The sequence below is a fragment of the Mauremys reevesii genome, linkage group 2 (genome assembly GCF_016161935.1).
Source record: "Mauremys reevesii isolate NIE-2019 linkage group 2, ASM1616193v1, whole genome shotgun sequence".
Lineage (NCBI taxonomy): Eukaryota > Metazoa > Chordata > Testudines > Geoemydidae > Mauremys > Mauremys reevesii.
In genome coordinates, this window is record NC_052624.1 from 144,347,475 (window position 1) to 144,417,464 (window position 69,990).

Below are 69,990 nucleotides of genomic sequence, written 5' to 3' on the forward strand. Positions count from 1 at the left end.
GGCGTTGACCCAGGGGGCAGCGCGCAGCTGCCCCTGTGACTTATGCTGCTGGTTTGCTCAGTGCAGCTGGTGCATTTCTTCTCCCATTCCACAGCCTAGACCGGACCAGGAAGGGGTTGAAAAAAATCTCTGCTCCATCTGCTCCCCCCTTGCAAGTTTGTGTGGGAACAGCCAAATGGGTGGGGTGGACTGTTCTATTCTCCCTGTGGCAGGGAAGCAGAGTGAGATTTTCCAAACTGCCTGGACCCATTTCAAGGGCTGCAGCCCAGTATCTGTAAGGATCAGTGCAGAGGGAGAATGAGTGCCAGCAGACAGTGAGCCATGCCCTGGCAATCACTGGGCAGGGCACAGGGGGAGAATAGACTAGAATGGGTTAAATCCCAGAGTCCCTGTGTGATGGTGGGCAAGTCACTTAGCAGCACTGTGCCTCAGTTTCCCCACCAATACGATGGTGGGACATGCCCTGCCCTGCTGTGGAGGGGTGTGTGAGGATAAATACATTAAAGACCAAGAGGCCCAGCTATTGCGGCACTGGTCACCCAATAGACACCCCCAGGCACTGGCAGTGAGGCTTTTGCCTTGGCTACCTGTACCAAGTGTGGTGCAGAATGCAGGGGTTTTGCCTCAGTTTCCCACAAAGATAGTAATCAAAGCAGGAGAGCATGCTTGGATTTGTTGTGCCAAAGCACCAGCGGTAACTTGAAAAACAAGTTGGGACAGTACGTCTGGAGCCAGGCTTCCTCTCCCCAGCAGGTTGGGAAAGCAGCTCATCACCCTGCCCTGGGGAGAAAGGGCTCCGCAAAACGCGCAGATCTCTGCAAGCTTGAGCAGAAAGGAAGAAATAGGGCGAGGCTTGAAGATGCTTCTTTGGGGGAGATGGCAGAGCTCCCTGCAAAAGGCATCTGCCTAGAGTTTGTGAAGGGATGGGCTGGTTCCCCAGCTCCTGCAGGAGGAAGAGCAGAGGATCTGTGATGGCTAGTGGGTAGGAGGACTCTGCAGCATGGCAGGGACGATGCAGGGAGACTCAGATTCCAACTGTGAAGCTGTCAGGGTGCGCAGAGCATCGCACCTCAGCGAAGCTTCATGTGCCCCCTCTGTGTAGACACAGAGGCCTGGCCAGGGCCAGAGGTGGGAGTGCTGGATGCCAGGCCTGTGCTTGGACCACAGTCTACACCCTACTGCCAGATATTTTGTCCCTTACAATGATTGTTATTTATATGGCCCCGGGGACATGCAGGGTGCTATGGAGACTTCCAAAGGGCACATTCCTGCCCCAATGTATGATTCCTCTCCCTAGAGGGGTTATGCAGCCACTAGGGTGTTTCTGATCCCCTGGGATTAGCCCTTGACTCCCCCTCCTACCCGTGTATTGAGCTTCCCCCATTCCCAGCAGCAGCTCTCCCGTATCATCACTTGTCGTGGTGGCCATCTGTTCCTCTCCCTGTTGGCAGGAGTCAGCCGCAGTATGTGATGTCTGAGTTTCTCATTGAAGCTGCCAAGATATCATTATGATACCAATTGCCAGGAAAGAGCTCTGCCCTGCTGCAGGCCCAGTCAGCAGGCTGAGCTGGGATCTCCTGGGTAGAGAGGATCTCCAAGATGCTCAGACAGCCCAGGGCGGGGAGGGTGGAGAACCTGAACGGAAGTGCACCGCCCAGGTCACTGGATTGCTTCCCACGCAAAAAGCAAGTGGGATCATTAGCATTGAGTTGTCAGGGTTTGCTGGGGGTTAGGGATACATCCCACTGAGATGCCCCTGCACTTGGGGCTCACAGCACAATAGCACTGGCACAGAGCAGCAAGTCCCTGGCATCTGCTGGGTTTCACTGGCTCTGTCTGTTCTGATTTGGGATATTGTACGGCAGGAGCATCGACTCCCCGAGCTGGATTTGTCTGGGCAGGGATTTCTGGGCCTTGCCACCTTGCTTTGTCTATAGCCAGGTGGCTGTGAGTTGGGCTTGGCTGTCTGGGGGAGGGGGAGGGGGAGAGGAGGCTTCAGAGTGGCCTTTTCTATAGGACAAAGTAATCTGGACTCAGGATTTTGGCCTTGTAGTGGCCAGAGACTGGCCAACCTGATCTGTGCTAGGCCTACTGGGAAACCAGCTGGGTGATCTCAAGCCAGAAACCTGCCCTGGTTTCAGGGCTTGCCAGGAAGTGGAGGCATCGGGCTTAAAGCATTGCCTGCTCTGGAGTGCAACAGCCTGGAAGGAAGCACCCATCCCTGGCAGAGTCACAGAGTTTTGGGCCAAAAAGGGACCTCCAGATCCTCTAGTCTGATCTTCAGTCTGGCACAGGCCACCCACACTGTTCAGCGCCTGTCCACCAAACCCAGCCACCACAGTCCTACGGCCCACTGGAGACTAGACTGGATGCCACAGATAGAGAACAGGCGGCACCGAGGTGCACCAAAGATTTGCCCGTCTGGAGTCTAGCCCTGCCTGCCAACCTTGGCTCCAGCCTCCAGGAGCCTGGATCCCCTGAGGATGGCAGGGGCCAGCAGAGCTGAGCTGCTAGGAGAGACCCAGCACAAGGGCCAACATCCCAGTGCCAGGAAAGCTCCAGCCGTGCAGCAACGTGGCCCTTGCACTGACAAGTCCTTTCTACCAAGCCAAGGCCAGGGCTTATTAGAGGGAGCTGGAAACACCTTCAGGGAGCAGCCATGGTCTCTAAGGCTGTCAGTGCTGCTGGCTCAGAGCTTAGTGGTTTGCGTGGGGGAACTGCCCCTCTGCTGGATTATTCAGCCCCTTTCCCTGTGCAGAGATAGAGTCTCACACTACTGACTGAGCCCTGCCTGGACGAGCGGCTGCAACTGTCCCTGGGGGAAGCTGCAGGGTGTCCCGGGGCATGGGCACCTTCCCAATCTGACCTTCCTCCGCCCGGGCTGAGACATGCCTAGCTAAACCCAGCATTCCCTGGCACAGTGACAAATGCAGGGACCTGGGGGAGGGGGCCCAGGGCAGCTAGGCAGCCACACGTGCAGCTGGCAGGGCCTGCCCTGGTTGAGTGAGTTCAAGTCTAGGTTGTGTATGGGTGGTGAAGAGAGTTAGCGATTTAGGGATCTAGGCGGGCAAGCCCTAGAGGAGCGGAGAGAGGGGGTCAGGGGAGGGGGCATGGAAAGGGGGTGAAAGGGCCAAAGGGGGCAGAACCAGGAAGGTGAGAGCAGGCGAAGTGGGGTCAGTAGGAGCTGCCAGACAAGCGCTTCGCCCAAGTGCCCCTCCATCCACATCTTCTCTCTGGGAAGGGGCCAGGAACAGCTGGTGCAGAAGAGCAGGGCCAGCAAACCCCAGGAGAACAAGGGGGGGAACTGTTGTCTATGGGGAGCAGGAATACTCAATTATCCTCTCTGGGGGTGTCATAAACATACAGCTAAGGGTAGCATAAAACCCCTCTTTACCTTGTAAAGGGTTAATTCCTCTTTTACCTGTAAAGGGTTAAGAAGCTCAGATAATCCGGGTGGCACCTGACCAAAAGGGGAGAAGATACTTTCAAATCTGTGGGGGAAGGTTTTGGTCTGTCTCTCTTCAAGCCAGCCAAGAAACCATGACAGGAAAGTATCAGAGGGGTAGCCGCGTTAGTCTGGATCTGTAAAAGCAGCAAAGAATCCTGTGGCACCTTATAGACTAACCCACTTACCCACTTCAGATGCATCTGAAGAAGTGGGTATTCACCCACGAAAGCTCATGCTGCAAAATGTCTGTTAGTCTATAAGGTGCCACAGGATTCTTTGCTGCCAGGACAGGAAAATTATATCTCCTTAAGCATATCTAAACTAAGCATCTAGGCTGGCAGACATAGTAAGTAATAGCAAAAAAGAAATGTGTTAAATTACCTTTTGTTTCAGCTTGTGAATTTTCCCTGTGCTAAGAGGAAGGTTTATCCCTGGTTTTGTAACTTTAGGGTTTTGCCTAGAGAGGAAATCCTCTGTGTTCTTGAGCCTTTTGTTATTCTGTAAAGCAGTGGTCCTCAACCTTTTCGTGGCCAGTAGCACATTCATGTTTTCAGAAGAGTGTGGCGGGCGCCAACAAATTTTCAAGGCTTATTTTGTATTTGTACATTAAATAATACGAAAAACATCATATTTAATATAACATAATATATGAATCCAGAGAGAAGAGAGAAGTCGGAGAGAAGCTTTGAGGACAGAGAACACCGGCGCCCACAGCCTGCAGGCACTAGGTGGGCCCCGCGCCTGCTGGGAACAGAGAACGCTGCGCTCGCAGCCTGAGTTCTATGTCCCCGGCCGCGGCTTCTCTCCCCTGCTGGGCACTAGGCGGGCGCACATAAATGCCCCGGCGGGCGCCATGGTGCCCGCGGGCACCACGTTGGGGACCACTGCTGTAAAGTACTTACCATCCTGATTTTACAGAGGTGATTCCTTTACCTTTTCTTTAATTAAAATTCTTCTTATAAAAACCTGATTAATTTTTCATTGTTCTTAAGATCCAAGGATTTGGGACTGGGTTCACCTGTACCAATTGGTGAGGATATTATTCTCAAGCCTCCCCAGGAAAGGGGGTGTAGGGGCTTGGGAGGATATTTGGGGAAGGTAAGGCTCCAAGTGGCCCTCCTTGAATGTTTGGTTAAATCACTTAGTGGTGGCAGCGATACTAAGGCAAAAAAGGAATTTGTGTCTTGGGAAAGTTTTAACCTAAGCTTAGGGGGTCTTTCATGTGGTTCCCCACATCTGTACCCCAAAGTTCAGAGTGGGGAAAGAACCCTGATGGGGGGGGGGAAGGGAGAATTCTCCTTTGTTCTCTGCGGGGGGGTCTCCATTGTTTTCAGTGGGGCCAGGACTTTCTCTATTGTTCTCTAGGAGGGAGAGGAGGAGGGAAAATGTCTCCTATGGACTCACCCTCCTCATCATTGAGGGGGTCTGCTCATGTCCTGAAGCAAAAGGAGGAGGGAGTGACCCCGATATACTCTCTCCCTTCTTCTGTTCTGCCCTGGCTGTGGGGCCAGAGTGGAGGGGGAGCAGGGGATCACAGGGGAACAGCAAAGGGCACATGGCTGTGGGGAGGGGGAGCGATTGGCATGCTGGTAGCCAGGGCAGGGGGATGCAAGCCCACTGCAGCACAGGGGGATAGCACAGTGCTGGGCAGGGTGGGCTCCCGGGCACCTGCTGTGCATGAGGGGAGAGGAATGCCCTGGAGAACCAGCTGTGTGTGTAACTAAATGCTACCGGGGCACCTCAGGGTGAGTGTGTGTGTGTGGGGGCTGGGAGGAGCCCGTGGGGGCTGACAGAGAAGGGGGTGGGGATACCTGGCACAGAGGGGTCCCTGGGAGTACCCAGTAGAAAGGGGGAGCTTTGGGGGTGGGTCCCCAACAGGGAGGGGCCATTGAGCCATGGGAGAGGGGGTCCCCTGTGGGGGTTTGGTGGGGGGGACTGGGTGTGCCCTGGGAGGGAGGGGTCCCCTGGTGGGGGGCCCAGCAGGGAGTGGGAGCCTTGGACAGGGGGCCCCCTGGGGGTGTCTGGTCATCGGGGAGACTGGGGGGTGTCCTGGGGGGGTCCACAAGGGAGGGGGAGCCCTGGGAGAGGGGGTCCCCAGTGGGTGTTTGGTCATGGGGGGGACTGGGTGTGCCCTGGGGAGGAGGAAGCAGGGGGGTGCTCGGCAGGAAGGTCCCTGATGCTGGGGCCTCCCCCCTGGAGGCGGCCTCTCCCCGGACTGGGGGCGGGGCTGGGCTGGGCTCGGCTCGGCTCGGCCCGGTCTCGCTAACGCGCCCGCAGCTGCCCGGTAAAGCCCCAGCGGCGGCCAATCATCACCGCAGCCTGTGGCCGGAGGAGGCGCCCCGCCCGCCGGGGGAAACCCGGGGGGAGCTGGGCTGAGTAGAGGGGGCAGAGGGAAGCCCAGGGGGCGGGGAAAGTCCAGGGGCCTGGGCCGGGAGGGTAAGAGGGGGGAGAACCGCCGGAGGAAGTGGGGGGCTGGGTCACTGGATAGAAGAGGGCAGGGAAAGCCCGGGGGGGAGGGGCTGCGTAGAAGGGGGCAGGGGGGAAGCATGGGGCGGGGGAGAGCCCGCAGTGGAAGTGGGGGGAACCGCGTGAGGCTCCCTGCCAGGGGGGTTTGTGCCCACCCACATGGAGCTGCTCCTCCTTCCGTGCAGGAGCCGGAGGCTTCTGGGGCAGAAGGCCGGGCTGGGGGCAGCTGAAATGTCAAAGGGTCACCCTGGGCCAGTTTGACATGAGGCCAGCTAGTTGTACCAGCATGAACCGCCCTGCCCCCCCGCCTGAGCTGAGCAACCCCACCTAACTCTGTAGCATCCCCCCAATCCCTAGAGGGGGGCAGTGCCACATGGGGAGGGGGGGAGGAGGTTATACCTGCAAAGATCATTATGGTAGCAACTTGGCTGCTCTCTGCAGGACACATCCCAGGTGTCTTCCCAGCTGCTCCCTGGCGATGGCTGGATCTGCACCTGTATTTTGCGCTGGGTGGCGGCAGCCCTGCCTGCAGGGGGCCCGAACCCCTGCAATCCTCCAGGGTGAGGGACTGGGTGGAGGGCTCACCCAGGAGAGGCGGGGAACACTTGCTGCTCCTACTAGCTGGCAGCACTGTTAGGATCTGGTGCACTGTGGCCCATGTGACAGTGCCCCTCACCCCTGACCCACAGCCCCTCCCTATACCAGTCCTGCCCCCCACCAGCTCTGTGTCCCTCACCCCTGACCCACAGCCCCTCGCTATACCTGTCCTGCCCCCCACCAGCTCTGTGCCCCTCACCCCTGATCCATAGGCCCCTGCTATACCAGTCCTGCCCCCCACCAGCTCTGTGCCCCTAATTCCTGACCCATAGCCACCTGCTATACCAGTCCTCATCTCAGTGACCCCTAAGCCTTTTCAATTATTTTAGCAAGCTGCAGAGCAGGATTGGAGGTTTATATGAAGAACAAGAATCTCCAGTTACATCAGTAAATCCTTACCCTTCTGCTTGAGGGTTTAAACCAGTCTCTAGCTGGGTTTAAGAGAACACTCCAGTGTGGGGTGTATTATCCATCATCTGCTAGTACATAGGTTCTCCCACCTTCCTCTCAAGCAGCTACTGGGAGCAGGAGCTGGGATACTGGGCTAGCCAGCTCAGCCTGGCAATCCCTCTGCTTGTACGTCTCCTCAGCCACCCCAGCATATCGGACTGGGAGTGTGCTCCTTCCCTGCTCCCTCTTCTCTTTGTAAAGGCTGGAACCATGTTTGCTTTGCTTCAGCTTTTGGACCCCTTCCAGCACTGTCTGTCAGTAAAAGAGTTTGCTAATCCCTTTAATTCCTCACAGCATTGTCTGGCACGGGCCCAGGGTTGGCTGTGGGTACATCTACCGTGCTGGAGCAGAGGCTCCTCCGTAATGCCTGAGCTCAAAGGGATTGCTTCTCGCTGAGGATGGCTTCTCTCAAGAGCTCTATTTCCAGCCATTTCAGTCCTGGTTCATCCCCTTATTCGTAGAGACCCCCCCGCACACACACATCTGACTAACCTAATTGCCTTCTATGATAAGATAACTGGCTCTATGGATGAGGGGAAAGCAGTGGATGTGCTATTTCTGGACTTTAGCAACGCTTTTGATACGGTCTCCCACTGTATTCTTGCCAGCAAGTTAAAGAAGTATGGGCTGGATGAATGGACTATCAGGTGGATAGAAAGCTGGCTAGATCATCAGGCTCAACAGATAGTGATCAGTAGCTCCATGTCTAGTTGGCAGCTGGTATCAAGTGGAGTGCCCCACGGGTCGGTCCTGGGGCCAGTTTTGTTCAATATCTTCATTAACGATCTGGAGGATGGCGTAGACTGCACCCTCAGCAAGTACGCAGATGACACTAAACTGGGAGGAGTGGTAGATACGTTCGAGGGTAGGAATAGGATACAGAGGGCCAAATTAGAGGATTGGGCCAAAAGAAATCTGATGAGGTTCAACAAGGACAAGTGCAGAGTCCTGCACTTAGGATGGAAGAATCCCATGCACTGCTACAGTCTAGGGACTGAGTGGCTAGGCAGCAGTTCTGCAGAAAAGGACCTAGGGGTTATAGTGGATGAGAAGCTGGATATGAGTCAGCAGCGTGCCCTTGTTGCTAAGAAGGCTAATGGCATTTTGGGCTGTATAAGTAGGGGCATTGTCAGCAGATGGAGGGACATGATCATTCCCCTCTGTTCAACATTGTTGAGGCCTCATCTGGAGTACTGTGTCCAGTTTTGGGCCCCACACTACAAGGAATGGAAAAACTGGAAAAGAGTCCAGAGGAGGACAACAAAAATGATTGGGGGGCTGGAGCACATGACTTATGAGGAGAGGCTGAGGGAACTGGGATTGTTTAGTCTGCAGAAGAGAAGAACAAGGGGAGATTTGATAGATGCTTTCAACTACCTGAAGGGGGGTTCCAAAGAGGATGGATCTAGACTGTTCTCAGTGGTAGATGACAGAACAAGGAGTTTCAGAGTAGCAGCCGTGTTAGTCTGTATCCGCAAAAAGAACAGGAGTACTTGTGGCACCTTAGAGACTAACAAATTTATTTGAGCATAAGCTTTCGTGGGCTACAGCCCACTTCTTCAGATGCATAGAATGGAATATATATTGAGGAGATATATATATACACATACAGAGAGCATGAAAAGGTGGGAGTTGTCTTACCAACTCTGAGAGGCCAATTAAGTAAGAGAAAAAACAAGGAGTAATAGTCTCAAGTTGCAGTGGGGGAGGTTTAGGTTGGGTATTAAGAAAAACTTTTTCGCTAGGAGGGTGGTGAAGCAGTGGAATGAGTTACCTAGGGAGGTGGAGGAATCTCCTTCTTTAGAGGTTTTTAAGGTCAGGCTTGACAAAGCCCTGGTTGGGATGATTTAGTTGGGGATTGGTCCTGCTTTGAGCAGGGGGTTGGACTAGATGACTTCATGAGGTCCCTTCCAACTCTGATATTCTATGATTCTTTCTTGCTGGTAGATTTAGGATTCTGAGCTCATTCCTGGTAAACCCCTTGGCAGCATTAACTCCTGTGCCCCCAGTGGTGCCGTTGCTGCTCCCCTGTGGGCTTTGGTCTGGTGACCTCTCCTTTATCTCCTTTAGCCCACCTCAGATCTCTGAGCAGCTCCTGGGGCAGCTGCATTGGCTGCCTCTTGTTCCACACATCCTGCTTTCTTGGATGAGGCTGGATGTGTTGCTCCCAAACTGCTGCCTTTCAGCTTTCCCCAGCCACCTTCCCCACTGTTGGATTTTCATATGCCCTCCTGCACTTACTGGGTTCCTTCATTCCAACCTGCTGTCTTATTGTCCTGGTACGGCTGCTGGCAGAGACCATATCCCTCGCTCTGCTGAAATCAGGGGCTTCGTGCTTTCTTTTCCTTCTGTCAGATCCTTTCCTGGGAAGATACAGATTGGGATGGCTCCCCCATCAACCATTCTCTTTGCTCTTTGGATAGCAAGTCACCTTTGGTGTAGCTTAGATAAGACTTATTTGGTATTCAGCAAATACCAGGGCAGGTAAAACCCCCACAAACAGTTTTAGGTTGGTTTGAGGGTGGAAAATTCAGGGGTCTTATGAGCAGAAAGGACCATGATGATAATCTAAACTAGTTCCTGCAAGATATGGGCCCGAGAACCTCCCCCAGGGATTCCTGCATCCAGTCCATGACTCTGAGCTTGAGTGTATCTTTTAGAAAGACACACCTTGTTAAGACTCCAAGTGATGGGGAATCCACCACATCCCTAGGAAACCGGCCCAGTGGTTAATTTCCCCCCACTGTTAAAAACGGGCATCTTTTAATCCCAGTCTAAAAGCTTCAGCTTCTAGCCCCTGGCTCTCTTTCTGCCTTGAAGAGCTCTCTGCACTCCAAAATCTCATCAGGTAGGTCCCAGCCTCTCAATACCAAGTCACCTTCCCTTACAGCTACTCCCCCGATTTTCCATTCCCATTCCCCTCCCAGGTGGGGAGTTGACCTGTCACTTTGCTGCCTTTCATTTCTTCTAGCCCAGGGAGAGTCACTAGGTGGCTAACGGGGCCAAAGCTGGACCGCCAGATGCTTCTGAATGGACCCCAAAATCTTCTTATTTACTTATCATTATTATTTTTGTATTATTTTCTCTGGAGTCTGGACCTTGGCAATACCTGGACCAAGAAATTTGGTTGACAAAAAATATTCAAGGAATTTCCCTGGTAAACCCCTCAGGATCAGGTTGTCCTTCATTGGCATTGCAGACATCACTGCTGTGTAACACCCCAGCGACCATCTCCTCCCCATCCAGTTCTCCAGTCTGGACTGGCCCCACTGCACTGACTTCCCATCCCACCAGATTTCAGTTTGACCCAAATCAATCAGGATCACTACAACTTGGGATGCCGTTCCACTTAGCATCTCCCATGACTGCTTCAGCACTAAATTAGCCCACGTTTCTGGCATCTGCTAGCAGGGCTATGTGTAAACTGGACTCTGCATGTTCTTAGCAGAGGGCCAGGGTGAGGGGAGAGATTTGGAACCTGCCCTCCTCTACACCTATTTCTTTCTCTTTCTGGTGTTCCATGTTAAAGCCACTTACCGATCAGAGATGTCTGGAGCCTTCTCATCCCTCAACCTGCTCCCATCCTGATCTTGTAATACATGTTCACCACTTCAGACCAACAGCACATAGGTGATTCAGTGAGCCCCACCAAAAAGAAATCCTTTAATATATAGCGATAATGAAACGGGATACACAAAACTAAACAGTCATCAGCACTCAGACACAGGACTCCGGCCTAAGAAATCCGGCCAGGGACAATGGTTTGGATTTCCCCGTCAGGCCACCTTTGGGACCCCTTCTCCACCACACTGAATTCAGCCTTGGTTGGAGAGGGGCGCTGACTGGGGGTGGAGAGGTGGGGCGGCAGGTTCCAAAACCACAGCATTTTGGACTGACTCTTCGCTTTGATTTCCGGGGCTGGCTGGGCGTGTTCCCATCCTCGGCAGCCAGACCTGGCTTGGGTGGGACAGACGTTTCGAATGTGAGGGAAGGGTCCCGCTCTGGCTGAAGCAGCAGTCTCTGGTGGCGCGGGTGGTCCCACATGGAATGGTCTATATTACAAACTAGGGAGCATATGCACATTTATACAGAGGACTCTTGCCCCGGGGCTGGGGGACCCCAGAACTAGACACCAGAGCGACCCACTTGCCTTTAAATATATTGGGTTTGTTTCCTTTAGTGTTTCTAAACTATGTACATCGTTGTGCTTGTAGATGACCCATCACCAGATGGAGTCAGTCTGTCAGGGCGTGTTTGGGGAACTGCCTGGTCTTTCTGACGGAGCCAGGTTCCTTTGCTGCTGCTGCTGCTGCAGTCCTGGGGAAGGGAATGGAAGAGGCTTTCCAGACCCCCCCTCTCTTCCACTGCAATTCATCATTGGCCCAACCCCGCTGAGCAGGTAGCGGAGGTGGATCTCCAAGCATGCTCCTGTGATGTTCTGACACTCCTAGAGATGGCAGGGAGCCAGAGCACATGAGCACTGGGGGGGGGCCTGAAGCCAACTCGGTGCTGTGCCCATCTAGGAGCTGGGATGGGTGAAGATGGCTTCTGGAGGCCTTCAAGGGCAATGCTGTGTCTGCTTCGCCAGACCCTGGGAGTGAACCTCATACTGGGCTCCATGGCTCTCTGCTTTCCTTCAGCACGTGTCCCCAATGGCCTTAGGCTGTGCGGCAATGTACACATTGGCGCCAGTCTCCATCCTGAACCTCCATGCGCCCAGGCAGAGCTGAGCATCCTAGAGCCAGCTGAGGAAGCCGGGGGAGGCTGGGTGCCACCAGCCCCATTCCAAGAAGTTGCTCTGCTTTGTTCTTCTCCAGCTGTGGTTTGTAGGACACCTCCAGGGTCGATCAATGAGGCCAGTACACCCAGCATGTTGGTGACCTGGCACGTTAGCATAGCCCGAGTGCGTCTGCGTCCCGGAGGCTCCAGGAATGGTCTGAGAGGGCCATCTCCGTTGCGCAGGAAGGATTCCCAGAGCCAGCTGCTCCAGGGTCCTTTTTGTGGGGCAGGTTCTGAGAGTTCAGACAAGGGGATTATTGTTCAGGCCAAAGTCCTGGGCTGCCTCAGCCCTGGTCCTTGCCCAGTGCAGAGGAGAGGCGCGTGTCTGGGAAGCTGTGGGATGGATGAGTGTGGAGGTGCCTCAGGGCGGAGGCAAGGACGAGGGCATGGAGGGCCTTTGGGCCTGGTTGCTGCGTTCTACCGGGGACGGCTTCAGTTGTTCTCAAACAAGGAGAGCAGGTCGTCGTTGCTGTTGTTGGGGAGATCTGGTGGGCCCAGGTAGGAGAGCAGCTCATCGGGGTTTGTCAGTTCGGGAAGAAGCTAAGGGCAAGAAACAGAACGAAATTACTAGGGCACCCTGGGCCCAGAGAACGCCACGCAGGCGGCCCATAGCCAGCAACAACCCACCCAGCCCCCTGGGGAAAAGCCAGAGCCGAGGGCGCTGCTCTGGACAAGAGGAGAAAGTAAATGGCACAGCCAGAAAAGAACCCAGGAGCCCTGACTCCAGCCCCCAGAACCAACCCCTCAGTGCACGGCCTTCTCCCTGCTGCAAGCAGCATCTAGGAGCCCTGACTCCAGCCTCGGCTCCAGAACAGACCCCTAATCACAGGTGAACTTTCCTGTCCATAATGCCAAGCTCCGGGCTATCCCCTCTCCACCCTTGCATTCCACCCTTGCATTCCCACATGGAAAGATCAGCTTCTGATCAGGCACACCACTAGGCTCCAGAATTTGGGAGCTGCCCATCCAGCCCTCTGTTAAAACACTACTCAGGACGGGCATGTCAGGCGACAGCTGGTGCGAGGGCCCAAGGCTGCCCAGAGAGCTGTGGTAAGCCAGTGTTGCCCAGTTTGCTCTGGGCATGGCAGTTCAATGGATTTCTTTGGCCTGGTTTTGAAAACCCAGCAGGAGTAACTGCTAGCTGAGCACCCATGGAGCAGAGGGGGATGGGCTGGGAAGGGGGGCTGCAGCCTCCAAGTCCTTGCCCCACAGAAGCCATGTGGAAAGATTACCTTTTTATGTCAGCCCCCAAAATAGCCAGCAGCTGCAAATTCTCCTGCAGGGAGATCAGGAGCCAGAGGGTGGGGGCAGCATATTCCCCCAGTGCTGGGACCTTCCCCACTAACACCACGATCCCCATGTCCAGTCACAGCCCCCTGGGAAAACAATGCCAGCTCCCAGCAGAGAGGGGGCAACTTGATCCTCAGCTAGATCCAGCAGCTGATGTTTTTGGCAGTCCCTCCCTGGCCAGAGAGACTCCCAAGCCCCGGGGCTCCTGGTTCAGAGCGAGCTCAGAGCGAGTGTGAACAATGGCATGTGGTGCTGCAGGGCTGGGGAGAACCGGGTCCCTGCTGGGGCACAGATCTCTGGAGCGATGACACATCCGGGGAAGGCAGAAGCCAAGAGCCGAGCCCCACAGTGCTGCTGAGAGTGCACTAATGAGACACCTGTGTGGCGGGGGAAGGCAACAGGAAATTCCAGCTGCTGCAGATGGTTCTGGGTTCAGCTGGCTGGGCAGAGTGGGACTAGCCCTTGCTGGAGGCCTGAGACAGTACTGCGCCCATGGGGTGGCAGCCTCGCCAATGCCCGGAGGGTCTCTGAGCAGACATACGAAGGGGATGCACAAAGGGAACAGCATGAGGACGCACTGGCTAAGGGCATGCTTCCTCTTTCCCCGCCCCTCTAACGCAGGGCACCAGCCGAGTGGAGCTCAAACCCCTGACCTACTGCCCACAGGGGGATGGGATGGGGATCAAGCCCCATTCCCCACCCAAGACCATCTGCACCCCAGGCAAGAGGGTGGTGGGGATTACTCCTCCCCAGCCTGAGGCCATAAGTCCTGCAGCCAGGAAGCCTTCTGGGAAGCCGGTGGGAGCCAGACCACGTGGGGAACAAACCATACCCTCCGCGGGGGCTGTGTGGCGAAGGCACTCGACTGCATTCCCGGAGGGCGTAGCTCAGAGTCTCACACCTCCAGCTGCCCTGTTGCAAGGTGGGGGCAGATCCATCGAGCTAGGGCAGTCCAAGGGGGTCGGCCATGAGGCTGGCTGCATTGCCGCCTCACATACTGCTGGCTCTGAAACTGACTTGCCTTAAGTGGCGCGGGGGAACTTTGAAGAGCACACATCCCTGCAGCCCTCCTGCCCTGGGGCAAAGGCCCTGAGCATGTGGGGATTTTCACTCCGATAGCAGGGGGCACTGAGCTGGGCTCTTTGGCACACAAGTTTCTCAGACCCCATCCCCAGTGAGCATGGGAGCCGGGGGCCAGTGGGCTCAGCCAGCAATGGGCCCAGGCACTGTTGGCTAATCACAGAACTGGGCCTCAGTCCGGAAGGTCCCTGCAACTAGTGCAGATTGGTGCCTCAGGGCTTCCCCTGCCCTGCTTAGAGACAGAAGACTCAGTGCGGGGGGCAGTGCAGCCCCACACACTAGTCCCAGAGCTGGGCAGGGCATACTCAGGAGGAGTCAGGTTACTTACATCGAGGGAAGGCTCTGGCCCTTCCCCAGCTCCCGGCATGCCTGGCTGCCCCACCATCCCAGGCCCAGGGTTAAAGGCAAGATCCCCTGCATGCGCTGGACCCCCGGATCCCGCCTGCCCAATGGGCTGCCGGGACTGCGGAGGGGGAGGGTTCCGATGATGGAGCGGCTGTCCCGACTGGCTGCTGAGGTTGGGGTTATGAAGCCCCTGCTGCACAGGGTTGTGGGATGGATCCATCCTGCCAGATGGCGGCATCTGAGAGAGAGGAAGAAAATCTGGCGATGAGAAACCATTCTCTGAGGTGTGGAGTGGCCAGGCCTGAAGCAGGGCCCCAGCGTCACACCCAGGGCCATACGGACACCCAGCATACACGCCTGCCCCCTTAACACCCCCACAAACATGCCACTGCCATGCACCCTGTCCCACACTCCCCTCACAACCACCCGTGGCCCTCATGGAGCCTGATATTTTACAGCTGATGTGAACAGGCAGAATGGTGCCCCTGCATTCCCACCTTCCCGAAGAGCCTGCCACGCTGCCCCCTGTGGGGTGCGGGCTGCGGTGAAGCGAGGTGCTCTCTCACTCACCAACTTCTGGAGATTGGGCCCTGGTTCTGGCTCTCCTGCACCAGAGGGCACATAACCACGCCCGCTTCAGAAACCAACCAATCAAAGGACAGGATGCTGTTAGGCAAGGCAACATGCTGCCAAGCAGCCTGGGCACATCCAGTGAACCAGCTGTGATCTGGCACAAACAGTAGTGAGGAAGCGCAGCGTCCTGCCAGCTCCACTGCTCAAGGGCCTGGGAGGAACAGCTCCCACAGACAGGGCTGGGGTCACCCCAGCCACAGGGAGAGCACCCCCCTCCCACACACACACAGCCCCTGCCCCCTCCAGGGAAGCCCAGCTGACCTGTCCGGTGATGGAGGGAGCCGGTGGCTTTTCGGGTGTCAGGAGGCTGCTGGGAATGTCCGATTGGTAGGAGATGGGGGGAGGCCCTGGAGTGAATTCGTTTAACGTCGGGGTGCCGGGGTTTGTGGGAGGGAACGAGTCTGGGAAATTGCCGGGGCCGGAAAAGCTGGAACCTGCAAAAGGAAACCCTGTCAGAGCAGAACCAGGTGTGCCAGGGTGGGGCGGGGCACGCTGAGGAAGGACACCCAGGGGCAGTTACCTGGGAATCCCATCACGAGGTGCTGGGCACACTCAGCACCAGGGCACCTCCCTGCACTTCATCCAGCAGCAGGGTCCTCTTGGCCACCCTGCCCTGCCTGCTCCCCCAAAAGGAAGCCAGTGGAGACCCCTTCTTTGTCCCTTCCCTCTGGTCAGAGGCCCCCGTTCCTGATGCCTAGCCCATCCCTCCACCCAAAGGCCCCATTCCCTGCTCCCTTGCCTGCCCCCCTACCTGAAGGCCCCATTCCCTGCCCCCTTGCCTGTCCCCCTCCCCGACCTGAGACCCTCTCCCCTTCCTCCCAGCTCAGAGGCCCAGCCCCCCACCCCCCTCACTCTCCCAGTCACTCACTCTGGCTGCTGTAGTCACTGGCACTGCCGCTGGTGGGCGGGGGCTGCAGGGGCGTGAATGGTGAGGAGCCGGGGCCCAGGGCAGCGATCATCTCCATGACATTAGGCATCACCATGTGAGTGGGGCTCATGGTCCGGCAGCGTTTCAGCACAGGGCCGTCCTGCTCCTCCTTGATGTGGATGTCGGGCTTGATGGGTACTGGCTTCCAGCTGCATGTGGGGTCGATGGTGATCTCCTCATAGTCGGAGCTGGGTGGGCACAGAGGGGCAGGTCAGGGCGGGCAGAGCTCACACACCTGCGGGGACTGCCAGGGCCCCTGACATCAGCCAGCCTGGGGCAACCGGGCTATTGCCGCAGCAGCCCTGGGCGTGGCAGCTTTCCAAGATGGGTGAGGAAGGAGCATGGGGGCCTGCATCCTGGCAAAGCCCCCCAGAGACCCTGTCGACTGTGCTGGGAGCTGCACTAGCCCCTGCTCTGGAGCCGGCCTCTCCCTTCCTGGGGGTGGGCCGGACCTATTCCCTGAAGTCCCTAGGTTTAGCTGGGCAGAGGAGTCAGCAGAGCAGGGCTGGCATGACAAGGGCTGTGGAAAGATGGGGTGTGGGAGCAGGGCCGGCAGGGGGCTCTGTACAAGGGGCGGCTGCAGGCAGGGCCAAGCCTTCCCAGCCTCTAGTGCTGGTCTGTCCTGTTAGTCATGGGGAGGGGCCAGCTCAAGAGCTGCAGAGACTGGAGCCCTCTGTCAAGGTGCAGCCTTCCCCCCAGTCTGCCCCATGCTGTGCTGGAGGGACCCCTCTGGTGGTGGAAGGGGAGGGGTGTCCAGCTCTCTCTGCTGAGGCTGCTAAGATGGGACTTTTAGCTGGACACACCGAGCCACTGCCTGAACCCTGCACTGGGCCCAGGGGACAGGCACAGCCCAGCACTCAGCTCAGTCTTGTTCTGGGGTCCCCCGGGAAAATGTATTGTTCCCCCCGCCCACTAAGCAGGGGTCTCTAGAGAGCACTGCAAGGTGCTCTGTCCTCCAAGGCACAGCTCTCCCATCCCTTGTGCTCCCACCCAGAGCTGTCCATTCCCCAGGAGCCCCTACTGACCCCACCCAAGTCATGTGCTGCCCGGACGTCCGCCCACCACACACAGGGATTCCCCCTTCAGCCTCTCCACCATCTGCCCTCGCCTGGGTGCAGGGGGGGCAGGGGGAAGGGCAGGGGGCAGGTCAGGGCTCTCCAGAGCAAATCTTATAATCAGCCTGGCTTTTGGGGGGCAGGTTGTGCCCCCAGACAGACACTAACTCCACCAGCTCTCTCTCTCTCTCTGGCACACATCTGCCCTCTGGTGGCGAGAGGGAAACACAACAGTGCAACATAGTGCGGGAACTCAAGCAGGGCACTTACTTCTGAATGTAGATCAGGATCCCCAGCATGTACTGATCCACCTCTAGTCCTTCCAGCAGGGCTGTTTTACTGAGGACAAGACAAGGGAGGGGTCTGAGAATGGAACCCAGTCACACCATTCAGCTCCTCGTAGGAGCTGGGGACTCAAATCCAAAACAGCATCCACAGCCAGAGGAACCTAGTGCTGCTCCCCTACCCCCACAAACCCCCTGGGCCCTGAGAGTGGGTCATAAAGCACTGTACAAAGGTGGGTTGGTATCTTTTTCCCCTTTATACAGAGAGGGAAACTGAAGCACAGTGAGGGCAAGTCTCAGGTCACCCAGCGGCAGAGTTGCGGGTAGGACCCAGTTCTCCAGCTTCTCAGCCCCCTGCTCTGAGCACTAGACTCTGCTACACTGGTGCCGCTCTCCCCTGCCCCGTGACAGCAGTTCAGCCAGTGTGTGAGGGGGTGGAGAGTGGGGGAGGTCAGTCTGGGCTGCCCACTCCACAGAGCACGACCACTCACTTGCAAACAGGACACCGCCACGTTCCCCTCTCGCAGTTCAGCTGCAGGTAGGACTCCAAGTCGAAGCACTGAGCAGGGAGAGAAAGTGAGACAAGCAGTCACCCTGGGGGTGGGGAGGAGAAGGCAGCAAAGTGCTGCCTCCAGGTGGCAGGGAGAGAGACAGCCCAGGCACTGGGCTAGCCGCCTAGCCTTACAATGTCCCCAGTGAGGGGTCTCCCACCCCTTCCCCAGAAAGACTCTTCTGCCGCCTGAGAGATCTCACTGCCACTCTGTCCCTTTTCCACTAGTCACAGCCCTTTATTTCTGGACCTCTCAGCATGTGCCTGAGCCCAGACGCCTGGCGGGGAGCACAGCCAGTGTGCGGGTTGCGGGGAGTGGGGGGGGGGTGTCTCACCTGTATGTGCCTGCAGTCATGCCCTCGGGCAGGGAGCTGGATTCTCCGGAAGGTGATGGGACACTTCAGCGACACCTTGATAGCTGTCTGCTCCACGCCGTCCTCCCCATTGGGACCCGGAGTCCCTGGGATCGTCCCGCTGCTGAAGTTTCGCTTTACTAGATATTGAGAGGGAAAGGCCATTGAGAACAGCACTGTCACTTCCTGAGGAGCTGGGCTCAGGCGGAGGGAAGTTCCAGGCCTGGGGAGCCAGCCTGCCGGGAAGCTGCACAGCCCCTCACTCCAACCCCTTAGGGAGACTTGCTTCACATGGCAGGGCTGGGAGGGGAGACCAGTGGGGGGCTAGCTAGAGTGGGGGGGCTTGTGCAGAGTTAACAGGCAGTGCTGGGACCAGGCCTTGCCACCCTTATGGGTCAGCTAGTGGCAACTCAGGCTGGGGGGGTGTAAGTGCTGGTCACCACTAGGGTGCCCCCTGGTGCTCAAAGGCATGCACGTCACCCCTGGCACAAGGAATTGGAATGTCAAGAGTCAGGCGCCCAGATGTGTATGAACTGCACTAGCCCACTGCGATGGGCACCTGAGCCAGCAGGAGGGGAGAGCCCTTAGGAACACACCAGCTGGGCTTGGACGGGGGAGCACTGACTGGTGCCCTAATTACTAACTCCTTGCCCTCCTCTTTGCCTTTCACCCGAGGCTCTCCAAGCTCCTTAGTCACTAACTGACTGTGTGGCAGCTCAGTATCATTATCTCCATTTAACAGCTGGGGAAACTGAGGCACAGAGAAGGGCAGGGGCATGCCCAAGGTGAGAACCCAGGAGTCCTGACTCCCAGTCCCTTTCTCTAACTATAAGCCCACAAAGTCAGAACCCAGTGCTGCTCGGAGTTCCTCCTTCCAGCTCCCATCTACAGCAGCTCCACCAGGAGCACTGCCCGCAGGGCTAAGGCCTCCAAGCTGATGACACGTCAAAGGAACCATCTTGCAGCCCAACGGGGACACTCACTTTTGGTGATGCAGTGCTCAGCTGGTAGCAGGCGCTTCTTTATTAACCCTTGCAGCACTGACCGAACGGAGGGCCGGTGCACCAGCTGCAGGACAAAGAGGTGAGACTGCAAAGAGGAGGAGAGAGAGATTAGCTGGGCCAGGAGAGGGTGAGCATTTGTGCGTGTGCACAAATCAGACCAGCGTTGCCATGCCTCTCCCCCAGTGCCTCCAGGCTTCCATATCCACATCTATCGATTGCACCAGTAGATCCTCAGGGCTCTGCACAAGAATCCCAGCTAACAGGCTCCACTGAACTGTCTCGTCGAGCCTTCTAGTGTGTCTGGAGTCCCTGGCCCTTTTAAATGGCCACCCACACTTCTAATGACATGGCTATAGACTGTGTCCAGTATATGTGGTCAGGGCCACCCTGCATCTGATCCCCAAAGGCTGAGCAGAGCTTTCCCAGCTACCCAGAGGCTGAACTCAAAGCCCCTTCCAGGCGGACATTATGGATGGCAGCAGTAGTGCCACCTAGGATTAAGGTTGCTCGACACTTCCCATTCTCAGGCATCTTTTTTAGCTATTTATAACTTTTCCAAATGTTAACTGCTCAGGCTGAACTTTTCCACACCGAGAGTCTGCTTCAGGCTGCATTTTCTGGGCAAGTTTCAGAGAAAAGGGCTCAGCTGTTTCCAAGACCAAGACTAGGGAATAACACCTCGTTTTGCCCATGGTGAAAAAACTCTTGCGAGCATTTCGCTGAGAAGCTCTAGCACCCCCACACTTTGGGGCAGGGGTTAAAAATGTGACAAGGGGTTGCCCTCTGGTATAAGCAAAGTGCACAGGCAACCTACATTGAGGAATTTCCTAGCTTTTGAGTTCTTGACTTTGCAACCTTAATGTTCTTTTCACACGAGGTGTGGGGTTTTTTTATGGTGTTGGGGTTTTTTTGGTTTTGTGTTTTTTAACTGTAATATGCCATTGGAACATCCGACCAAGGGCTGGGATGAATTTTCCGTCACCGGCAAGGTTTCAATCACGATTGGCTGTTCTGCTAAAAGATCTGCTCTAGTTCAAACATGAATTAATTCACGGCAGTCCTATGGCCTGTGTTATGCCAGAGGTCAGCCTAAATAATCCGAGCGGTCCCTTCTGGTTGAATAAGCTGTGAATTTAGGTTCTCTCTCATAGTCTGCTCCAGGGAACACAGAAATCCAGTTCTGGTTCTTCCCCTCCCTCCCAGAATCCAGGCTGTGACTTCTGGAATACCTGCCCCAGAGGTCAATCCACCTACCCCAGGATGCACTGTATCTCCACCTGATGGGGCTGCCATGCTGCTGGTCTAGCTGAACTTGGTTAGTCAGGGCTAGATTTTCTGTTGGGGGGTGGTGCATGCTGGGAGTAAGGAACCAATTGGGAACCATCCCAACCATTAATAATCTTTTGCCCTTCTCTGGTGCCTTTAAATGGTGGAGCTCAACATGCGTTAACTAAGCAAGCCTGGAAGGTAAGTTTAGTGTGCACATGGCTTAGGCCACACTCCTTCCCAGAGCTAGGAACAGAACTAAGGAGTGAGTTCCCATCCCCATCTCTAACCATTACTCCACCCTCCCTACTAACGCCTGGGCTCCAGCTCAGGACTCCTGGATCTCACTGCTCTGCTCTAACCAGTAGACCACACTGTCTCCAATAGGCAAAGGTATGGGTGCCCCTCTGGGATGCTGCTGGATGGAGCATGTGGATGCTGTGAGATACAGGTGCCCTTGGGAGGCCATGCCCACATCTCCTGGCCTGGCAGAGATGGTGTGTGGCGTCTGGCCTCTGACTGGCCGTAGTCAGGAAATGGGTTTTTATTCCCATGAAAAATCTTGGGTTTTCGTCAAAAAAATGAAAACTAAAATATTTCAATTGGGCAATACTGCTGTGGTGCCTCACAGGAGTTGTAGTTCAGGTGCCTCATGCTCTCATTCTCTATGGGCTGGACTTCAGTTTCTCCTCCTGATGAAAGCAGGTGGTGGTATCATGGGAGTCCCTGGTTGTGGTGCATCATGGGAAAGCGAGTCTGGCTCGGGAATCTGGCCCTTCGAGTAGAATGTGGATAAGAGGAAAATGAACTACAACTCCTATGAGGTGTGGCAGCAGCACTGTCAAATGGAAACATTCAGCATTTGTTTCTTTGATGAAAAATCAAAAATGGAACCAGGCGATAAAGACCAGAGCAGATCTTTTAGCAAAACATCCAACCTTAATTTAAAAAATGTCAGTGATGGAGAATCCACCACGAGCCTTGGGAAATTGTTCCATTGGTTAATTACTCTCACTGGTAAAAATTTACACCTTATTTCCAGTCTGAATTTGTCTAGCTTCAACTTCCAGCCAGTCAGACCTTTCACTGCTAGACTGAGGAGCCCATTATTAAATATTTGTTCCCCACGTAGGTACTGACAGACTGTGATGAAGTCACTTGTTAGCCTTTTTGTTGTTGTTGAGCTAAACAGACTGAGCTCCGTGAGTCTCTCACTAGAAGGCAGGTTTTCTAATCCTTTAATCATTCTTGTGGCTCTTCTCTGCCCTCTCTCTAATTTATCAACACCCCTCCTGAATTGTGGGCACCAGAACTGGACGCAGGATTCTAGCAGCAGTCGCACCAGTGCCAAATGAGCAGGACTGGGCCCACGGTGTGATGTATCTTTACAACAAGCATGTGTGCACACACATACACACACACACACGCTTGTGTGCGTCTGGCAGGGTCTGCGAGCTTGTCAGTCCGTGCATGTACTCGGATCTGGGCAGGCAGGGGAGTGAAGGTCACTTACACAGCAGCAGGCGGTGACCGTTATCTGGATGGTGTTCCTCCCGGGCTGGCACACCTGCTTCAGGTAGAGGGGCTTGTGAGAAGTCTTGTTGTCTCCCCGCTCGATAGTCAGGGGCGTAGCATTGACGCTGACCTGGACTGAGGCCGGCCAGTTAGTGTTCATCTGTCGGTCCTCGTGGTGGTAGCATTTGAACTGGAGCTCCAGGTCAGGCCTTGGGCAGGAGGAAAGCTAGCTGAGTGACCCCAGGGAGTTCTTTGGACAGGCCAAGGGGGGTGTAGAGGGAGATAGGCTAGGAGCCTGTGGAACAGGGACTTAGGGTAGCTCCAGGGCCAGGGCATCGGCCAGGTTCTCTCCATTGCTAGAGAGAAGGCAGATAGGATCGGGCTGTGACTCAGCGGTGAGGATCCTAGCTACGAAGGGGCCAGAGGGCAGTGCCTTGGGGTGGAGGGACGAGAGGGTGATGGTTGGACTGCGGGGTGGGTGAAGGAGCAGACACAGCTGTGGGGAGGCCTGCCCCTAGGGGGATGCCAAAGCTGCTGCACAGCCAGGAGGGCCAGGCACCATCCTGGTGCCAGGACTGCCCCGATGCTGGGCCAGCCTGCATCTCCACCAGCAGGCGTGAGAGCAGCCAGGCCAGTGAGACGATGACCCAGAGCCGTAACAAGGAATTTTTGCAGCCGAGGCAAGGGCCGGCTCCAGGATCTTCGGCGGCAATTCGGCGGCGGGTCCCTCAGTCCCTCTCAGAGGGAAGGACCCGCCGCCGAATTGCTGCCGAAGAATGAATGAAGCGGTGGTGGCAATTCAGGGGCAGGTCCTTCCCTCCAAGAGGGACCCGCCGCCGAATTGCCGCCGAAGAAGCAATGGCAGTAGAGCTGCTGCTGAAGCGCTGCCGATCGTGTTTTTGTTTTTTTTTCTCCGCCGCGCTTGGGGGGTAGAGCTGCGCCCCTCTGCTTTGCACGCCTGAGGCAAGTGCCTCCCTCGCCTCGCCCTTGTTACGGCTCTGCGATGACCCCAGTGGGATGGGGGGGGACCCTGCCGGCGCTAGAGGTGAGGGGGGCTGCGAGCGGAGCCCGGGGGGAGGCCTCACCTCAGCATCAGCGTCTTGTAGACAGAGTCCCGGAGCTGGAAGACGTGGTTGCTGACGGCCAGGTTGTGCTGGAGGCGGAAGGGCTCCAGGACCACCCCGTCCCGCACGGGGAAGGTCAGGCGCAGCTCCTCGCACGGGTTGCCTGCGGTGGCGGGAGGGGGGCTCAGGCTGGGGGTGGGCCAGCGGAGCAGGGCCCTGGGCACCGGCAGGCACCGCACCCGCAGCACCACGGGCACCAGCTGCAGGGAGCGCCAGGCCATGGGGCCGGCCTGGAGCCCCCTGCCCCTTCCTCCCCTCCCAAACATGATCGGGGGGCCAGCGTCCTGTCCTCCCCTCTTTGGGTGGAGCCCCGGATGCCCCTCCCCCTCTGCTAGCTCCTCCCCCGACCTGATTCCACCTCCCCAACTGCCATGGAACCCCCAGTCCCTCAACATTCCATCTGGCCCCTTTAGGGGCCGTGCCCCCCAAATTCCATCCTGGGTCAGAGAGAGAGACCCCTGCACTGTTCCCCCTTGCCCTGTGGGCCGGGAGCCACCATGCCCACATCTAGCGAGCCGCGGAGCAGCCAGCGTCTTCAGCCCAGGAGCTGCCGCGTTTCCCCCTGCTCTGGATTCATCCCCCCACCCCCATGCTCTCTGCAGCACCCACGGGTGATGGGCCCGGGTGGCCCAGCTGGTGGGGAAGGCGCTCCTCTGCTTCCGGCGCCCAGGCTGGATCCCAAAGACCTGCAGATAGGACTCACCTGAAGGCGACGGGTGCAGGGAGCTGATGCTGGGCTTGATGTCTGTCAGGAAGGGAGACTTGACGTCCTGCCCTGGGGACATGTATGGCGGGATGGTGCTTCCGGGCGTCATGGGGGGTGTGGGGTTCCCGGGCAGCGGGGAGCTGGGGTAGCCAGGCATAGACCGGCCAGGCTGCAGGGAGACAAACACAGCGTGGCCGTCAGATCAAGCCCCACCCGGCCGCCTTGGGGGGAACCTGACCTTTAGCACAGGGGGCGCGTCCCCTTAGGGACTAGGAGGGGAACAGGAGATATGGGGGAAGCGGGAGGGAGGTAGAGGTAGGGGGCCTGCTCCTCTGGGCAGAGATGCCAAGGAAAGAGGGAGGCTGGGAGACCCCTGGAGCGCAGGGAGAGCTACCGGTGCCTCTAGAATTTACTTGGCATGCCCATGAGCAACCTGCCAGATGAGCCAGGGGACTTGGGGTTGGAACAAGCACGCCCCTCGGGCAGCACTGGGTGGAAGCACCTGGGAGGCAGAGTGGGTGTAGTGCCAGGGGACAGGACTGGCGGGAAGCTGCAGAGCAGGTGCAGTACTGGCGGGCAGAGCGGGTGTAGCACCGGGAAAAGCAGAGCGGACACAGTACTGGGAAGACAATGCTGGGGGACAGAGGGGATGCAGGACTGGCAGGTAGCACCATAGGGGCAGAGAGGACACCATACTAGGGTGGTAGGACCTCGGGGGCACAGCGGGCATAGTACTGGGAAGCAGTACTGGGGTTAGGGTGCAGAGCAGGTGCAGTAATGGGGCAGTACCAGGGGAGGCAGAGTGGACACAGGAGCAAGGGGCAGTACTGGGCGCAGAGCAGGCCTGGCTGCCCCTTAGGTCCCAGAGCAGGGAGGTGCCAGGGCTGGCCCTCGGTGTGGTGACTCACCCCATTCATGGAGGCCTGGCTGTAGCTGGTGAAGCTGGCATTCTGCCCATTGAACTGGTCAGTTGGCTGGGAAGAAGATGACCCCAAGGCACAACTTTAGAGGAGCATCCCAGTCCTCAGATTTCAGCCCACCCCAGACCCGCTAGACTGTCCATCATGGACTGGCCTCCTCACCCCATCCTGGGGGGGCCTCATCTCAGGGTGTAGGCAGCAAGATGGGTCAGGGGTACAGGCAGGAGTCATGGGGTGCGGGAGAGGATGGTCTTGGGGCTAAAGCTTGAGCCTGGGAACCAGGACTCTTGGGTTCTTTTCCCAATTCTGCCTTGCTGGCTGACTCCAGAAAAGCCCATTGGGCCCTCTCTACAATGGGGTTCAGCTGCGGGAGACAGAGGGTTAACTCCACAGAAGCTCCTGGAGCAGGGGGCACTGGAGCAATTGGAGGTGAGGGGCAACTTTAAGACAATGTGCTCCCCCCAGTGGAGGCTGCCTTATCCTACCCCGTACAATGCCCCCCAACACCCTCCCCCCATATAGTCTCTGCAGCGTTACCCTGACAGTTACATACCTTGTAGTATGGTCCAGCAGAGCCAGAGGCGGAGAGGTACTGGCCCATTCCTTGCTGCATGGGCATCCTGTGGCCAGGGTATGAGGGGGACGGGGCAGATGGCTGGGGTGCGCTGGGGGCATACTGGGCAGCTTGGGTGGGGTACTGGGCCCCCTGAATGTACTGCTGCCCAGGGTAACCCTGAGAGGGAGAGAGAAGATGGCATCACAGCCCTGAAACCAGGAAGAGCGGAACCCCCCCATGCAGCCACCGCTGGGGTGGAGGCCAGCACAGAGGTGATGCATCGCTCACTGCCCAGCAGTGCTGAGCAAGACTCCAGAAGAGCCACGCCCAGTAATCTCCGTTCACCCGGGCTGAGTCACCCCAGTCAGGCTTGAAGCTGAGAGCTAGGAGCCTCGCTGAAAATTCTGCCTCCCAGAGCACCATTGCATGCCCCCACCCTGGGGGCTGGAGTTTGTGGGGCCTGCAGTAGCTCCCTCTCCTCTAGCCCCGGGGAACTCTCGGCTTATCACTTTTGGCAAGCTCAGGGTTAAAGCTGGGCATCAGGTCTCTCCTGAGGGGACAGAAGAGGTTCCAGAGCTGCAGGGCTCCCAGCCTCCCCAGGCCCAGGACCCCCTCCTTGGGCAGCAGCAGGCTGGGTCCCAGCATTAGGGGTCACTCTGGGCTGTTTAATTGCAATGGGACACAAATCCCCTGCCCACTGGTCATGTCGGCCTCATCCCTGCTTCGTACTCACGTCACTGGAATACGCCCTCTTGACCCCCTGCCGGGGGATCTGCTGGCTCTGTGGGGGCCCGGGGTACCCATGCTGGGGCAGCCTCTGTCCTCCATACAAGGGGGTCATGCCAGGGGCCCTGGCGGGGTTCATGCTCATGGGAGACATTGCTGAAGGGCCCATCACGCCCCCCATGCTGGCAGGGTTCATCCCAGCTGGCACAGCAGGTCCACGGGGGCCCGAGTGAGGCAGGAACTGGCTGTTAAATGGCTGCCCGGCCCCCATCTGGAGAAATAAGTAGAGAGATCAGAACCACTCGGAAAGGAAACAAAGCACATGGGGCACTGCAACAATTCCTGGTTCACACCCTAGGACTCAGCACTGCTGAGGTGTCCAGCACCAAACCCCATCACTGACCCCCCGACACCCATCACTGACCCCCGCACATCCAGCACCCATCACTGAAACACCTCCCCGCACCCAATCACTGGCCCCCGCAATCCAGCCACATCACTGACCCCGCCACACCCAGCACCCATCACTGAACCCCACCTCCAACCCCATCACTGACACCCCACATACACCCATCACTGACCCCCTCCACACCGCCAACCCCATCACTGATCCCCACATACACCCAGCACTGAACCCCCCCATACCCCAACCCCATCACCGACCCCCCACATACACCCATCACTGAACCCCCACACACCCCACCCCCATCACTGACCCCTCACATGCACCCAGCACTGAACACCCCCACATCCAACCCCAACACTGACCCCCCCCACATATACCCATCACTGACCCCTCCCCACCCATCACTTAGGAATCTGGGGCAAAATCAGTACTTGGTCCTGCTAGTGAAGGCAGGGGGCTGGACTTGATGACCTTTCAAGGTCCCTTCCAGTTCTAGGAGATAGGCATATCTCTATATTAAACCCCCAAACACACCACCAACCCCATCACTGATCCCCACATACACCCAGCACCCATCGTTGAACCCCCCCGCCCACACACATCCCATCACGGAACCCCCCATACACTCTCAGCACCCATCACTGAACCCACCCACACCGAATCCCATCATTGACACCACCCACATATAACCCCATCACTGACCCCTCACTGTAGGGGAGATTTTGGCAAACTCAGTAAAAGTGCCCGGATCACTATTGCTTACTGCTAAAAGCAGCCAAGTCAGCAGGCCGTAAAATGGCCATGCAGCAGCCATAACATAACCAAGGCAGGAGGGGAAGGGGTTTGGGGTGCCACAGAAAGGGCAGCTTGACCCCGCATCCTTCCTGATAAGAATTGTGTTGAAATTGCTGATATATGCATTTTAGAAAAATAGGAAGCTTGTCTATATGTGCCCTCAGGAATGTGTCTGTCAGGGCCTCAAGGCGTGCAAACTCTGGAAAAAAACACAACTGGTTAATGGATGATCAGAAGGAAACCTCTTGCTTGACCTTTGAAACTGCTTGCTTAATAAGTTTTCTTTAAGTGACATGTCATTGTATTAGTAATGTATAAATAAGGGGAAAAAGTTTGAGGTAGTTGGACTCCTCAGGAGGGGCTCTTCAGGGACTCTCCCTCTGGACACATCTTGCGGTCCCCACCAGAAGGCTGCTGCTGTGCCATTCGAGAGCCACACTCAGCTCCAGTAATTATCGAGGGTTGGGGGTGTTTTACTAACCTGTTGTGAATGTGTGTAAGTGCTTGAGACTAAGTAAAGTTTAGCTTTAAGTGAAAGCACCCTTGTGTTGTCCTGTTTGTGCCAGCCATCTATCGGTCACCGATTTATTTCCTGACACCACCTCGCACAGGGTAAAAGTTACCAAGAGCTTTGCGTTGAAAGAACCTCGGCTAACACCACGCACCCATCACTGACCCCCACATCCAATCCCATCACTGACCCCCCACAAACACACATCACTGACCCCCTCCATACCCAGAACCCAACACTGAACCCCACCAAACCCAACCCCATCACTGATCCCCGCCATGCACTCATCACTGAACCCCCATCCAATCCCATCACTGACCCCCCATGTACACCCATCACTGAACCCCCCACGCATCCATCACTGAACCCCCCCAACTCCATCACTGACCCTCCACACACCCATCATTGATCCCCTCCACACCCAGCACCCATCACTGAACCCCACCAAACCCAACCCCATCACTGACCCCCGCCATGCATCCCATGACGGAACCCCCCAAACAACCCCAACCTCATCACTGACCCCCCCACATACACTCGTCACTGACCCCCCATGCACCCATCACTGTCCCCAACCACATATAACCCCATCACTGACTCCCCCCGCACCCCTCACGGACCCCTGCATGCACCCATCACTGAACCCCCACAACAAACCACATCACTGACCCCCCCCACATACACCCATCACTGACTCCCTCTACACTCAGCACCCATCATTGAACCCCCGCACACCCAATGCATCACTGACCCCCCACACACTGCCAATGCCATCCCTGACCCCACCACGCACACATCACTGACCCTACCACACCCAACCCCATCACGGAATCCCCACATACACTCAGCACCTATCACTGAACCCCTCCACAACCAATCCCATCACTGACACCCCCACACACTGCCAATGCCATCACTGACCCCCCACGCACACTTCTCTGATCCCCCCACACCGACCCCATCACCAACCCCCCCTTGCATCCATCACTGATCCCCCACATCCAACCCCATCACTGACTCCCCCACGCAAAGCCACACACACCTCCAACCCTATCACTGACCCCCCACATACACCCAGCACCTACCACACCCAACCCCATCACTGACCCCCCCCACGCACCCATCACTGACCCCCCCAAATACACCCATCACTGACCCCACCCACATATAACCACATCACTGAACCCCCACAACCAAAACCCATCACTGACCCCCCATGCACCCATCACTGACCCGCCAACATCCAACCCCATCACTGACCCCTCGATGTACCCATTACTGACCCCCCATGCCCCAACCCCATCACTGAACCCCCACATAGACTCAGCACTCAGCACTCACCCCCCCACACACACATGCACCCAGCACCCAACTCCCATCACTGACACCCCACCCCATGGACATCACCTACCCCACCCCACACATACCTACCACTGCCAGAGCACCCATCTCCCCTCCTACACATCTATTAGTGCTGGGGTTCCCACCAACCCCAACACCCTGCTTCTCCGCTGGGGCACCCAGCACAGCCTAGCACCGCCGGGCCCCCAGAATGCCAACACTGCTTCTGTCAACACTGAGGCACCTGTGCACCATCCCCAGCCCGTACCCACCCCAGAGTTATGCCGACACCTCCATTTAATACTACAGCCTAGTGTCCCCGGCCTGCTAGCAGCTGGCAGGCCGAGGGAGCACCTCTCTTACCGCTCCGTACTGGCTCAGCTCCTGACTCTGTTTTTCCTGCAGGGCGGCCACCGTGGCTGTGGCCGTAGCCGTGGCTGTGGCAGCTGCTGCGGCCACAGCGGCTGCAGCAGCTGCCTGGGTGAAGTCAGCTGGGGGCCGGCCCGTGTGCGAAGGGAGGCCCATGCCGCCGGGGCCATTGGGGCTGCCTGCGTAACTAGAAAAAGGGGGAGAAGTCACAGGGCCGTTCCTGCAAAGGGCTGTGGGACTCCCTGCATTGAAGGCCGTAATGGCGTTTTCCCCCCCAACTCCATCTCCCTGAAGGAGCCTCCATCCCATCCCAAGACTGGGCTCCCCAGTGCCATCAATGATGGTGGGAGGATGAGGATGGCTCCTTATCTGGCCAGCAGGGGGAGCACAGCACCGCAGTTTGTGTGGGCATGGGGTGTTTGAGGGCTTATTAGAGAGAATAGCTCCATTCTCCCATCACACCAGGGCTGCCCATGACCCTGAGAAGCCATTGTGCTCAGGAGAGCACTCCCACCACACAGAGACTGGGCATGACACCATCCAAGCCATGCCAAGCCCCCCACTTACCTAGTGGTGAAGCCCGGCCCCCCGGGGTACGTGCTACGGCCGTACATCCCCTGCTGCACGTAGCCCTTGCCGGTGGCCCCCTCCGGGAAAGGCTGCTGTCCCATAAACTGAGGCGAGTTCATTCCAGAGCCGCTGCCAGCCATGCCGGGCATCATGGGGTTTCCAGAGGCGTTTCCCCCAGGGCCCATGGGGTTTCCAAAAACCTGCACAGGACAGATCCCGAAAGAAGTGGTGTGAGGGGGTGAGAGAGGCAGCACCCAGCCCCGGGAGCCCCTCACCACAACCCCTTAGCCAAGGGGCTGCAGCCCAAGCCCCAGCAGCGTGCCTGGAGTGGGGGAAGGAAAGAAGGAGGTGGAGGGGTGAGGGGGGCTGGTGGAGGAACACGTGTGGGCACAGAGTTAGCAAGGGGCGGTGTTTGTGGGGAGCTAATGGAGTGGGGGTGGTGTGTGGGGCTGGGGTTGGAGGGAGGAAGGGAGCTGGGATGGGACATATGTGGGGGGCTGGTGTGGCAGCGACAAAGGGTGGGGAGAAGGGATTGGCAGAGGGGCAGGAGGTGGGTATGGGTCCCAGGACAGGTCTCAGGGACGCTTTCCCCTTGGCAATGTTTTAGGCGCTCCCAAAAACACCGCAGCTCTGGGCAGCTCTCTAGACCTTGCCCTTGCCACGCCCAAGGGACCCCCAGCTGCGTCCCCGTGACCTGGGGAGATGGCCGCGGGTACCTGGCTCTGGGACGTGTTGTTGCTGACGCCCCACACGGTGGTTACCACGGAGAGAGATCCTGCAGGCTGATTGGTGCTCTGTTGCCAAGGAACTGACTCATATGCAAATGAACCATCACTAGAAAGAAAACAAGGCCATTAAAAATCCCTTTGGGAGGTTGGTGGGGGCGGTGGTGCAACTGGACAGACACACGTGGCCAGGGCTGGAGGCATCCATGGCCGGGAAGGGGGCTCCAGTGGATGGGGAGGAGGGGGGAAAAGGGAAGTTATTTAAGGTAAACACCAGTGTGGACACAAGAACCAATGGATATAAACTGGCCAGAAACAAGTTAGGGCTTCAAATTAGGTGAAGGTTTCTAAGCATCAGAGGAGTGAAGTTCTGAAACAGCCATCCAAGGGGAGGAGTGGGGGCAAAAAACTGAACTGGCTTCAAGACTGAGCTTGATAAATGTATGGAGGGGATGGTGTGATGGGGCTGCCTACAATGGCCTGGAGCCGATCTGCAACTGCTAGCAGCAAATACCCCCAACAGCCAGTGATGGGACACTAGATGGGGAGGGCTCTGAGTTACTACAGAGAATCCTTTCCCAGGTGTCTGCCTAGTGGGTCCTGCCCACATGCTCAGGGTCCAACTGATCTCCAGATTTGGGATCAGGAAGGAATTTTCCTCTGGGTCAGACTGGCAGAGCCCCGGGGGGTGGGGGGGGGTTGCCTTCCTCAGCAGCATGGGGCCTGGGTCACTTGCAGGTTTAAACTAGTGGAAATGGTGGAGTCTCTGTAATTTGGGGCCTTTAAATCAAGATTTGGGGACTTCAGTCACTCAGCCAGAGGTGAGGGGTCTGTTACAGGAGTGGGTGGATGAGATTCTGTGGCCTGCCATGTGCAGGAGGGCAGACCAGATGATCATGATGGTCTATGAGTTTATCTATAAGTGTTGGAAAGAGCTGGGGTGGTATCTGTTGCCAAGCAGGAGGTGCTAAGTTGGGGGGATCCATGACGGGGGAGGAGGCGCTGAGTCTATGTAGGGGAGCAGGGACAGGGCAGGAGGCAACACAAGGTGGTTATCAGCGAGGTTTGTGTAGAGCTGATACAAGACACATCACCCCCTCCTCTGGTGCCACGTGGTGGGTAATGCTGGAGCTGTGCATGGGGAGCTCTGTTGCTCCCCCCATCCCAGCCAGCAGAAGGGGTGAGGGAGGGCCCCAGTTCCCCAAACATCTCCCTGGAAAGCCCACCCCCAAATTCCAAGGTGTGCGAGGGACAGACAGACGGTCCGATGAACAGAAACACTCACCCATGCGGCGTGGGCGGGAGGGATGGTTTCATTGGGTTCATGGAGTTCATTGGCTGCAGGCAGGCGAGCGGGCTGCGTGCTGGGTCTTCGGGAACAGCGACGGCTGCTGGGTGGCTCCAGCCGGACTGGGGAGGGATGGACAGAGCGCCAAGGCATTAACGCGACAAGGAGGCAGCAGCCACATGGAGTGTTAGCTCTCTAGGCAGGCTCTCCTGGCATGGGGCACTGCATGGGGAGCTCCAGCTACTCCAGCCCCGGCAGGGGGCACTACGGGGAGCGGGGCGGGAGCGCCCAGCTACTGCAGCCCTGGCCTCTCCCAGCAGCACCAGCTGTGGGGAGCGTGGCAAAGTGCTGTGTGAGGAGACCTCTTCCAGCAGGGGGCACTGTAGGGAATGGGGCAGCAGCTCTGGCTGGGGGCGGGGGAGCTCCCCGCTAGACCTGCACTGGGGATGGTTTTCCCTGTGAAAATTATTCCTGTTCCATGTCAGAACACAATGGAGACCTTTCAACATTGTAATGAGAAAACAGAGAGCGAGAGGCCATGCCCTCTCCTTCCCCAGCAGGCCAGGATTAGAGCACTGGTGGTGAGCGTGGGGAGGGGGAGGGGAGGGAGGGGAAGAGGAGGAGAGGAGACTCACATTCAAATCCCTCCTCCAAACTCAGCAGGGGAAGGGAGGGAACATGAATGCCTGCCCACCTGGCAACAGATGTCAGCCTCCCCCTTCTCCACCAAGCACCCTAACCACGTGGGCGCTTTGCTCTCCTGGGGCTCTCTCTGTTTCCTTCCTCCCCCCATGCCCCAAGAAAGGCCATCCTAAATCTGAGGAGCCTCCCCTGCCAGCCCCCTGCCCCCTGGAGCAAGCGTCGGTGACACTGATCCATTCCCACCAACACAAAAACGTTTAATGGAAAAACAGCCGCCCAGCCGGTATCCCTGCACAGCCGAGGGCCAATGGGTGCCTAGAGCAGGCGGTGGGTTCAGAAAGCAGCAGTTGCTTGTAACCAAGGGCAAGACTTAGCAGACCCCCACAGTTTGGAGGAGGGAATCAGGCCCTGCCAGAGCACCCAGGCCTGGCTCCAGGAGGGCACTCATCCCAGGGCTCGGGGTGGGCATGGAGGCAAGTGCAGGGGTCAACGGGTCATTTCCAATTCAGCGACATGCATGCTCTTAATTCATCATTCCCCCATATCTCCCTCCCCAGCCCCCTGCACAGACAAACCACCACATAAAAGCACCCCCCATCCCACACCCCCAACCCCCTGCAAGCACACACACTCGTCCTCGCACGCATGAGCCCTGCCCACAAATAAATGTCCTCTGCGCATGCAGCCCACTCAGATGCAATCCCGCAGACACCCCCGCAGACACACAACCCCCATGGACACCGCAAATACGCCCACTGCTGCACAATCTGCCCACCGCCACAACCTGTCCCCCCACGATTGCTCACATAGCCCCCAACCCCTCTGCACCCCCACATTCCCTGACACACAGTGATGCCCCTCTGCCCAGTGGCTGAGGTGCCAGGGCTTTGCCCGTTTTGGCCTGAGTAACCCTTTCCCCAAGGTGCTAATGCTGTGCCACCTCCTTGGGGGTCCATGGGGTGGCCCCATGCTGCCCCTAGGAGACCCACAGGGCAGTACTGGACACTGGGCCGTGGTGGCAGGGGCTGTGACTCAGACAGCGCTGGGGAGAGAGCAGGGCAAGGCTAGGCACAGAGCCGATGCGCTCACCCACGTCTGCTCTGCCTGCTGAAGCCCCCTCCCACTGGCCATGTTTCTCCATCTCGCTGCACTCCCTCTCCATGTCAATGGAGGCTCCCACGCAGCCCCATGGCATCTCATGAGCATGATCAGGCAAGGACGGTATCTTTATCCCTGGGTGGCAGAGGGCCGTGGGGAGGGAGCTGTCACCCAGGGAGGCTGGAGCTCAGCCGGGAACGGCACCTTGGAGTCCTGAGTCCCAGGCCGCACCTGCCCTCCTCCTGGTCCATCCCTGGCACCCCACAGCCTCCCCACCACTTCCCAAGGCCGGGCAGGGGCGGACCCTGGCGTCTTGCACAGTGTTTGCGTCCCAGACCTTTGGTCGGGTCAGATAAGGTGAACTCTTCAACTCAGTTCAACCGCCTTAGGCCGGCCCCCTGGTCTCACCCATCCCCTTGTACTGGGCCCCCAGAACTCCTCTCTTGCCCCCCCAATGACGTGCGGGGGCTCTCCTGAGGGGAAGTGGTCACATTGGCTCGGCAGCGCCAACTACATTAGCTTCACAGCGCAGCCAGCAGGAACTTGGCGTCCTGCCCATATCTGGCAAAACAAGGTCCTGGCATGCGCGGGCTGGAGGGCTGGCCTAGTTCTGCAGGGTTAACTCTCCCTGGCCCACAGCTCACAGCCGGTGGCATGACGCAACCAGAGCAAACCCACAGCACCCGCCGCCTGGCTCAGGGGCCACTACGCCCCGGGCACAGCAGGCAGGGGGAGAAGGTCTCTTTAGGAAACGCCCTCTCCCAGCAGGGGGCTTTGTCGGGAGCAGGGCAGCAGCACTGGCTGTGGGTTGAGCTCCTGGCTACTCCATCCCTTGTCTCCCCCAGCAGGGGGTGCTGTGGGGGGAGCTCCCAACTACTCCAGCCCCACCCTCTCCCAGCAGGGGGCGCTGTGGGGGTGGGGCAGGGCACTGGCTGTGAGGGGAGCTCCCAGCTACTCCAGCCCCAGCCTCTCCCAGCAAGGGTCACTGTGGGGAGCAGGGCAGGAGCACTGGCTGTGGGGCGCCCTGAAACGTCCCTTGCCCAACGTCCCCGCATGCAGCAGCATGCCATCCCACGCACAGTGAGGAAGGAAAGTGTCTCCGGCTGGAACAGCCCCGACCAGCTCCTGGATCCTGTTTGCAAACACAGTGGAGCCAAGGCCTCCTGGCAGGGAGCCGGCAGCGCGGGAATCCGGCCGCAGGGGGGTGGGAAGGCGGGGCAAAGGCTGCCCTCCCTCTTTGTGCCTGGTGCTGGGGGGGGAAGGGAAGCAGGCCTGGGGCTGGGACAATAACTGAAGCCCCCTCTCTGCCCAGCAGCCTCCACCTTTCAGCAATGGAGCACCAGAGCAGGGGAAACAGTAAACCCTGGCTCCCTGCCACCGCCCGCTTCCCTTGTGTGTCGGAGACAGGCCTGTGGCCAGAGCACCCCACACCCCAGTCAGGGGCCCCCGAGCCCCGTGGGGAGCCTGGGATCCTGCCTCAGCAGGGACCTGTCTGCCTGCTGCCCCTCCACCGGCTAGGGGCAGGGGCATCCTCTCCCCATATGGGCGGTGCCTGGCTGAGCAGACAGAGGAGGCCTGTCTGGAGGGAGGGGGAAGGGGGCTGCTGGCTGGGCCCTCAATGGCACGCTGCTTGGCTGGTGCTCTCAATGGGGGAGGGGAGCGCATGAGCTCAGCTGCAGGAACAGGGGCAGGATGCAAAGGGGCTGCAGGGGCGGGAGCTGCACATCCCCCCGCATGAGCTGCAGGGCTAGGGGGAGGCCTGAGAGGGGAGCTGGGGGAGGGGTGTTCACAGGTGCTCTGCTTGTGACAGGAAAACTACAGCAAGGATTGTTACATCTCCAGCACTGAGCCCCATGCCCCCTTCCCCTGACCAGCTGATCCTTAACTAATGACCCAGCCCCAGTGAACGGTGCTGAACCCCGTCCCTAACTGACAGGATGTCCCCAATCTCCAACTCCAAGCACCCACCAGGCTTCCAGACACCCCTCTGAGCTCTGCCTACACCCACCAGGCACCTTAACAAAGACTTCACTTTTATTAAGTTCAACCTGCCATCCCCCGGCTGCAATGTGCTGGCTGCCCAGCTAGAATCCCAGCTCTTTGGGTCAGGGACTTGTTGTTCTAGGTTTGTCCAACACCTGGCACTCTGGGGTCCTGGTCCGTGACTGGCACTCCTAGGCACCACTGCAGTGCAATTAATAGAGTAAGATAGAAAGTACTCAAGTTTAAGGTCCCACTAGTAGCATCAGCTCAGCACCTATGTTATGCTGCACATTTGATCCCAAAGAGAGGAACAGAGAATTCAGGTGTGAGCCCCGGGGCTGAGGTGGCAGTGCCATGGGAGTCTTAAGTTCTGAACATAAGAACAGCCAGACTGAGTCAGACCAAAGGTCCATCTAGCCCAGTATCCTGTCTTCCGACAGTGGCCAATGCCAAGTGCTTCAGAGGGAATGAACAGAACAGGTAATCATCAATTCTGCATGTATTTTTTTGCTCTGATCTCTGCGAATTTAGTGCTGCACTAACAAAGTTCTTTGGATTGAATTTCCTAGGTTTTTTAAGAGGAAAAAAATCCATTGCTTTCAGACGTCCCTTCAACCAACAATAATGTTAATACTCCTAACCTGCACTCTTCATTGCTTTGCAAAGAATGGGAGAAACTGAGGCACACTTTCCCCTCACACAGTCACTTCCCTCCCTGGGTACAGCCCCAGGAGAGGAATCCAAACTTAGGGAAGTGGCTTCCCCAAGCATCTAACAGGCTAGTGGGAGAACTGGCCATAGAACCCAGTCTCCTGAGTCTCTATCCAGTGCTATATCCCCTAGGCCACACAGCCTCTCCAGGGCAATCTTCGCTAGCTGTGCACAGATCCTGCAAACAGACCCAGACAAGCAGGGTCTGAGCCTCACCAGGGCTTCGTCCACACAGATCCGCTTGCAGGATCCCAGCCCTTGAGACTTAATATCTACTGCTCAAGCTCAGCGTGTGATTTTCAACCATTCGTACCTCAGTCACTAAACCAAAAATATTTGGTCTCCAACCCAAGACAAGGCCACAGTCCCCAGGACGGCCCTGAAGTCAAACCTCAGCCGACTTTGCCCTGAATACGGCTGGATATTTTCCCCACCTCCAGTGACTCAAAGGGCTTTTGCTCAAATTTTCCAAAATAAAATAATTTAAAAAAACCAATAATTTCCTTCAAGCAAACCCCCCAAGCCTGGAAAATTCCTGCCCCAGACAGCGCATGTTTTGGAAAACTGTGAACATCCAAGGGCTCGTCTGGATTAAAACATAGAAACAAAATCTCTCAAAGCCTTTTAGAAGAGCAAACAGCACATTCTGGTCCAGTGTCAGACCCCATTTCCCCTTCCCCATAGCTTTTCTTCCGGACTAAGCACAGCTGCAGGCTAGAACATCAGTTGCAACAATGTGTCCCCTTTTATCACCCAAAGAGAGAAACACAGTAGGTCACATGCACACACTGCCATTATAAATTAACCCTGTAGTTACTGGACTAAAGTCCAGTGGTGTGCAAAGCACATGTCTAACCTTCCTAATATCAGCATTATGAACCCACCTAACTCAGCTGTCTCCTGTACATTCAGATAATCAGGCTCTTTCCTCCACTGCAAGGCCCAGCCTACTCACTGGGGGAAAGAGAGAGGTGTTTTGGCCCACACACAGGCAGGGCCGCCCAGAGGGGGGCAGGCAAGTGGGGCAATTTGCCCCAGGCCCCCAAGAGAGTTTTCAGGGGCCCCCACGAGAGTTTTCGGCAGGTCTTCAGCAGCAAGTCCTTCTAGTGCCGCCAAACACACCCGGAGCGAGTGAAGGACCCGCTGCCGAAGACCCAGAGCTTCTTCCGCTCCGGGTCTTCAGCAGCAAGGGCTTCTTCCGCTCCGGGTCTTCGGCGGCAATTCGGCAGTGGGTCCTTCACTTGCTCCGGGACCCGCCGCTGAAGTGCCCTGAAGACCCGGAACAGAAAGACTCCCGCCGCCAAAGACCCCAGGCCTCCTGAATCCTCTGGATGGCCCTGCACACAGGTCTGTTTGTGACCCCCTCACCCATACACACCCAGCACCCCAGAGGTCCAGCACTGCCATCCCAGCTAGCAGTGCTGGGGCAGTGTGGTTCCTGGCACTGCCCAAACACAGCACCCTCTTCCCTAGTGCTCAGCAAGGGGCTGGGCTGGGGTTTGACCAGCAAATAGCAGACCCTGATTGGACCCATGCACCGGGGGGCGGCGGGGGGGAAGGAGTGCCAGGACTCTCCTCCAAAGCCCTGGGTGCAAGGGGGATGCCCACCTGCACACACGCCCCCCCCCCAAGAGAAGGGAATTCAATTCGGCTCTGACTGCCCACAACACAACAGCCACTTCAACCCTGCGTTCCTAGCACCGGGCCAGGGGCACAGATGCAGGTCATGTTTCCTTCTCAGCACTGGGCACCCAGAACCCGCTCCAGGGGCACAGATCCGGGTCAGATTCTGTCCCAGCACTGGGCACCCAGAGCCCGCCTCAGGGGCGCAGAGCCAGGTTGGGTTCTCCTCCCAGGGACTGCACCCAGCCCCTGTTCCATGGGGCAGGGATCAGCTTCTGAAATTCGGCTTTCAGTCTCGGCCTGGGGAATCCAGCCAGTGGGGCAGACAGCCAGATGTAAAATAAATCCTTACCCCAGCCCCCAGGGCATGGCCCCCAGGACATCCTGCTACTCCCCACCCCAGCTCTGCATTGCCCTTCCCCCAAACAAGAGACATCCATTAGCCAAGTCTCCCCCTATCCCAACCACCCCCCTCCAGCATTCTTCCCCCCCTTACAACTGAGCTAATGGGGGTGGGGCTTTAACCAGCTCCCTGCTTCCCAGAGCCAACCAGCCAATGGGGGAGGGGGGTCAGAGTCAGACCCGGCAAAGATCAGCTTAAGGGAATCTCTGCACAATGGCAAGCCCCACCAGGCCAGACCCCTCCCTCCCGAGTGACCCCCTACAGCTGGGCTCTGCACCCTCTTCCCCAAGGCTGGCAGGCCAGTGCTGGTAATCTAGCATGAGGGCGCAGCAAGACCCAGTCCTAGCTCTGGCTGCAGTGGGCTGGCCCCAGCCAGGGGGCTCTCCCTGCAAGCCCCTCCCTGGGGTCTGTCCTGTGATGGAGACAAGCTGGAGCAGCAGGGACACCCACCCGCCCCCTCCCAGCCACAGCCCCTCTGGAACAGCATGGCCTTCTCCCCGCAGGAGCCAGCACCAAGAGAGGCTGCAGAGGGGAGCTTACAAACAAGGGATTTCACTGCAGGAAAACTCCTGCCACCTCCATCCCATGGCACCCTTGGGGAGGGCTGGGGGCTGTAGCCCCAGGCAGCCACCTGGGTGGGGCAAACCCCACAACATCTCTATCCAACTATAGTGCTCCCTAAGGAGCTCCAAGCAAACATTAACCAATACAGCCCCAGGCTCATTATCCCTGTTAGGAGGTGAGGGAAACTGAGGCACAGAGCGGTGACGGGATTTGACTGAGATTACTGGCACAGAACCCAGGAGTCCTGGCTCCCAGCCCACCCCCCTGCTCTAACCACTAGACCCCTCTCCCCTCCCAGAGCTGGGGATAGAACCCAGGAGCCCTGGCTCCCAGCCCCCTTGCTCTAACCGCTAGCTCTCCCTCCCTTCCGCCTGTCCCATGTTAACACACTAACACCACACAACAGGATTTTGCCCGTGCCAAAGGGAGGGAGAAGTGCTAGGCAGCACTGCAGCTGCTATCCAGTCTCACCTGATCACTCAGGCTGAGAATCAGTTTTCAGACTCCCCTCTCTCCTCCTCCATTTCATTGGCTCCTCACACAAAATCACCTGAAGTTGGAAATTTTTTTTAAGTGATCAAAATTCTCAACAGTTTTTCAGCAAACCTGAAAAACCAAAACAAATCCACTTCCCTGCACCAGGGCATGTTTTATCCAGACTGCTATTGAGGGGGGCATCTGCAGACCCCCAAACTCTGCTCTCTTCCCCGCTCTATCTGCACGAGACCAGTCCCTTGACAAAAAGCCTGAGTTACGATTCCCTAAGATACCCATATTTAGGTGCCTGTCTTTGAGGATCTGGGCCTTGGAGACTCGGTGACTACAGACGCTTTTCACGCAGGTTGTAAGTACACTTGCTGTGTTGGCACCCACTTTGCTGACTTCTAGCCTTTCAAACTAATTCAAGATGAGCACGGGAAAGGAACTACACACCTTCAATTTGCATAGCTCACAAAGAACGTTTTTAGAAACGACTGTGCAGATGGCATTTTAATCCAGTTAAGATCTGGCGTATTTTTGCCACGAGGGAAGTGCTCTGTTGGAAGGGCTGAAGGGAAAAAGGAACATACTTGCACAGGAATTAAATGGGTTTTGGCAGGAAATTATTACAGAGATTCATCTTATAACAAAATGCCGGCTTCCCAGAGACCCCTTGACCTGCTTACTTAATGTTCCCACAAAGGATCTACCTTTTAAACAGAATGACAAATTTATTTCTTTTTTATTGTTATCAGCAAGACTTTGTATTGGAAAAATGTGACTTCTCTTCCTATGGAATTGTGGTATAGCAAAATATGAACTGGCCTTGTCACGGAAAAGCTTTCACATGCAAGAGACATTGAAAAGAAGATAGTTATTTAGAACTTGGTCATCTTTTTTAGTGTGCTTAAAGGAGGAGGGCTCCCCAGCCAGCGAGCCAGGTTCTTTGACTATTAATCTGATCCTGAATAAGTAAAAATTAATGTATGATATAGTATGGCAATGTTTTATTGTAACTTTGCCTTAATAAAAAGTTTAGAAGACAAACAAAAGAACTAATTCCAATGGTTTCCTTCAGACTTGGCTTGTTTGGCAGATCTCAGCAAGATATAAAAATGAAGCCAAGTTTGAAAAAAAACTAGAGATGTGGTTTTAAATGTTAAGAATGTTTAGGGATCACTACTGACATGAGATTTTCCTTTTCCCCACTTATTTATCTTTAAACAACTAGGAAATTAAATGCAAAACTACATTCCACTGTTATACGCATTCAAGTCAAGAACAGCAAAAGTTCAGGCCGACCACATATCTCCTCCACATACTCTGCCTCCTTGGGTCATTTGCATTATACCGTCATGCCCACATTCTCTTGGATACAAGTGTAGCTGCAGAAATGAAAGACACAGTGTTATCCTGGGTTATGAGACCCTACAGTTGAAAGTTGTGTCAAAATGCAAGCACCTACAGGGGCACAGTTGATGGAGAGCACAGACAGAGGCACTTGGTTAAACTGTTCACTCTGATTTGGGCATGTCCTGACTCTTGATTGATTCGTTGTGGAATGTGTAAGCTGCATGATTAGCCTTGTTAATGGATGAATGAGGGTTGCAGTGTTAGCACGGATCCCGCAGCCCCTCTCCAAACCGGACACAGACTTCCCAGTCTTCCTGGAAACACCAGAGATTCACTAACCCACAGAGCATTTCTATGCTGCCCTCTGCCCATGGACCCTGGCACGGCCTCTGCAGCAGGGCAGAGATAAGGACCATGCGACTGTGTGTTAGAGACCATGGGGAGCCGCTGCAGGGCGATCCTCTAAGTGTTGGAGAGGCACTAGATGACCTCCCAGGGGTGCAAAGACAATGCAGGGCACCTCACCCCATGCCGCACAAAGACCGTCCTATCCCTCAGGATGAAGGCCAGCTTGCCACCCCCACCCTTCTCCCATTGCCTCCCCCATAGCACTATAAAATCATCACACTCATGAAAATAGCTGGTGGGAGGGAGGCCGTGCGTCCAGAGGGATCCCCCGCATCTCCTGTAGCCTGGCTGAGTGAGCAGGTCAAGCACCAGCAGAGCAGATGCCAGTCCCAGTTGCCCCATGCTGAGTGGGGAGGGGCATTCCGCCATATTGCAGAGAGAGAGAGAGAGAGAGTGTGTGTGTGTGATCACCAGTGCCTCTGTGATGGCTCAGATACAACAGCCCCCTCCAATGCCCCCCTCTGATCCCCCCAACACAATCCCTTCTCTCTGCCCTACTTGCCCTCCAGGGACCAGCCGGCCAGCTGAGTGTTCCAGCCCTGCGCCCCTTGGCAAAGCCCGAGGTCAGGGTGGGAAGGGGGAGGAAATGCTTGAATTAGATTTCTCCGTAACCTCCTTGTGCGGGGAGCAGTGTGAAGGGATGACACAGCCCCACCACGGGGAAATGCAGAGACAGGGCCACCTCGCCACAGGTGGCCCAGGGTTCGTCACCCACCACCCATCCCAGAGCAGGGCAGACGGCTCTGCAAGAGCAGCGGGACCCTGCAGAGAGAGGGACAGCGAGCTGGCTGTGTGGCTGAGCTGCAGGGCCACTAAGACAAAGCCCGGGGGCTGGGGGCTGCTCCGAGCACAGACGTTGCAGAGGAGAAGGATCTCACAGTGCCAATGCCAGTGCCAGAGACAAGGCAGGAGCCGAGTGGAGAAGCAAGTGACTCAGGGCCTGATCCTGCCCCTTATGGAGTCATGACAGGTGGGCAAGGACTCCATTCCCACTTGTAAATGACCTTGCAAGGCAATGGAAGGAGATGGATCCTGCCACAAATGGGGAAAGAGGGGCTGCTAGGCCCCCCTGCTGTGGACAGCAACAGCCCCCGGGAGGGGACCCTGCCAAGGGCTGGTGGAGAAGGCTGCATTTAAAGGGGAGGGGAAGGAGAAGCAATACACAGGGTCAAGGAACATGCCAGGAATGGCCATGCTCTGCCCCACCCATCAGCTCCCCACGTCGCCCTGCCACTCCAGCACCCACCCAGCTGCCAGGCTGCAGGGCAAGGCCACGAGGTTCTGCACCAAGTAGCCACCCTGTTGATCTAGCCTGTGCCACTGTCAGTGCCCTGGGAAGGAGCCTCCAGCCGCGTGTTCGTTCCGTGGGAGGTAAACTGGGGAGGGGGTTGCTCTTGGAGTTGACAAATGGGTTCTTTGCCTGCTGCCTCAGAGCTGCTGATGCCCCTCAATCCCAACCCACAGCCCCCTGCAACCCCAGCGTGCGGTTTTCCCTGCCACAGCTCTCCCAGTGCCCCTCAATCCCAGTCTGCAGCCCCTGCTAGCCCAGCTGTGGGCCTTATGCAGAAACTCCAAACAGCTCCAGTCTGTGTGATATAAACACTGGAATCGCACTCCTCAGCCGGAGCCCATAGCAGAATTGGGCATGCCAGACACGGGGCAGGAGGGAGTAGGACAGAACAATGGACTGAGGTACAAGGGGCAACATGACACAAATAAGCACTCAGCCTGGAGCTGCTCCATCCCCGGCTGGGATTGTGGAGGCAAGAAATCCCCTGGTGGGCCCTTCTGGAATAAGCTGTCCATGGGGAACATCCCTTCCTGACCCTGATCAGCAGCTGGCTCATGCCCCCTAGCAGGAAGGTGTGTATCAGGGCCAGGGGAGTGCACGGTGCCCCTCTGGGTCACAAGGAGCAGACAAGAAAGGGTTATGGGGCTGGGAAGTCAAGGCAGCTGGAGATACCAGGTGACTGGGCCCAGCTGCTTTATATAGCCAGCAGGAAGACAGGGGCTGGGAGGGCTGGTAAGTGGTAATACCCCAGTTTCACACAGCAGCACCATCCTCTGCCCAGCCACATTATCCAGATACAAGGTCAAGTCTCTTCTGTCAATCATTACTCTTGCCCTCAGTGCTATCCGATGGCAGTGAGTTCCACAGGCTAATCATGTCCTGGGTTGATCTAAGGACAAGCAAAGGTCTTTGGAGCAGGTCGAACAAGTTAAACAGCACTAGAGCTGGCAAATGCTTAGAGTGTCACCCAGGCGGTAGCACAGGAGCCTCTGTGTGGGCACTCTCTTCTCTGAGTCAGGGATGGCTCTGCAGCCAGGAGGAATGGTGACACTGAGAGTCCTGCCCACTGTGTGGATGGGAAGGACTTACCGGAGCTTTTTGCAAGAGGGTGGGCACTAAACCTGCTGTCTGGCCCAAACCTCCTCGCTGGCGGGGAAGGGGTTCCTGCCTGGCATTATGTTGCTGTGCATGGCACCATCCCAGAGGTGGCTGCAATGTGCCAGAGTGCCAGCTGCAGAGAGCTGGGGGATCTTACTCCCAAGGGGTCCATTTGCTGGGGAGTAGGTCAGGTGATGGGGGTCAGCACCAAGCTTGCATAGAGAGCCCTGCAAGGTGGCTTGAGCACTGCAGGGGTGATCAGAGCCACTCCGGTACCACGGCTGAGCCTGGGAGGGGCTTGGACACAGTAGAGGGGGTGAGGGAGGGTGCAGGGTGCACTTTGTGGCAGGGTGTAGTCTGCTTGGCTCCCCCAGCTCCTCTCCTTGCCTGGGCCTCAGAGAGCGTTTGCCAGGCAGGGGCTCCCCTACCCAGACAGGGCTTTGGTCTGGGACAGTGGAGGGTTGAGTGCAGCGGGGGGAGGGCAGGGGGTCAGGCCGCTCCCCTGGTACTGTAGGGACATGGCAGGCCCAGGGCCAGGCCCAGCCTCACACCAAGCCACAGCCGAGCATATCAGGCTACAATGTAGAAGGGGCGCGGGGGGCATCTGTCTCCAGGTCCTGGGGTTCCCACCCCGCTTGCAGCCAGGTCCCTGCCTTCCTGCTCAGCCTGGGGGAAGGTGGGAAGGGGCAGCTGGCAGCTCTAGCGGGGGCAGTGACTAACCCTTCCATGGAGCCCTGAGTCACTAGCGAGGCCCCAAAGCCTGCGACTGGCTCTGTGGGGGTAAGCCACAGCACGATGCCCAAAGCCTGGGGCCTTGGCATGGAGCCCTGGGGGGGGCGCTCTGCCTCCCTGCCCACATGCCAGGGTGGCACTCTGCCCAGGACCAGCTCTAGGCACCAGCAAACCAAGCATGTGCTTGGGGCGGCACATTTTCAGTGGCAGCATTCCAGACACTTTGGGGTTTTTTTGCACTTCGGGTGGCAAAAGCCTAGAGCCGGCCCTGGCAGCAGCAGCGTGTCATGCGTGGGGGGCACAGTTCGCACCGCACGGGAGCAGCGCCCGCACCTTGTTGCTGGGCCGGGCAGGCTCTGAGTGGGGGACACTCGGGCTGGGGGGAGCCGCCTGCAGGTGCCGCAGAGTGTCCGTCCCCCAGCGCCACAGCTGGGGCTGGGCGAAGTGGCCCGAGCCACCCAGGGACTGCGGCAGGGCAGCCAGAAGCAGCAGCAGCAGTGGGGCCATAGAGGGCGGGGCACTGCCATGTAGGGTCCTTGTCCCACTCTTTGGCGCTCCGCTCCTTCTAGGGCTGCCCTGCCCCAGCTCCTCAGCCCCCTGCCAGGGCGGTCCCCCAGCTCTGCCCTCCCGAGTCCTGGCAGGACCCTGGGCTGAGGCGCGGCCTGGGAGCCCACTACTTATCCCGATCCTGCCAGCGCCGGACCGGCTGGAGGTGAGGGGGGAGCGGGTGGAGTCAGCACTGGTGGGGGGGAGCCCAAGGCGGGGGGGCGAGGGAACTGGTGTGTGGGGGGGGGTGAGAGCCCAGGGATGGGGATGAGGGGCAGCCAAATTTTTTTTTGCTTGGGGCAGCAAAAGACCTAGAGCCGGCCCTGACTCTGCCCCCATCACTCTTCTATTGCTGTGCCTGCCCCATCTGACTTGCACCTGTGCCGAGCTCTGCCCCGGCTCCCTGGCACACAGGGGCACCAGAGCCTGCTGGTAGAACTGGGGACACTGTAGCTACCAGACTCTGGCTGCCCTGATGGGAGCAGGAGCCAGGAGGGAGCCCAGGCATTGGGCATGCTGAGCCCCATCCAGGTGCTGATGTGTCTTACCCCTGCCCATGGGGCGCCAGTGCCCTGTTTCAGACCCGGGTGCCATCCATCAGCAGCTGGGCCCTCCTGCACTCTGGGGCATGGCCCAGCGTCTCTCCCTCCCATTATTCCCACAGCCTGGCCTGTGCCATGGCAGGGCAGAGCTCTGCGGGGACAGCCACGATTGCCTTGGCCCTACTCCCACTTGGCTGCCAGCACCTGGAACAGGGCCATGGCACATCCTGCAGCTTTGACCCTGGCACAGGCACCGCATTCCCATGGTGGGGGTGGGGGGAGAAATGCGCTGTCCTTCAGGAGCTGCTCCCAGTTCAAACCAATGTCCTGCAGTGGACAAGTTTAAACCAGCTTCTCCCCAGCATGGGTAGCAGCTGGTGCTCTCTTAAACTCCAACTCCAGGCCAATGCTTGGCAAGAAAGGGACGTCCTCAGCACTGGCCCAGGGAGGATTCTGGAGAGCAGAGAGTCAAGGGGAGAATGCCCTCCTGCCCAGCAGCGTCTGGGGAGGAGTCTGGGGAGGGGGGGCCAGCTCTGTATGTACATGCTCACCCCAGGTGCTCACTAGGAAATTGAGGCATGGGGCAAGGTCCTTGCACCCAAGCCCCCTACTAGCCGCTGGGCAGGGATGCCAGTTTGCCACAAGCCCCCTGCATTAGCCTTTTGTAAAATAGCAGAAAATCCCATCCCATCCCAGGGATGAAGAGCTAATCCATGGTCTTGAAGCGGGATGGCTGGGGGTCCCTGTGCCGGGGGAGATGAGGCTCCTTCCCCAGCCCCCACCTGGAGGGAAAGACCATTCTCCCCTAGGGCACAATTCTCTGGCTTCTGCGTGCTGCTCCTCCTGGGGAGCTGGGTTGGGGAAGAGCCCTGTCCTGAGCCTGCCAGGGCCCCTGCAGGTGCAGTACGGGATTGGCAGGTGGGGGTAAGTGCTGGGCCCCGGTAGCTGGCTGGGGTGCAGGTGGACAACTTGTGCTGCAGGCCCTTCCAGGTGGGCCTGCCTGTGCTCCCTGGCGCTGACCGTCTGCCTGCACATAGCTCCCCTGCAGCGCACATCTGTGCCCTCTGTGCTTCTTGCAGAACATGTTCCTGGAACAAGGAAACAGCCTGTTCCTTCCCAGGGATTATAGCCCAGGAGGCACTGCAGGAGAGGGCAGGGGGGCCGACCTGTGAATCAGCAGTAGGACACGGGGCCTCCTCCCTGCGCCCAGGGGCAGAGGCGAGCTTTGCTGCCTTAACCCCTTCCCTCTGCAGCAGGCCTGAGGCCCTCTCTGCTCCTGTGGGAGGCCAGTCTTGGGAACTGGCAAAGCTGCTGGAGGCCAAAGCACACGGAACCACCCCGATGCAGTCCTCTGTGGAGCTGTCAGCAAACCCACCCAGCGGTGGGGATGCATGGGGAGAAGTGCGGTAGGTGCCCTGGCACCCCCAGAGCCACTGGCACCTTGCCTGCAGAGGAGGCCACTGAAGCAGCAGGACAGAGACTGCAGGTCCTGAGGTGCACTGAGCCACTAGGCTCGAGGGAAGCAGTGCCAGCCTGGAGCTAGGGGCCTCACGCTGCGGGCATCTGGCTCAGCCGCTCCATGCTAGCAGTTGCGGATGAAACCCGCTCTGGCGTGTCGCCCCAGCGTGGGCTTTAATCCTGAAGCTTCCCTCCCCACGCTGCTGAAGCGGGGATCCCCGGGATCTGCACGCACAGGCCTCCATGCATATGGGGTCATGGCCAAGCTCACAGGGTTTAGTGATTCCTAACTGGGACTATTAACTTATTCCTCCTGCTGGGAGCAGCCAGGACTGGGAGCTCCCCCAACAACCAACTGCCCTGCTCCCCTCAGCGCCCCCTGCTCGGGGAGGCCACGGCTGGAGTAGCCAGGAGCTCCCGCCCTGCTCCCCACAGCACCCGCTGCTGGGAGAGGCTGGGGCTGGAGTAGCCGGGAGCTCCCCACACAGCCTGGGATGCTGCATGCTCCGTGGCCTGCAGGGTGGGTGGGTGGGGAGGAGAAGGTGCCTCCCTCTCCCCTGCCAGGCGCAGATTCTAAGACTCTGAGCACAAGGTAAGGAGCAGGGGCCCAATGGGCACAGCCCTCCCTGCCCCTCAGGGCCAGGCTGTCCCGGGTGGGAGAGATCATCAGTACTGGGGGCCCAGGCACCTGAAAATGCAGTTGCCACTTCCTGGGGCAGTGGGGGAGGGGAAGGGGGGCACTCCCGGATGTGCCTTGGCGTCTGCAGTTCCTGTGCAGGCCCCGGTGGTCTCTACGCCCCCGCGGCAGGGCAGAGCGCTGCAGTCTCCACACACAGCTGCTCGGCGTGGGGGGAGGGGTGGGGGTGTCACCCAGCAAACTGTGCTGGGCACAGTCCCATGGCCCCTTCTGCTAGGGAATCCCCCCAGCCCCACTAGGAGAGAGCCCCCTCTGGAGTGTGGCGTCACACTGGCAAGGGAGAGGTGCCTGCAGCCCACAGGAGGGTCAGACCACCCGCACAGTTAGTCAATGGCTGATCTCCAGCTGGGCCAGCGCCCGGCCAAAAGGTGGGGGCGGGATGGTAAGTGGAGGCACAAGGGTGGGAGCAGCAGGAATGGGGTGACATTAAGGCTGAATAGCAGAACCGCTGGCTCCGGCAGGCTGCAGGGCTGTCTCCTGGGATGCTGGGGCAAGGAGATTTTTAACTGGGAGCACTGGGGCAGTATCTGAGCCTTGCGCATTGGGGAGCTCCCCATGTAAAAGATGCAGCATCCCCACCTGGTGCCTGGGACTTGCCACCTCTCTGCTCCCCACCCGTATCCCTCTCCAGCAACTCTCTCTGCTGGGCAGCCTGGTGCCAAGGGACGGATCCATGCAAGTCACTCTGTGCACTGAGCTCTCAGCCAAGAAGCAGCCGTGAGGCCTTTGTGTGCAGCCAGGCAGGGAAGGTAACCTGATCCTGGAAAGGGGAGAGGCACCCCAGCCATGCCCAGCAGAGCCCGGCTGGCAGCCTGCCAGGAAACCAAGAGCTGCGGCTCTTTGGCATGAAGTGCAGATGGCAGCTGCCTTTGTGTTTAACATGGAGGTGCAGGCCCTGGCAACAACAGCGCCCAATGGCACTGCCCTCCCTGAGCCCCACCGCTTGGTGGGAGAGGAGCAGCATGCTGGGGCAAGGGGCAGACACTTGTGCTGCCCAGCGGCAGCTCCAGCAGAAGCAGGACCCACACTGTGCGAGGGGATAGCACCAACAGCAAAGCAGGGGACTCTGGGGGGCTGGGTTTCTGTCCCATCACAGCAATAGGACCTCCTCAGGCAGGGAAGTGAGGACATGGGCACAGGTCCAGCACTGAGAGACATGGCAGTGGTGCCTGGGCTCCCTGGGTTTAATCACAGGTACAGAGTGTGGCTCTGCTGACCATAGCAACCCCACGAGTGCCATGTGCCCAGCCATGCCATCCCCTTACCACCTGCAAACTCCTCCAGGGCCTGGCATCAAAGCCCCTTGGCCAGGGTGCCATGCACAAGGCACTTCATGAGGGACAGAGTGGGTACAATGCACTGCGCTGTGGCTATTGTCTGCCTCCCTGCAGAGCAGAGCTCGGGTGGCCCTGAGGGGCCGGGCATTAATCCCACTCCTGGGTCAAATGCTGGGCCTGGCTAGCAGAGAACACCCCCTCCTGCGTCCTCCACCAAAAACCCTGCAGGCCAAGTCCTAACTTTGGCAATACCTGCAAAGCCCCTCCCCCACCCACACCCTGCAATGCCGGCCCTGATCGTGGACCTCATTAACCACTTCTACTGACAAGGCAGGAGCTCAGCTGGCTCTCCCAGAGGTTGTGCAAGTGCTCACAGGAGCCAGAGGCAACTAAAGGCAGCAGATCCAACTCGGATACGCCACGGGGGCACCGAGCTATGGGGAAGCAGCTCCAGGGTTGAGGACTCGGCAGAACCCGGGTTGGAACTGGATGGGCCCAGAGTGCAGGGTGGGTGGGGTAGCACCTCCCCTTCCAACACTCTGCAGGAGCAGGGGGCACACACAGGCCGAATGGGGATGGCTAGAGAGTCGCATGGCTGGATTTAGTGCTGGTCGCAGGAGCTGGCTGGAGAGCCCTGGATGCTGGCCAGATACAGGCAGAGTAGTCTGCTTCCGCCACCATATCCCCCCTCCCCTGGAGAAGCCAGCCAGCCTCTGGGGTCAGGGGGTCCTGGAATCCTGCGGAAGCTGCCAGTAAATGGGGGCTGATGGGGCAGTACCATGTGTGCTGAGAACACAAGGGGCTAAGTGACCCCCCACTGCTGTCCCCAGCTCTCTAGGTCCTTCTCTGGCCCAGCACGTCGGAGCCTCACAACACATTGATCCAGTTGGCATCTGCCAGGCTGTCTTAGCCTTCACACCCTCAGGGTTCACCCTGCAGCGGGATTCTCACAAATGGGGGGGGGCCTATCACCCTAGTGGGGCCCAATCCCATAGGGGAACTCTGAGCAGGCCGGAGAACTGCCAGTCCCCACAGCAGGAGGGCCGGACACAGGTGGGGCAGGGCATCCCAGCACTGCACAGGGAACGAGTGTGGGGGGAGGCATCAGAGAGATATTGAGCCGGAGGAGGGACTGAGAGAGGCTGGGCTGTCAGGGCACAGCCCAGCCAGGGCGGCTGGCCTGGCTGAGGGGCCTGACCCCAACAGATGGTTCTTGGCTGGGTAGCCCAAGCGGAGGGAGGCACCAACCTCTGGCCTCTCAGCTGCTTAGGTGCCTAGGTCCCACTCCGGGGGCAGGCCTTCGCTCTTTATCCACCTGGGCGGGACCTGGACTGACAAATGGGTTGGGAAAGGCCCCCTGCCACCCATCCTCTGGGTTCTGACCCCGGGCCAGCCAGGCCCCGGGAGAATGGGCGGAGGGTGTTCCTGGAGGGATGGCGCTGGAGTTCAGAATAAAATCGGCCATTTACAGCCTAGAACGATCACACATGGCTTGCACACGCTGTCCCTGATACACACATGCTGTCTCATGCTCTCCCAGTGACACACAAACACTCCAGCATCTCTCTCCTTTATCCTGTAAATAACAAAGCTGATCTATTTGAACTAGAGTTGGGGGGAGGGCAGCAGGGGGAGCCCCAGCGTCTCTGGGAGCCCCTGGGGATGGGGTGGGGTGGCTGGGACATGGAGGAGTCACTCACACACACGCAGCAGCTTCCAGGAGCCTGTGCTGCCCCCCCCCATGGGGGGAGGGGGGAAATGACACATGGGGGGGGGATCATGCTAATCATTACAGAGAATGCCAGGAATGAGCGTACCAGCCACCCGCCCACCCACCCACCACTCCCTGCCTGGCTGGATCCCCCACCCCACTCCCCTGTGGGGCACTCACACACCCCTACGCAGGGGAGGGGGAAATCACAGGGACTTTCCACACTGCCCCTCCCCCCGCAGGGTGGGGGCTCTGCAGTGACTTGCTCTGCTCCCAGCCTGTGGCAGTGGCTGGTATCAGGGGCTCCCCCAGCCCAGCGTTCACTTTCCAGGACCATGGGACTCTCCCCGCCCCCCCACACAGATGTGTACATCCAGCACTGGGCAGGCTCCATCCTCAGGGGACAGGACGCCCTGCTGGGGTCTCTGCGAGGGCCACCGGAGATCAGGAAGCACAGAACCTAAGCCCAGGGGCTCAGGCTGGGTTGGGGCCCGAGTGCCAGCTGGCCAAGGGGCTGAGAACAAGGCTGGGGAAGGTGGGGTCTGCTCTCTCTGTGCTCCCTGCTCCTCTGGCACTGGCCCCCGTTGTGGCCCCTTGGCAGCACCCGGCAGCTAACGTTGAACAGTCGGATGCAGGAGCGGGATGGGACAGGGAAGGGGCAACAGGCAGAGAAATCAGCAGGGTAGGGGCCACAGCAGGGAAAGAGGCAAGGCCAGGGGGCAGCCTTCCACCACAGGGAGCGGGCTGCGTATGGGCTGGTAGCACCAGGGCAGCAAGAGGAGCTGCACCCAGATGGGCAATAAACAGAGGCCTCAGGTATAGTCATTCCAGGGCCCATGTCCCCGCTGCAGCTGGCTGGCTGGCAGGGGCATGTGGCCTCCTGCCTGGGGACCCTACTCCCCTAACTCGCTGCAGGGTTCCTGGTCACCCTCACACACAGAGGCAGGGCACCGAGCACTGGTGATGCCGGGCCCCACGGGGAGCTAAGAAGAGTCTCTCCCTCCCCTAGGCCCGCCCCAGTGGGGCTGGGGTAATTCCAGGCTGATGGCTGGGTTTCTGCTGTAGGCCAGATGCAGACACTTTCAGTTCCCTCTGGTCTCCGCTCCTGGTGGGAGGTGCTGAGCCCCAGTGCGACTGTGACACCCAGCCGGCCACACAGTGGCTCAGATCCAGAGCAGCTGAGCCAGCACTCGGCTGTCCCTCCCCCAGTGCAGGGTATCTGATCTGCTCTGACCCAGATTCCCAGGGGCCCGAGACACTGCAATCTATTGGGGAACGAAACAACGGGCCGGCTCCATGCGTGGCCCCCGGCCGCTCGCCCGGCTCTCCCCTCCAGAGCCTCCTCCTCTGCAGAGCCCACCTGTTGTTTCCAATCACCCTCCAGCAGTGAGGGCACACCCCCGGCCTTCAGGGTCCTTAAGTGACAAGGCAAGATCTGAGGTGCAGTCACATCGCAGCCAGGTCCCCTTGAGCTAAGGGGGTGGGGGGGAATATGTGGACTCGCTGTCCCAGCCCCCTTGACATGAAGGTCCCTGCCAGAGGGACCCTCCCCATCCTGCCCCAGATGGTGGCCTGGAAAGCGATGGGGTCAAACTTCAGGGTCAGAGGTCCCCACTGGGTGTTTAAGGCGCTATCTTAGGTGGCACAACCCTGCCCTCCTCCCCGGGATGCTCCCCACCCCAAGGAATGGAGGTCAGGGTCACCCGGATGCAGCTCAGAATTTACTCACAATTCCATTCCCAGGTCCACCCCTCACCCCCACCCCCAGGTAGGAATAAACTATGGAGGGGCAGGCTCCGATTCCCTCACCCCACACCTAGGAGCAGCAAGGAGAGACAGGCCCAATCCCCTCAGGGCCTGCCGGGCAGAGCCCCTCATGCAATGGAAACTGTTAGCCCGACCCCACCCCCATAGGGAGGGGGTACCTCCCACTCAAAGGGACTGGCTCTGCCATCAGAGGCTCCTTTGTCATGGAAAAGAATCTGTGTGCTGGCCCCAGGACCTTTCACCTCCACCACCCCATGGCAGTGCCCCAGTGGGGCAGGGTCTTGTTACACACACGGGCGTGCACACACACTCCTCCTCCTCCTCCTCCAGGGCACATGCACATGCGTGTGACCCTCCCCAGGCATACACACCAGGACACATGCAAACATGATCTACTCCTACTGTTCCTAGTCCAGGAAGGGATCTTCCAGGGCCAGGAAGGGCCATAGCCATGAGAGGCTCCGGCTGAGCAACCCCAGGGAAGTTTCTCTCCCCAGTTGCCGGAGGCCCTGTGACTCTGCTGGTGCTAGTTAAGCCCGCCCCCGCAGGCTGGCTGGGCCATGCTGGAAACTCGGCTGGAATCACAGCCTCTCCGATTGGGGGACTCCAGCCACCCACCCCCTAAGGGATCTCTCCCCACCAGGGCATGAAGCACTGAGTGGCCTGGTACCAAGCTCTGGGCACGGGTTGCATGGGAGAGGATCTCCAGTCGTTCCGACACTGGCTGGGGGAGCAGCTATATATCCGGAGCCGCTGCAGCATATAAATCCCCATTTATCCTCCTGGTTGGCCTGGAGTGAGTGTGTAGAAACAGCAGGTTGGTTATGTGTTCCAGAGAGGCTGCTGGTTTCGGGAGCCTGACGCAAGGCTCCTGGGAGCAAATTTTCTGAGGCACTGGGCCCTCGCAGCTCCCAGTCAGTGAAAACATCCACTGTCTGGATGTCGGAGGACCAACAGGCCCAGCAAAATGGACTGTGCTGGGACACTGACTTAGGATGCTGATAGACTGGGATCCAGTCCTCCCATAACCTTCTGCATTAAGCTAAATAGATGGAGCTCCTGGAGTCTCTCACTAGAAGGCAGGTTTTCTAATTCTTGAGTCAGTCTCCTGGCTCTTCTCTGCCCCCCTTGCCAATTTATCAACATCCTCCTTGAATTGTGAGCACCAGACCCGGACACAGGATTCCAGCAGTGGTTGCATCAGTGCCAGCTACAGAGGGAAAAGAACCGCTCTGCTCCGACTCCACATTCTGCTGCTTCTGTAACCCAGGATCACATTAGCCCCTTTTGGCCACAGCGATGCACTGGGAGCTCGGGTTCAGCTGACTGTGGGGATACAGCACCTGGCACAAAGGGCAAGGACTAGCTAAGCCATTACACCATTGCAGGAAGATTGGAGCAAGGGCTTCCCCATGCCCATAGTACCTAATGCCAGGCACCCACAGCACCCCAAGCCCAGGAGGGCAGAAAGCAGAGCTACAGCCCTGACCTCCCTCCACACATACACCCCTCTGGACCCAGTGGTCTAACTCACAAGCCTTCTCCATGAGCCGGCCTTCAGCCAAGGATCTCCAAGCCCTTTCCCCGACAATAAAGTATAAGCACCCCGGTGTTACCAGTGCAGATGCTGAAGCACAGAGAGGTGTCTGGGCTCCCATTCACAGAGGTTCTAGACACCAGAGGATTCGGGGATGCTTCCATTCCAAACCTGCCTTCTCAGTTGCTTGTAACTTTTCAGTCCAAACTCACTTGTTGGCTTTTTTTTTTTGGGAGGGGGGGGGGGAGAATCTCCAACCAGGGAAATCCAGTGATGCCTTGGGGGGCGGGGGGGGAAAAGAGTGGGTCATTCACAGATACTTTTCACTCCCCTTGCTAATGGAAGTGATAGGTTCCCCAGGGCCCACACACTCCCTCTCTTTTATGATCCCCAAGAGCTTGACACTTTCCCCTTGGCAAACACAGCTCAGTAACCTGGCTCTGTAGCTCTCTCTCTCTTTAACTTTGCAGCCAGCCACTTGCGCACCGCCTGATGGCACACGAATACTCTGGCAAAGATCTACAGAACAAGCCACGGTAGAGCAGGTACACCATCACTCTGGGGTGACAGATCATGGGAGTCTCTGCAACAGTGACTGGAAGCGTGAAGGCGGTGGCTTGATTGCCTTGGAGTTTAACAGCTAAGCAGCTCTGTGCCTGGCTAGCATTCAGAGGGGACATAGTGACATGAGACTGCTCCAAGATATTGTTCAGCAAAGGTTGGGGACCCTCTGTTTCCCAGCCTCCCCCAAGAGAAAGCATATTGCCCTTTGGCCTATGCATGCCCTGTCCTGTCCTTGCTTTCTCGGGGCCCCCATGGGTCAAGATCAGACTCATCAGGTGGCTGCCGGCATTTCAGCCCGAGCGGCATGTCCATACAGTCCCGGCCATCAGGAGGGGCCAGGTGCTGCAGCACGCTCACTGATCGCAGGTGAGGGGCTGTCACACGGATGCTGACTGCTTGTTTTCTCCGATCTATTGGCAGCCAGTTCCATTGCTTGACACAGCAGGACCAATTCACTAGGGAGCAAGATTAATGACAGATGGGCTCCGCTGCCCACTTACCTATGGCTGGCCTGAGTGCATCACTTCACATTCCTTTACTCTCCTCACCGCCCCTCGGGCTCAACCCAGCCTCTGCCGTCCCCCCACCTCCTGCCAACCAGGCAGCCAGGGATGTAGCACACCCTGATTTTCCAAGACACTCACCCGGGGCCCGCCCAGCATTATATAAGTGGGTGGGTGGATGAGCCTCTGCTTAACCTAGTTACCTAGTGAACTATTTTCAATGTGCACCCGAGCCAACATGCAAGCTGTGAACCTGCCAGGACAGCGGGCACCGCACCCAGTGGGGGAGGGCAGATACGGAGTCAGCCACTGTTCTAGCAACAGCGAGGGGCAGAACAGGGGACCTGGGAGAGTTTCATCTGATTACAGCGAGGAGGGTTTGCAGCGGAGGCTGGGAGGCAGCGTCTACCCCATTTCTGCCCCTCTCTGGGCTTGGGGAAAAGGGCCTTCCAATGAAAGCACAAGGCCCTGCTAGGGTCTGACTGTCTGACGGCTCCATCCCCTGGGATGGCCGCTAGTGGGCCAGGCTCGGGGGCCTGGCGTTAGAAGACCTTCTCCCCACAGCCAACCCAGACTTCTGGCCCTCCTTCCACAGCTCTGCCCCCCTGCAGCCCCACATGCTAGGACCGGCATGTCTGGCCTCCTGCTGGGCCGGAGCCCAGCCTGAGCTTGGGGCTCCAGCAGCAGTCACACTGCGAAGGGGGCAGTCGTGAAGGAGCCAGGGCAGTTCTGGCAGGGCTGAAGCAGGCACCAGAGCAGCCTGCATTGCCATGCTCAGGATGGAGTTCATGATCCACAGGCGTGGGGCTGAAAGATGGTGGAGATGTCACTTGGGAAGAAGTCTCCCTCTCTTCCCCAAATCCCTCCTGCTCGTGGAAATCCCCTGCACAGGACAGGAGGGGAACCACAGGAGTCTCTCAAAAGGCGGGGGACGGGGGCGGGACGGATGTTCTCTGTGAGTCTTGGCCATAACAATCATCCACGTGTGGGCACTGCTCAAAAGAGCCCCGGAGCTGGAAGCTGCCATGCCCCCATCCCTAAAGCCACCTCTGGCTTTGCCATGGATTCCAGCACCTGATTTATGATCCCGCCCGTGTGTGGACAGGATGGTGAAGGGCCAACACACTGCGATTACCCTGGAGAGCTAGTCCACTAGGACAGTGCCTATGCAGAGTCACCGGAATGTGAGCCCATTCATAGCAGTGGGACACGAACTTGCCTTGCACCACGGCTCTGGACCATCTCTCATCTGTGGGACCAGTGCTGCCAACTCTTAGGAAACCAGGGAACAAAGTCACACCACAGCAGCAGGCTCCACCCAGCCTCCCCATCCCAGTGCATCCCACAGTGCAAACCAACCAACCCTTTCCAGGAGGTCATGCTACAGTGCCCAAGGGGTGGTGTCAAAGGGACAATAGATGGGCATGCCAGGCCAGGGCTGAAGCTAGCAGATTCTAGAGAAAACACTTAAGCAGAGGCCAGGCCTCCAGGAGGGTGGGGGAAGATGGAATTTAGGAGCCCAGAGGTCAGGAGATATTCCCAGTGTGCACTGTGTTATGCTGATGGTAAGGCTGAGGCTGGTCCCAACAAGCTGGGCCAATGGACCTGCAGCACCGCTGGCAGTCAAAGCGCCGGACCAGCCAGGTTGCCTGATTAAGTTGCAGTCCTTGGTGTCCCAATGGTGGGAAGAGCATGACCCTGCTCAGCCAAGCGTTACCCCGCTGTCAGGTGGCCACAGAGTGCAAACAGGCTGTCCGGGGGGAAAGAGGGGGGGGCGCAGATACCATGTTTCAGCCCCACAAACGCTCGTCACAGTAAATATCCCTAGCCACCACCACCCTCCCCCAACGAGCTCCCCCTCCAACCTCCTGCCACATGTCCCCACCTGGCCTGGATCTCCGCCAAAAAAACCCAATGCACTGGTACAAAGCCGTCCCAACGCTGGGGTAAAACGGACCAGCTTAGAGACCAAACCGCAAAAGACTCATGCAGCAGTTGCCCCGTCCCCTGTCTGCGGCCTCTCAGTCCACCCAGCTGTGACAAACTGGGGGTTCTGCCCACACCACTTCTGAATCATGGCTGATATTATATTGGATCATGAAATCCCTGGCAGGAAAAAAGCCTCTGGGTATGTGGATGGCCCATCAGACAGCAGGGCTGGGCCCCCACGGTGACCAATCAGTACCCACAGATCCTCTGTTCAAAGTAAAACATCCCCAGAAGCCAAGAGCTGCTGCTGCTGGGTCAGCTGCTTGTCCCCAAGGCCCAGCAAAGCAAGCAGCCTCTTTGGAGGGTCACAGCCATGCATGCCCCACGACCCATGGGCCTGTGTCACGCTAGAGAAGGAAAAGGCAACACTACAACGCCAGATGCGCCCTGCAGGGGCAGGCAGCCCCCCACCCACGCCACCTGGAGAGACTCTCTGTGCTCCCAACCCAGCATCCTCCAAGCTGGGAAATGCGGTGGGTGGGTCAGGCCCAGTCGGGAGAAGCCGTCTGGACCTGTGATGGCCAGTCTGCAGGAGGAGAAATTCCCCCATTGCCAACGGCGTACCAGACAACAGCAAGAAGGCAGAAAACCTCTGGTGGCACAGATAAGCCATTGCTTGGGCGCTGCTGGGAAGAAACCAGAAGCAGCCTGCAGCTCATGCACCTAAACCAACACGCCACAGAGACACTGTCCAGGGCCTGAAAACCGGCTGGAACAGCCCGAGTGTCAATCTAGGACAAGCTCAAGGATTCCGCCCCCACGCCCTCCGCCAGCCCAAGGCCTCTCCCTTCCCATCCATCTGCACTCAGCTGGGCCGGAGTCCTTGGCTGGAGCCAAGAAGGGGGAAGCCCCCAGACCGCAGGCACTGACTGGAAACCCCCAAGCCCACTCCCACGCAGACCAGGAAGCCTCGGGTGTGAGTTCCCAGCAACCCTGGGCTCTCTGGCCGCTCTCGCCACCCCGGGGGCCCCCTCCCAAGACCCCAGCCTCCGCCAGCGCCTGGATCAGCTGCAGACCTGCCCCTCTCCGCAGGCAGCCAGGCCCCAGGGCTGGCCCACAGCCCCCGACCCACTCCGGGCCCGTTCTTCCGGCTCCCTCCGGCATCCCCCGAAGGGGTCCTGCCCAGTGCCCACCTCGCCTCGCCCAGCCATGCCCGGAGCAGCGTCCCCCCGCCCCAGCACTCCCCAGAACCTGCCCCACACCGCGCAGGCAGCTGCAGCTGGGCGGCCAGCGGGGGCCCCGGACGGCGACCCCGCTCCCACCCCGCAGCTGGCACCCGACCCACCTCGCCCATGGCATCAGCTCTGTTGCTATGGAAACCCACTTTTCCTGGGCATCCATCAGCCCGAACCCGAATTCAACCGCAACCAGAAGCATTTAAAAAAAAATCAAACAAAAAAAATACCAACAAAAATGGCAGCTTCCCAGGCGGGGGGCGGGGGGAGCCGGGGGGAACCCCCTCCCCGCCCCGGAGCAGCCCGCCCCAGCGCCCCCGGAGCAGCCCGCCCCCCGATGCCTCCTTCCCCGCGGGCACCGGGCCGCTTGCAAAGGGTTTTCCTTCCATGCAACAAAGGAGACGGCACAAAATATCCTCCCCTTCCCGCCGCCCCGGCCTCGGGGGGCGCCTTCCCCAGCCCCCGGCGGGCATCCCCTTACCCCAGCCCGGGGTCGCCCTCGCCCCCCGCCCAACCTCCCCCCGGGCCGTGCCCAGCCCCCGCTCCGGCCCAGCCACTTACCTTCCAAGGAGACAAAAATGGCCCTTCGCCTTCCTCGCCCTCTTCCTCCCTGCGCGGCGTTGCTGGGGGAGGCGGGGGGGGGGGCTCACTGAGCCTGCTGCTGGCCCGGCTCCATGGCTGGGGGGCGGGGGGGCTCGGCGGTGGGGGGCGGGGGGAGCTCGGCGGGTGTAACTAACAAAGCCCTGGCTCTGCGGCCCCTCCGTGCCCTGCCTCCGCTCCTGCCGCTGCCGCTGCCGCTGCCTGAGCCACCGCGGGGTGAGTGAGCCGCTGCGCGCAGCTCCCCACCTCCATCCTGCCTCCCTCCCAGCTCCAATTGCACAATAGCAGCCCGGCAGCCTCATCAATATTCATAGCCTGCTGGGAGGCTGAGCCCTCCCTCCCCCACCCAGGCGAAAGCAATGGAGCTCCTATCTGCAGGCAGGGGATTTTTTGGGGGGGAGAGGGAGTTGGATGCAGCCCCCCACCCCCACTCGGGGTGGGAAAGACAAACAAAGGGCTTTGCTCTCTGCTGGAGGCCGGGTTGGCTGCACAGGGGCACTGGGATTTCAGCCCGCGCAGGGAAAGGGCGACTGCGCGCCCCCACAGGGGTTGCCACCTGTGCGGGTGGCCCCCTTTTTTGAGGACAGTGTTCTGGGGGCTCCGCACACCTCGCCATGAGCTCGGGATCATCCCACAGGACCTGGTTGCGTGCCTCCCAGCCACGCAGCCCTGGCATTGTGACCTGCCAGAGAGCGGGGCGATGTGTCCCAGTTAGGAGGCCTCGGCTACAGTTCCCCAGGGGAGTTTGTAGCCTAAATAGCCTTGGGGATCCAGGCCTTGGCCCTTTTGCTGATGCTTTCATCTCCCGAGGGCCTGAACTTTGTTCCTCATGGCAGCCAAGACGATGCTGCCACCCACCCCTGACATGTGTGCACCCGACTCCGCTCCCCAACACAGCACCTTACGCAATTCAGGCAAAACACCCTAGAGGCCCCGCATCCAGGCACTTCACCCTAGCAGTCTCCCATGCCCACCATACGCTGTCGCCCCCACACAATTCCCAGATGAAAAGCACAGCTATGTATTATTGTTATGAACACAACACCCCCATCCCTCCCCCATGCCCCTGATCCACCCCGCGTTGCCTGAGCCAAGCTGAGCTGCCATGCTCTGTACAGTAGAGATTCAGGTGCAGTATATTGTAGAATCAGCTCTGAATGTAAACTCCCCCAAGGCCCTTAGCCCCTGGTAGCCCCATGGACCAGCGATGACATCGGATACTCACAGGCATAAAGCCCCCTCTGAGTAATAGCCTGGGGCAGGGGCATGTCAGATGAGGGGGGCAAGAGGAGGTTGGACCAGGGCAGTCCTTTGACCTGATGTTTTCCTGCTGCTGCAGCCCCCCTGGTGCTATGATGGTGGAAGATGCACAGGGCCCAGATCAGCCCCTGAACAGGGGAGGCAGCACTGCAGGGAAGAACCCATCCCCCTCTCCTGGGCCTCACTGCTCCCTAAAGGCCATTAGGGACAGGAGCTTTCCAAGGACCCTGGAAACTCTGGCCTGTTTTTATGAAACCTGGCCACATTCCTCTTTGGGCCTACACGGCAGCTTCAGTTCACCTCTGCTGAGGTGCCTCAGAGCTCATGCGCAGGGGATCCTATTGCAGGGCCCCAGAGGAACAGCTGTCACCCACTCTGACAGGCAAAAGTGGAACATTTTACCTCTTTTTTTCAAACGGTTCCTGTTCCTTCCTGTCACTTAATTAATCGGGTTTTCCCCAGGACACGATCTGGGTGTCTCCTGGGAGCGGATTTGTTGTTTGCTTGAGTTTGTTTCAACAGCATATTTCATTACTATTTTATTTTCCAGCAGTGCTGCCAAAGAGTCAGGGAATGTGCCCCACACACACAGAGACATGGTGCACTGGCTTGGAATACAGTTTGGTGTCAGATTTTGGTGCCCTCCATGTGCAGATGCATGAGCCTTTCCCCGTACAGAGGCGTCTCTATTGTAAGCTGTAACATGAAACAAATGGGTGCGAGGGTGCCAGAGTGCCAGCCACAAGCCACCGGGGCTCTCAGAGTAGGCCCTGGCTGATCCACAGTGGAATAGTGCACAGCACTTCTGTGTGATTTCTCATTAGGGTTCAGAATGAACAATCAAGGCACACAACTCTGTTTCAGCACTATGGATTGAGTTAGTCGCCTATGGATCTTACAGAATAAATGCAGGCATGGGGCTTGGTGAGATAATGATGTTATAGGCCTCTCCAGTCCCACCTTTATACTTCCTCCACCTAGGGTGACCAGATGTCCCGATTTTATAGGGACAGTCCTGATTTTTGGGTCTTTTTCTTATATAGGCTCCTATTATCCCCCACCCCGCTCCCAATTTTTCACACTTGCTGTTTGGTCACCCTCCCCCTGCCTTTTCCTCTTCAGCTCTTTATCTTTTTCACTTCCTTGACTCCTTGGTATTAGCACCTCTGGAGATAGCAGCCATGCCTATTCCTAGCGGAGGGTGCTGCTGCCCATTGGTTTGGGAGTGTAACATGGGCCAGAGAATTTTATCAGTCACCTCATCATGCAGCCCAATACCTTGTGTTTGGCTAAAGAATCCTCCAGAAAGGCAGCCAGTCTTGATCTGAAGACATCAACAGAGGTAGAAGCCACCACTTCCCTGAGGAGTTTGTTGCAGTGGTTACTCACCAGCACTAGTACAAATTTGTGCCTTATTTCTCATTTTAATTTGTTTGGTGTCAGCCTCCAGCCATTGGTTCTTGCTCTGCCTTTCTCTCTATTAGCACCTGGTGTTTTCTCCCTGGGAAGGGTGTTGTGTGTTTGTATAGCACTGGGCACAAAGCGTCCAGGACAAGGGCTTTGAGGTGCTATGAGAATACAAAGATTGAATAATAATAATAATACTCACACTGCAATCACATCACCTCTTGAGCCTTTTTTGACAAGCTGAACCCTATCCAAATTTCCAACAGACTGAGGGTCTATCCAAGTTTTGGCCCAGAGTCCCTAGTCATGGAAGGACATCTGACCACACTACAGTATTATTCTCACCTCCCTTTCTCCCACAAGTCCATCTCTTCTGCTCCCTCCAAGATTCCTACACTGAGAAATAACACCAAGTATTTGATAAAACGTTCACTCAATTTCACCTTTAAAACTTAGACTTTTTGTATAGATTCTACTAAGTGGGATAAAACTCTAGTAGCAGAGCAGTAATGACACCTTGTAGCCATTTGCACTGCCACCATTAGGTTCCAGAATCAACAGCCCTATTAAATGGATGCTGCACACTGCTTCACACTGGCTGGCTGCAGACTCAGGAATGCAGCATGGTCTCACACAGAAGCTTTTCTCCTTCCCCGCTAAAAAGGGCTTTGCTTGAATGAAAGCTGAAATCTGGCAGGACATACTGGATACTTCACTCCTGCCCCTCCACAGGAGACCTTCCTTCAGAGGAGGGCAGGGGCTCTGAAGCAGTTATTCCCACTGGCCCTGGATACAGGAGAACACATTAATTTTTACCCACTATTCAAAGCTGAGACAAGAGGCACCATGTCAAGGCTCTTCTCACTGCCTGACCCCTGACAGCACTGCTCTGGTATGAAGCCAGGAGCTAGTGATGTGAGGATGTCCCCTCCCTGATCTGCCCTGGAACAAATGACACCGGACTCCAGAGCAACCATTGAAGCCGCTGCATGCTGCGGCAGGACTTCCAGGGAACGTGTATGCGGTGCAGACTCACCCAGGGTAGCTCAGATCCTTGTACCCCACTCCTGAGTCAACAACAACGGGGGAGGGAGGGGCATTTCTGAATGTTGGATAACGCAGGTTGGAGAGGGCCCCGGTTGTTTTTCACACTGTAAATTCAGGTCTAGTCCCAGAAGGCCCTGTAGATGTCTGGAGATCTGGCAGGGTTACGACGCCAACCAAGCTCTGACTGCTTCAGACCACTCGCCATTCTCTCAAATGCCTGCCCAACCCTTGGGGGAAAAGCTCTCTGCTCCCTCCAGAGAAAGGCTGAGAGAGCTCTAAGGAGTCCTCCTGCAAGCTCATGTCAGGCCTTTGTTCGCTATCAGACAGCAGCCAAGAAGTTGCAGACTTGTTATTTCCTTCGCAGGTCACTTTTCTGGAACATCCCCCTCCAAGCTCACTCTCCCTCCAGGAGGCTGTTGAGCAGAGCTGGGGTTTGCTGTTGCTGTGACCTCCCTGGAGATCCCTCAGAGAAACAATGTTTCCAAATCTGTCAGCAAATGTTACATGATTTGACTCTCTCAATCCCTGCCTGGAGCATGAAGCCAAGGCACAACTGGGCCAGCGCAGCAATTTGCAAACAGAGAATAAAGCCAATTGTACATGGGGAAAATGACCAGGAAAAAAATCTTTGTTAACTTCTGTGTGTCACCTTCCTTAGGGGGAGGCACTTGGAGAATGTTGTGCTTCCCTGAGAAAGCACAGAGCCTGTTAACAGATCAAAGATACGGTCTAGTTAGCTGATTTCCCAGTTACCGATGTGATTAATTGGTTCATCATTCTAGAATTGTCGCATCATGCTGCAAAGGGTTAATGATTGCTATGAAGTGGGTCTTTGATACATGGACAATCACACTGCTAAGCACCTTTCTTTCAGGCTAAGTTGAAGGAGTAATTAAATTGCCCTTTATGTAGCAATAGCTGGAAGCAACAGAAGTCACCACCCAAAGCACTAGGCTGTATGGGCTGAGGGGTTTCCTTGGAATTGGTTGCAAATGTGGGTGCCAAGGGATTATTTGGCAAGCAGTTTGTGTGCCGGAGCAGAAAAAGCCGACATCGAGAGAAGCAGTTATGAGCCTGGCCCTGAGAGGAAGCAGAGAGCCCTCTGGAGAGGTGGACTGAGGGATTTCTGAGCAAAGAAATTACTTGCTGCTTTTTGTGTGCAGGGAAAGAGGACATGGTGTACATTCCCTGTAAGTGAACAGGATGGCACCAGAGAAATATCTACCTCATATCGTCAATTTCCCCTCCTCATGGAAACAAGCCAGTGAGGCCCTGGATCTCCGCTCACCGCTCGAGCCCTGAGGTTCATCCCCAGACTTTGTAGCATCTGTGCTTTTTGCTGAAGTGGAACCTTCCGTTTGAATGTGTAGGCCAATGTTTCAGCCCACATCCAGCCAGCCTGTCTCCCCCAGCTACTGAGCTAGCCGGCCTGGAGCTCAGACATGATGCTAGAGTCCAGCTATCTCTTACAATGACCAATGGGAGCCCCGGGGCAACCTAGAGAGCACGGTGCACCATCACCATCCCTCCAGGCTAAGGGTAGCGCTCAGCAGGCAGGCCAGTGCAAGGCAGAGAAGGAGCTCCTAGGGATGGGTGGGGGGGCGCAGAGAGAGAGGGGCAAGGGGCAGATCAGAGTCAGGACAGCTGCTGCAGAGGGAGAAGAGCTCTTGTCTGGGACCCCTCACACTCTTGCAGCACCTTCTCCGTGGTGAGAGGAGACATGGTCACAGCTGGGAGCCAGTGCTTCTGGACCAGCCTGGGCTTGCTGGCTTTCCCTAAGCCAGGACCCGCACTCTGAGCCCGTCACCCCTGCACCGGTTTTTGCCTCCCTCATCTGGCAGCTGCTTTGGCCTGAGGGCTACCCTGAGTTGTGACCCTATTTCTCTGGAGCTTTGCGGGGGTGCAAGAATCTCTGAGGACAGGTCCACCTCAGCCACACCCCCTTCCTCCTCTGGCCCATCCCATGCCCAGGGCTTCTGCAGTCAGCTGAGCACAGGGGGTTCCCGAGACAGGGGCACAGAGGGGCCCTCACCCCTGCCTTGTGGCTCCTTTACAGGAGCCTCACTGGCAGATCAATAGGATGTCAGGCAGGAAGCCTTGGACACCTGCTGGACCTGTAGACAGCCACTGAGCTGAGGAACACACCCTTCCGCCTCCCAGCAGCCAGGCGTTTGCTTCCCTCCTCTCCAATGGTTACCCAGCTGCAGTGCCCCCAGCACCCCCCACCCCCAGGAAGGCCTGAGGAGGACCTCAAACCAGAAGGACTGATGGGAACATCACAAGCCTCTAGGCGGCTACCCCACCCCCGCCAAGGGATGTGAGAGCTAGGGAGACTCTGGGCCACAGAGGCCCCTCTGACTGCAGCACCCAAACTGCGCACAAGGGGATGACACTGCCTCCCTGCCTCTCAAACATACCCAGAGACGGGCACAGGGCAAGCATCCCCAATCCCTGCCCCCAGGCTAGAGGCACCCAGCCCCCCCCCACCACCACCACCGAAGCTGAGTGCAGGGCAAGCACACCCCAATCCACACAAGCCAAGGGCACTCTGCTCCCCTCACACACTCAAGCTGGGCTAAGGGAAAGCACTCCCAACCCCCTCCAGTCAGGTGCAGGACACCAGGGTCTGGTCATAAGAACATAAGAATGGCCCTATTGGGTCAGACCAAGGGTCCATCTAGCCCAGTATCCTGTTTTCTGACAGTAGCCAGTGCCAGGTGCCCCAGAGGGAATGAATAGAAAAGGTAATCATCAAGTGATCCATCCGCTGTTGCTCATTCCCAGCTTCTGGCAAACAGAGGCTAGGGACACCATTCCTGCCCCTCCTGGCTAACAGCCATTTATGGACCTACCCTCCATGAATTTATCTAGTTCTTTTTTGAACCCAGTTATGGTCTTGGGCTTCACAACATCCTCTGGCAAGGAGTTCCACAGGGTGACTGTGCGTTGTGTGAAGAAATACTTCCTTTTATTTGTTTTAAACTTGCTGCCTATTAATTTCATTTGGTGACCCCTAGTTCTTGTGTTTTGAGAAGTAGTAAACAACATTTCCTTATCTACTTTCTCTACACAAGTCATGATTTTATAAACCTCAATCATATCTCCCCTTAGCCGTCTCTTTTCCCAGCTGAAAAGTCCCAGTCTTATTAATCCCTCCTCATATGGAAGCAGTTCCTTACCCCTAATCATTTTTGTTGCCCTTTTCTGAACCTTTTCCAATTCCAGTATATCTTTTTTGAGATGGGCGACCACATCTGCACACAGTGTTCAAGATGTGGGCATACCATGGATTTATATAGCGGCAAGATGATATTTTCTGTCCTATCATCTATCCGTTTCTTAATTCTTCCCAGCATTCTATTAACTTTTTTGACTGCCGCTGCACATTGAGTGGATGTTTTCAGAGAACTCTCCACAGTGACTCCAAGATCTCTTTCTTGGGTGGTAACAGCTAATTTAGACCCCATCATTTTATATGTATAATTGGGATTATGCTTTCCAATATGCATTACTTTGCATTTATCAACATAAAATTTCATCTGCCATTTTGTTGCCCAGTCACCCAGTTCTGAGAGATCCTTTTGTAGCTCTTCACAGTCTGCCTGGGTCTTAACTATCTTTAGTAATTTTGTATCATCTGCACATTTGGCCACCTACTCTGTTTACCCCTTTTTCCAGATCATTTATGAATATGTTGAATAGGACTGGTCCCAGAACAGACCCCTGGGGGACACCGCAATTTACCTCTCTCCATTCTGAAAACTGACCATTTATACCTACTCTTTGTTTCCTATCTTTTAACCAGTTACCGATCCATGAGAGCACCTGCCCTCTTACCCCATGGCAGCTTACTTTGCGTAAGAGCCTTTGGTGAGGGACCTTGTCAAAGGCTTTCTGAAAATCTAAGTACACTATATCCACTGGATCCTTCTTGTCCACATGCTTGTTGACCCCCTCAAATAATTCTAGTAAACTGGTGAAGCATGATTTCCCTTTACTAAAGCCAAGTTGACTCTTCCTCAACAAATTATGTTCATCTATATGTCTGACAATATTGTCCATTATAGTTTCAACCAGTTTGCCCGGTACTGCGATCAGGCTTACAGGCCTGTAATTGCCAGGATCACCTCTGGAGTGCTTTTTAAAAAAAATTGGCATCACATTAGCTATCCTCAAGTCATCTGGTACAGAAGCTGATTTAAATGATAGGTTACAGACTACAGTTAGTAGTTCTGCAATTTCACATTTGAGTTCCTTCAGAACTCTTGGGTGAATACCATCTGGTCCTGGTGACTTATTGCTGTTTAATTTATCAGTTTGTTCCAAAACCTCCTCTAATGATTCCTCAATCTGGGACAGTTCCTCAGATCTGTCACCGAAAAAGAATGGCTCAGGTTTGGGAATCTCCCTCACATCCTCAGCCGTGAAGATGGATGCAAAGAATTAATTTAGTTTCTCCGCAATGGCCTTATCGTCCTTGAGTGCTCCTTTAGCATCTCGATCGTCCAGTGGCCCGACTGGTTGTTTAGCAGGCTTCCTGCTTCTGATGTACTTAAAAAAAATTTGCTGTTACTTTGAGTCTTTGGCTAACTGTTCCTCAAATTCTTTTTTATCCTTCCTAATTGTATTTTTACACTTCATTTGCCAGTGTTTATGATCCTTTTTAATTTTCCTCACTAGGATTTAACTTCCACTTTTTAAAGGATGCCTTTTTGCCTCTCACTGCTTCTTTTACTTTGTTGTTTAGCCACAGTGGCTCTTTTTTGGTTCTCTTACTATGTTTTTTAATTTGGGGTATACATTTAAGTTGGGCCTCTATTATGGTGTCTTTCAAAAGTTTCCATGCAGCTTGCAGGGATTTCGCATTTTGCACTGTACCTTTTACTTTCTGTTTAACTAACTTCCTAATTTTTGTGGAGTTCCCCTTTCTGAAATTAAATGCTATATTGTTGGGCCGCTGTGGTGTTTTTCCTGCCACAGGGATATTAAATTTAATTATATTATGGTCACTATTACCAAGTGGTCCAGCTATATTCACCTCTTGGACCAGATCCTGTGCTCTACTTAGACTAAATCAAGAATTGCCTCTCCTCTGGTGGGTTCCAGGACCAGCTCCTCCAAGAAGCAGTCATTTAAGGTGTCAAGAAACTTTATCTCTGCATCCCATCCTGAGGTGACATGTACCGAGTCAATATGGGGATAATTGAAATTCCCCATTATTATTACTGCATTTTTTATTTTAATAGCCTCTCTAATCTCCCTGAGCATTTCACAGTCACTATCACCATCCTGGTCAGGTGGTCGGTAATATATCCCTTATTATTATTATTAGAGCATGGAATTTCTATCCATAGAGATTCTATGGTACGGTTTGATTCATTTACGATTTTTACTTCATTTGATTCTACGCTTTCTTTCACATATAATGCCACTCCCCCACCAGCAGGACCTGTTCTGTCCTTCCGATATATTTTGTACCCTGGTATTACTGTGTCCCATTGATTATCCTCATTCCACCAAGTTTCTGTGATGCCTATTGTGACAGGTTGGGTCACAGAAACCCCTTTGGGACTGCCACCTGATGTGCTGGGACTACCTCTGAGCCATTTTCCCTGCCAGCTTGAGACTTCAGTAACCTGCCTTGTTTGAGCTAGACACGCTTGCCTGCTGCAAACACAGATCCAAGTCTGAACCACGTCCCCCACAAGCTGCAGGCTTAACTGAAAACAGCTTAAGAAGTGCTCCCTGTCTCCAGCACCCAGATACCCAGCTCCCAGTGGGGTCCAAACCCCAAATAAATCAGTTTTATCCTGTATAAAGCTTATACAGGGTAAACTCATAAATTGTTCACCCTCTATAACACTGATAGAGAGATATGCACAGCTGTTTGCCCCCACAGGTATTAACACACACTCTGGGTTAATTAATAAGCAAAAAGTGATTTTATTAAATACAAAAAGTAGGATTTAAGTGGTTCCAAGTAACAGACAGAACAAAGTAAATGACCAAACAAAATAAAACATGCAAGTCTGAGCCTAATACAGTAGGAAACTAAATGCAGGTAAATCTCACCCTCAGAAATGTTCCAATAAGCTTCTCTGACAGACTAGCCTCCTTCCTAGTCTGGGCCCAATCCTTTCCCCTGGTACAATCTTTGTTCCAGCTCAGGTGGTAGCTAGGGGATTTCCAATGATTGCAGTCCCTTTTGTTCTGTTCCACCCCCTTATATATCTTTTGCACAAGGCGGGAATCCTTTGTCCCTCTCTGGGTTCCCACCCCTCCTTCTAAATGGAAAAGCAGCAGGTTAAAGATGGATTCCAGTTCAGGTGACATGATTACAGGTCACTGCAAGACTTCATTGCCCACTTGCCAGCACACAGGTATACAGGAAGACTTACAGGTAAAACACACCCATCTGCAGTCAATTGTCCTGGTTAATGGGAGCCATCAAGATTCCAAACCACCATTAATGGCCCACAGTTTGCATAATTACAATAGGGCCTCAGAGTTATATTTCTTATTTCTAGTTTCAGATACAAGAATGATGCATTCATACAGATAGGATGAATACATGCAAAGAACATAACCTTTGCACAGATATGTTACATGGCATATCTAGCATAAAACATAGTCCAGTTATGTCATATTTACATTCATAAGCATATTTCTATGAAGCATTATGGGGTGCAACGTCACACCTATTATCTCAATATCCTCATTTAATACTAGGGTCTAGTTCACCCATTTTATTATTTAGACTTCTAGCATTGGTATATGAGCACTTTAAAAACTTGACTCCTTTTAGCTGTCTGCCATTACACAATGTAATTGAATGGGACTTTTTTTATTTGACTGTTTCTGATCAGACCCTGCCTGTGTTTTATCATTTTCCATCCTCTCATCCTCACTAGAGCACAGAGAATCTCTATTAATAGATCCTCCCCAAAGGATGTCCAAACCACGTGCTCCTCCGCACCTGTCGGCTTTCCCCCAGCCCTTAGTTTAAAAGGTGTTCTACAACTTTTTTAATGTTAAGTGCCAGCAATCTGGTTCCATTCCTCCCTACCCCATCGTCTCATCCATGCATTGAGACTCTGCAGTTCTGCCTGTCTAACTGGCTCTGTGCGTGGAACTGGGAGCATCTCAGAGAATGCTGCCATAGAGGTCCTGGAGTTCAATCTCTTACCTAGCAGCCTAAATTTGGCCTCCAGGACCTCTCTCCTATCCTTCCCTCTGTTATTGGTACCAGGGCCACCGAGAGCAGGTTCGGGCCCTGGTTAAAAAAAAAAACTTTTCGGGCCTCCTCCGGACCGCCAGGCCCCGGACTAGCTAAACAGGGCCGACGAGGTGGGGGGGGGGGGGGGGGGAAGCCAGGCCCTGGGCCCCCTTCCAGACCACCAGGCCCTGGTAATTTGTACCAGCTTCCCCCCCTTCTCGTCGGCCT

The 69,990-nt window shown here is 56.7% G+C and overlaps 1 protein-coding gene across 5 annotated transcripts; it reads right to left on the reverse strand.

Annotated features, from left to right (window-relative positions):
* Nucleotides 1-10,595: 10,595 nt before the first annotated feature.
* ZMIZ2 (zinc finger MIZ-type containing 2) lies at nt 10,596-59,080 on the reverse strand. 5 transcript variants are annotated; one of them, XM_039524989.1, is made up of 19 exons: nt 58,794-59,080; nt 32,078-32,202; nt 30,784-30,901; nt 30,065-30,267; nt 29,492-29,684; nt 26,083-26,346; nt 25,347-25,526; nt 24,782-24,847; nt 23,871-24,042; nt 23,129-23,270; nt 22,042-22,252; nt 19,242-19,347; nt 18,241-18,398; nt 17,847-17,914; nt 17,342-17,410; nt 15,957-16,204; nt 15,350-15,522; nt 14,439-14,693; nt 12,142-12,280 (listed from the first exon to the last, which is right to left on the reverse strand). In XM_039524989.1, the coding sequence occupies exons 2-19, from the start codon at nt 32,125-32,127 to the stop codon at nt 12,173-12,175; spliced, it is 2,784 nt and encodes a 927-aa protein (XP_039380923.1). In that variant the 5' UTR covers nt 32,128-32,202; nt 58,794-59,080; the 3' UTR covers nt 12,142-12,172. The 5 variants fall into 5 exon arrangements, with proteins under 5 accessions (XP_039380920.1, XP_039380923.1, XP_039380924.1 ...); XM_039524990.1 differs by lacking the exon at nt 58,794-59,080 and adding an exon at nt 39,576-39,594; XM_039524987.1 differs by lacking the exon at nt 58,794-59,080 and having other exon boundaries at nt 29,492-29,577; nt 29,623-29,684.
* Nucleotides 59,081-69,990: the final 10,910 nt, after the last annotated feature.

Coding starts and splice junctions, on each gene's coding strand:
- ZMIZ2 (XM_039524986.1), bottom strand. CDS start 32,127: ATGAACTCCATGAACCCAATGAAACCATCCCTCCCGCCCACGCCGCAT. Junction 24,848..25,346: donor CTGCTGGACCATACTACAAG/GTATGTAACTGT, acceptor TCTTCTTCCCAG/CCAACTGACCAGTTCAATGG. Junction 16,205..17,341: donor ATCCTGATCTACATTCAGAA/GTAAGTGCCCTG, acceptor GTGCCCACCCAG/CTCCGACTATGAGGAGATCA.